Below are 72,089 nucleotides of genomic sequence, written 5' to 3'. Positions count from 1 at the left end.
GTCCATGATTGGAAAATGATCCTCTAATCATTGTTGCATATACAGACACCAAACTTAGTGTTTGGTCACATGCTTTATCAAAAGACTTATGCATATGCTCTAAAAGACATTCCTCTTCTTTGAACAATGAACTTGGGTGTGCCTTAAGGTACACCAAACTTAGAAGTTTGCCATGTGCTTCAAAATGATATATGCATTTACCAGGCATGAAAATTCAAAATCATATTCAGAGGAATCATAGCTTTATTAAATAAAAGAGAAGACAAAAATCTTAAACCATGGGTTGCCTCCCATGAAGCGCTCTTTTATTGTCATTAGCTTGACATTGACCTCCCTTTAAGGTGGTTGATGTTGGTGATGTCTCAACTTGTCACCTCTCACTGTCAGCTTTCTCTGTGTGCTTTGATGCTCAATTTCCATATGCTCAAGAGAAAGTATTTGGTTGACAGTGTAATAGTCTTCTGCTCCCTACTGTTGGTATACTAGTTGCACCTTATCACCTTTAGAAAATCCTTCAGTTGGGATTTTCTTGTTCTTCCACCCTTTGTGAGCCTTTTTCTTGCTCTTCATCTTTTTCTTTCTTGTTGATCTTTCTTTCTTGACAGTTACTTGGGTTGTAATACCTTCCCTCTTACTTATCACCCCTGCTTCTGTTGGTTCCTTTTGAATCCCTTTTTCTTCTTGCATTTGTTTGTTTTTCTGCTCTACTTCCTTGTCAGTTGATTGCTTTGGAAGAAGATCATCATTCATTTTGCTTGTTTCTTCATCCCTTTGTACTTCTGGAAAGACTTTCAGGATGATGCTCTCCTCATGCATCCTGAGGGTTAATTCTCCTTGCTCTATGTCCACAATGGCTCTAGCAGTGGCCAAAAATGGTCGACCAAGTATTATGGAGTCATTTCCATGTTCTGAAGAATCTAGGATCACAAAATCTGCTGGGTAGATAAACTTGTCAACCTTAACTAAAAGGTTCTCAATCAGCCCTTTAGGATATACTATTGATTGGTCCACCAATTCCAAGGACATCTGTGTTGGTTTCACCTCCTCTATGCCAAGCTTTTTCACTAGAGAATATGGGATTAGATTTATGCTAGCTCCTAGATCGCACATCCCCTTGTTAATGAACAGGTTTCCAATAGTGCATGGTAAGAAGAAACCTCCAGGGTCTTCAAGCTTGGGAGGGAGTCCCTTTTTAATGAGTGCACTGCATTCTTCACTTAGCATTACAGTCTCCTTTTCATTCCACTGTCTCTTCTTGTTAATGAGCTCCTTTAGAAACTTGGCATATAAAGGCATTTGCTCCAAGGCTTCTGCCAAAGGTATGTTGATCTCCAACTTCTTGAAAGTCTCAAGAAATTTTTGGAAGTGCTGCTCCTTTGTTTCCTTGTGAAATCTCTGTGGATAAGGTAATGGTAGTGTTGGGCTCTTCTCCACTTGATGTTGTCTTGGGGTTGGTTCTTCCATGATTTGCTTTCCTTTCTTCAAATTTTGTGGCTTGTTGTCTTCCTCTGTGAGTTTTTCTGGAGCATTCTTGCTTATCATGTCTTTGTTGATGGCTTCATCATTCTTTGTTGGCTCAGTGTCATTCTCCATGAGCTTCTTTGTTGCTCCTTGGTTGCCATCCACTAACACTTTTCCACTTCTTAGTTGCACGACCTTGCATTCCTCCTTTGGGTTGGGAATGGTGTCACTAGGTAGTGAACTTTATGGTTTTTCAACAGAAATCTTCTTGGAGATTTGTCCAATCTGCCTCTCTAGGTTCTTCATGGAGGCTTCTTGATTCTTGGTTGTCAATTCTTGGCTCTTCATTAGTTTCTCCATGAGCAGCTCTAGATTGGTGATTCTCTGTGAGTCTTGTGTGATGGGTTGATTTTGGGGTGTTGATGGATGAAGATAATTGTTTTGGTTAGTTGGGTGGTTATTTGGTGGGTATTGGTTAGAATTTGGGTAGTTGTTTTGTGGTTTTCTGTATGAGTTTTGGTTAGTGTTTGGCTGGGGGTTATGGTTTGTGTTTTTCCAATTGTTCTGGCCTGTGTTTCTTTGCCATGGTTGTTGGTTTTGATTATGGTTGTCTCCCCATCTGAGGTTGGGATGGTTCTTCCAAGATGGATTGTAAGTATCACCATAGACTTCATTTGTTCCAGGATTTTGGTTGTGCATGTATTGGACTTGCTCTTGTTGTTGCTCCTCTTGAGTTTCTTCATTTTGCACCCAAGTGGTTGATGGTTGGCTTGTGGTGCTCACTGCTGCCACTTGCAAGCCATCAATTCTCTTGGCCATTTGCTCAAATTGTTGTTGAATCTGCTGCTGCATCATCTTGTTTTGAGCTAAGATTGAATCCACTCCTTCCAACTCCATTACTCCTCTTCTCTGTGATGGTTGGCGAATATTGGTTGTTGGCCACCATATCAATGAGGTTTTGAGCTTCCTCTGTGGTCTTCATGAGTTGTAATGAACCTCCGGCAGAGTGATCAAGAGCTTCTTGAGCTTTGAGAGTGAGTCCCTCATAGAAGTTTTGTAACTTGTCCCACTCTGTGAACATCTCTGGTGGACATTTCCTCAATAGAGCCTTATATCTCTCCCATGCTTCATATAAGTTCTCGGCCTCCAATTGAGTGAATGTTTGAACCTCAGTCTTCAACCTTAGGATTCTTTGAGGTGGATAGAATTTGGCAAGAAACTTGCTCACCAAGTCATCCCAAGTGTTGATGCTTTCTTTTGGAAAGGTCTCTAGCCATTGAGTGGCTTTATCTCTAAGAGAGAATGGGAAGAGCAGCAACTTGTAGCTATCAGGGGGCACACCGTTTGTTTTCACTATGTCACAGATTCTCAAGAAGGTGGATAGATGTTGATTTGGATCCTCCAAAGGCCCTCCTCCAAAAGAACAATTGTTTTGAACCAGAGTGATGAGTTGTGGCTTGAGTTCAAAATTGTTTGCATTGACATTGGGAGGAAGAATGCTACTCCCACAATGCCTAGCATTTGCAAATGTGTATGAAGCCAAGACTCTTCTCTGTTGTTGATTATTGCTGGCTCCTTCTCCTGGTTGATTGGTATCTCCTTCCATGTCTTGGAATTCCTCCTCAGATTCTTCTTCTCCAACAATGTTCTTCCCTCTTTCGGCTCTTCTTATTCTCCGAAGAGTCCTTTGATCAATTTCAGAGATGATAGGGGAAGATCTTCCTATACCTGACATACAAACACACAACAATAAACACACAGACCCAGAAAGCTAATGAAACTTCACTCTATAGCTAGAATGAAGTTTTAGTTAGTTTAAGCAAAAATTCAAACAGTTAGTGTGTTAGTGAGAATTAGAATAACAGAAAAGAAAAATGCTTAATCTAGACCTCCACTTCACTTAATCATTGTCAATCTAATCAATCCCCGGCAACGGCGCCAAAAACTTGATGTGTGGAAAACGATCCAACACAAAACTCACCGGCAAGTGTACCGGGTCGCATCAAGTAATAATAACTCACATGAGTGAGGTCGATCCCACAGGGATTGAAGGATTGAGCAATTTTAGTTTAGTGGGTGATTTAGTCAAGCGAATCAAGTTTTGGTTGAGTGGGTTGTATTTAACAGAAGATAAATTGCTTGAAATGTAAAGGGAGAGGGAATTTGCAGTAAATTAAAGAACAGGAAAGTAAAATAGACTGAATCTTAAAGAACAAGAAAGTAAATGACTGAAACTTAAAGTGCAAGAAATGTAAATTGCAGTAGCTTAAATGGCAAGAAATATAAATTGCTTGAATGTAAAAGGGAATTAAGGACTGGGATTGCAGAATCTAAACAAAGAGAAAGTAAATTGCAACAATCAATAAGAGTAGAAGATGAATTGGTATAAACTGAAATTCAACAGAAAGTGAAATTAAAGTGCAGCAGGTTCACAGAAGAACCAAAAGTAAATTGTGGTCTCAGGTCTCAAGAGACTAGGTAGCAGAGCCTAGATCTCTATTTGCCTTCCCAGATCCAAGTTCACAAAGCAATTGACTAGAATTAGAAGAGAAAGCAGTAGAAGAACAGAAATCAGATTCAATTCTGCAGAAAATAAATTGAAAAGAGTTTGAATGGGAATTGAGACAGAATTTCCTCAATTTCACACACCCAAAACTCAAAAACAGAAGAGTAGAATTGCCCAAGTAAGGATGAGGAAGGAGATCAGTCAATTCTCCCTTGATCCTCTTAGTGCTCGGACAAGTCTCTCAAGAAAGCTCAAAGAAAGCGCAAATTCAAAAGTAAGTCAAAAGGTAAAAATTCAAAAGAAGGTAAAAAGGTTCAAAGGTCCTAATTACATCAAACTAGCTTCTATTTATACACTTTCTATTCTTGGATTTTGGGATTTGGATGGGCTTTTGATTTGGTGAAGAAATGAATTCAAATGGGAATTTAATTTGAATTTTCGGCCCATGAAAATTCACTCCCAGGAGGCTGCCCTGCCCTTGTGGAGGGCAGGGCAGAAAATTGATGCATGGTGGTGCGAGCTGGTGCGGTGTGGTGCGAGTCTGGCGCGAGTTGGTGCGGCCTTGGTGCTGCCAGGAACGCAAAACGCTGCCCTGCCCGCGCCAAGGGCAGAGCAGAAAGTTGTGGTGCGGCCAGATCGAAGAGTTAGTGCGCCAGGTGCTGCCAGGGTCGAAGATTAGTGCGCCAGGGACGAGCGTGGTGCGCCAGGATTGCAAAACACTGCCCTGCCCGCGCCAAGGGCAGGGTAGAAAGTTGTGGTGCTGCCAGGGGACGAGCGTGGTGCGCTTTGGTGCTGCCAGGGAAGGATTTGGTGCGCCAGATTTGCTTCTTGGTGCACAAGGTGCTGCGCCAATCCAAATGCTGCCCTGCCCGCGCCAAGGGCAGGGCAGAGTTCCCTCTTCCACGTCCCGTGTTCGAAACACGGAGGAAGCACAAATTCAATTAATTTCCTTGGCTTCTTGGCACGGCAATCACCCTTAGTTCTTGGCTTCCTCATGGTTCCTTGTTCGAACCTTATAGCATGCATGGGTGACATTTTTCCCTTGATTTCTTTCTTAGAGAGCCCGATTCTGCCCTACACAAGGGCAGGGCAATGTTCTCTTCCTCTTGGTTCCAAGGCACATTTTGTGCTCTGCCCTTGTAGTGGTCAGGGCAGAGTTGCCTTCATTGTTTGGTTCTCTTGTGTTGCCCTCCTAGAGGGCAGTGTGCCCTTGTGGAGGGCAATATTGCCTCTCCCTTTGCATGCGGCACGCTTCTTCTCTCCTTGGCTACACTTTTCTTTCCTTGGGCTACGCTTCTTAGACCACGCTTTTCCTTTTCTTTTCTTTTCTTCACCTATAATAAACCAAAACAACCACTCAAAGTATCACTAAATTCAAGAGGCTTATAAATCAATTAAAATTCAATTAAAATTAGCTTAAACCTCATGGATTAACATTAATTTCATGGTGGTTGCTTGATTTAGAGAAGTTATGCATTTTCACTCCAAATCACTTACTTAGGATGCAAGAAAGTGCATAAATGCTAACAAAACAAGTGAAATTAGCTTGAAAAATGGGTATATGATGACTTGTCATCATGCGCGCGCACATCAATAAAGAATTATGACCTGTACGGACGTGCAGCCCTGTGCGTACGCAAAAGTCGAGAAGGGACATCTGCTAGGGGCGCTTGCACAACTTGTGCGAGTGAATAGACTTTATAAATTTTACTACCTGTGCGTACGCACACCCCTGTGCGTACGCACACTTTCAAAATCTTCCTGGGTGTGTGCACGCACACCCTGTGCTGACGCAAATGCTCTGTTTCATAATTTTAAACTTTGTTTTCAACTATTTCACCTTCCCAACAAGGTTGTAAGCTTCTATAAAACCATTTTAAGACTCTTTGACTTATTTTTGGTTACTAGAAATGGAAAAGGTCCTAGGGGATTTGAATTGAGATTTTCTCTGAAAAGCTAGCAAACAGAGGTTTAGGTTTCTGGTGTATTGTAGAAGAGTTAGTTGAGAGAGAAGGAAAAGTGGTGCATATGATAGTTGTTGACAATGATTTGGAAAATTGATGAACAAATGAGCTCGGAATGGAAGTGATGAATTGATGATGGTTATGATGAGTTGAAGAGTCAAAGAGGAATGATGATCTTGTTGAATAATGAGAGTGTGCCAGGCACTATATCCTTGGGTTAAGTATGATAGTGTGCATGGTATTATGTCCCTGGGATTGAATTATGATTGATAATCTTTTCTTTTGCAAGAGTGTGTTAGGCACTATATCCTTAGGTTATGCATGCAAGTGTGCCCGGCACTATATCTGTGGGTGAATAGCATGTGCCCGACACTATATCCGTGGGTCAATAGAGTGTGCTCGACACTATATTCGTGGGTGCGGCAGAAAAGTGACATCTGAAAGGATATGTCGGGTCGGCATTTATGGACTGACAAGTGATATCACGAGCCAATAGGATAGACATTCATCATGTGCTTTTTCTATCTATTTGTCTGCTTTTCCGACTTGTAATTGTATGCCTAAATGAATAACATGCCTATTTGCTTACTGGAACTACTTGCTCTATATGCTTGTACTTGTGTTTTACTTGGTTGCCTTTATATTGTGATTGTCTGGTGCTGAGGAGGTTAGGTAGGCGGTGGCGATGGGAACTCATGGAGGTTAGGTTGGCGACGACTGTGGGATACAGCAGTGTGAAAAGTATTAGTTAGAATTTCCCTAGGTTTAGACAACCCTGGTTTATGGTTTAAGTTCTTTATATATTTATTTATTTTGTTCTAAGCTTGAATATCAGTATGTGATGTGAAGTTCTAGGATTGCCTTCAGCGTCCCAGAGCCTTACATCTTACATCATTAGGCACTGTTACCATACTGAGAACCTTCGGTTCTCATTCCATACTTTGTTGTTGTTTTTCAGATGCAGGTCGTAATCTAGTTCGATGAGATTGTGGATATGGTGACAGAGCAAAGTATGGTTCCTCCTTGCGTTATATCTAATTTACCTTATTATAGTTACTCTCACATCTCTTTGTATTTTATTTTTATGGCCTTAGATGCTTACTTGAAAGATAGATTGTATAAGCTGTTTTAATTCCAAAACTCTGTATTTATCTATTTGTAACTAGTCAGCTTAAACTCCGCAAGTTGCGGCTAGTTCCCTATGATCTATTATAATATTAAAGTAAACTACCATTTCTACCCATAAAAGTTGAAAACGCTGACATATCTACCCATAGAAAACGAAAATTATCATTTGTACCCATAAAAAATGGTTTTTACAAGCAAAATTATCCAAATCCTAAAAAATTAAATAAAATTCCTAAACTACCCTTCTCTCTACCACTACCACTATCATCTCCTCCTCCCTCTCTCTCTCAATGTTCTCAGCGACTTAATCCCAACATCAACCATATTTCTTCTCAGCACCACCATTTCACCCTCCTCCTCAGCCGTCACCCTAACCCTTTCAGCTGCACACTCCCCCATCGATGTCGATCGCGACTCAACAGCACCACCACCACCATCACCATCAGCCATCATCCATCACTGCCGTTAACTTCGCCACCTGAATGGATTGGGTTTTCTTTGCACACACATTCAAAGGCTGCGACTTTTTTCAGGGTTAATCGAAAACACTTATCAACAAGGTTAAGATCTATGAGTTTAACCCTAAATCCTTCAAGATTTCTCGAACACTGCAATTGATTTCATTGTCTCCCTCGAGAACACCCGTGTCGCCAACATCAGCTCCGACATCTCCACTGCACACTCCTGACTCTCCATCCGCAGCCTCCCCTTCCTGCCTGCCATCTCCGTCGTTGCCATCACCGTCAGCATTGAGTACCTCATCACCACCGTTGACACGAGTATGGCGGCGGCGGCGGCAGTGCTAACAGAGCGTTTAAGTGGCTGCACGAAGCGAGGATCGTCGATGGGGTCCATGGAGGCGCACTTGCGTTTGAGGGTGGAGTTCTAGTGGTTCTTAATGGCATTGTCGGTTCTGCCGAAAAGGAGTCAGGCTATGGTGGTCCACTTGTTGCTGAACCGAGCGTGAGCTCTGATTATGGTGTCGTCCTCTTCAGGGGTGAAATCCCGATGCTCCACCTATGGAGAGAGTTGGTTGCACCATCGGAGCTTGCAAGACTTGCCCTAGTAGAACATTGAGAGAGAGAGAGAGAGGGGAGGAGGGAGGAGGAAATGATAGTGGTAGTGGTGGAGAGAAAGGTAGTTTAGGGATTTTATTTAATTTTTTAGAGTTTGGATAATTTTGCTTGTAAAAATTATTTTTTATGGGTACAAATGGTAATTTTTGTTTTTTATGGGTATATATGTCAACGTTTTTAACTTTTATGGGTAGAAATGGTAGTTTACTCATAATATTATATCTATATATGTTTTACTCTCTTGCATCCATATCTTGTGTCTTGCGCTTTAGCTTCGTGTGAACGTTTCTGCGCTTTCATAATTCTGTTTTTGAGTTCAAACCTTCATCAGGCTTCTAGAATATATTACTGCTTTCTATATATATATGTATAAGTCTTAGGACTGTCATAACCTCTGATTAACATTTTCTTTATGGCTAGAGGTAAAGCTTAGGGTAATTGGGGTGTTACACAATCTATGATGATTCCACCTCAACATATGATCCTTTTAAGTTTGAGAAATCCTTTCCCACTATGCTTGGAATTGATGATGAGGTAGATTTCACTCAACCTCCTATTTATAATTTGAGTGATGGGGAAGAGCTAGAGGACATTGGTGAAGAAGAACTTGAACTTGAGGAAACTAAGCAAGAGGTAGAGCTTGAAGAACCTTGCCAAGTGGTGAAAATCTCAAGAAGAGGATGGACGGGGTGGAACGCGCCTTGTCAAGACCGTTGGGAACCCCTCTACCTAAGTTGTCATCTAATCCTTTGTTTGAGTGGGTAAAACTTCTAACTCTTAGCTTTATTATCCCACTTGAATATGGTATTCTTGAGACGGATGGCCAACTTAGGGCGCTTTGTGAAATTAAGCATAAGAGGAGGATGTTTAGTGGTTGGCGTTGTAAATCTAGGCTCATTATGGTCGGAAGCTCAAAATTGAAGAGCATGAATTGGTGTGATTCCCAATTAAATGGGTCTAGGAAAATAGTGTGGTGCCTTCATGAGAATTCGACCTTCTCACCCCCCGGAGAGGATTACCATGATCAACTTCAAGACGGGTGTCAAAACAAAGTGTGGGATCCCGAATTATAAGATATGGATCAACTTTGGGAGCTTATGGTTTGTGAAGAACTCCATCAAGGCTTAGAGCTAAAAATTTCGAATGATGGAGCTTATTAGAAGTCCAAGTATTGGTGGATGTTCAAGGATGGATTCAAGCACAAGCCACCGTGATGGAGAGCTCCCCATAAGTCAAACTTAAGGACAATAAACAAAAGTTCTAGGTGGGAAACACCCCACCATGGTAACATCTTTCCCTTTTTTTTCCTTTTTGTAAATATTGGTAAAATAGGGTTAATTTCATGTTTCGTTAGTTAGTTGAGTTTATTTGGGAGTCTAGTAGGTCAAATAAGGTTTTATGATGTTTTGGTAGTTGTTTGGAGGTTTGGAATGCTTGGTTTGGTGCAAAACATGGAAAATTTTTGAAAAATAGAGCACCATGCCACGCGTATGCGTCACCCATGCGTACACGTGACCCCCAGCTTTGCAACCATCCACGCGTACGCATCGCTCACGCATACGCGTGGATCTAATTTTCTCAATACCCATACATTTTCTCAATCCATTTATTCTCTTCTCTTCTATTCTTCTCTTCTCTCACCCATCATCCGATACTACCAAACACCATTTATTACCATTTCTTTTAGTTAGTTTAGTTAGTTGGTTATTTTGTTAATTTCATTTTTATTTAATTTTTTATTTTTCATTATAATTGTTGGATTACTAATTTTGTTGCTAGTTATTGCTGCCTATTATTAATTGAATGCTATTCTAGCATAATTATTTTGATATTCATTGTTGGACTCCTTTGTTGAGGTTGTATTTTGATTACTTGGTCTTGAATTTTTATGTTTAACATTTGTGAATACCAAGTACATAAGACATTTCCTTCAAGATTCTAAATCTTTTGAATCGCATGTTTTGGCCACCATGCATTCATCATCCATTGTTAGGCAATCGTACATTATCAATGCATTTTTTTAGGTGATGCTTGTTATGATTGACCTTTATTCACATCACCTATTTCATGTATTGAGATTGTAGAATTGTGAAATTGGATCAAAAGCTCACCTAGTGATATATTTTTGAGCTTGTAGAGTTTTGTGGACCATGCTTGCTATGTGATTGATTTTCACTTCTATATTCTTTTTCCTAAGTTCCATAGCATCCATGTGTTTCACCTCTATCTCACTTAGGTGTTACAACAACTTCAATATGTGTCATTGATTGTTGTGTAAGTTTCATACACCAGTTTGTTCACTAAGCTTTCTTACACATCAATCAATGACCATTCATTATCCAATTTCACAATTGCTTGATTAATTGCTTGGGTGCTTTCATGCCTCTTCACTACTTGTTTGTATCTTGACTTACAAGTCTTCTTAAAGTATTTCAGGCACACTAGGATGAGTAAAGTGCATACTTCCTTTGTGTAACTGTGACATAGCTTTCTATGATAATGTGTGTGTTCTAAACGACACCTAATTTAGAATTCACATACTCGTTTCATTAATGTCACAATAATTCACTCACTCCATTCTAGTGGTTTTTACCTCATTCCAACAATTTACGCTTCCTTGCTTTTGCATTTAATTTTCTCACTATCCTCTTTCCTATTTTTCATGGAGGAGTTGTTATAAGCGAAAATAGAAGCAGGAGAAAGAACACGTAGCAACCGGTTGATCCACTAGCTGAAGGTGGCAACTAGGAAGTCGCCGTATCCCCTTACTCATCTTTGAGTGCACCGAAGACGGTGCAAACTTTTAAGTGTGGGGAGGTCGTCCGACCACTCGGCATTTTTGGGTGACAAGTTTCTAATCCAAACACTTTTGCATTTCATTTTTTTAGGTCTCTTAGGATTAGTTCATTTTCTGGTTGTGCATATGTATATATTAAGCTTAGCAAAATAATAGAATTTTCCAAGGATTTTATCTTTAGGGCACCCCAATTCATTAAAAAAAATTTTTTAGAACTTGTTTGAATTATATACATTGTGGAACATGATTTTTGAGTTAAGAACACAAGCATGTGAGATTTGAGCCTAATTGTGTGGTTATATCATATAACCACTTATTTTCATTCTTGTGTTCATTATTCTCTTTCTATGATTTTAATCTTTGATTTGTTTGATTCTTTATGTCCATTATTTTGTATATGAATGCATTTATATGATTGAGGCCATTGTTTCAATCAGCTCACTTACCCAAATAGCCTTGCCTGTTATCTTCCATTGTTAGCCAACTTTGAGCTTATGCTAAACCCATTTGTTCTTAATTTTAGCACATTACAAGCCTTAAGTGAAAAATAATAAATGTCCCTTTTTTGGATCTTTGATTAGCTTAGACTAGTGAGAGTGCTCATCGTTTAAGTTTGGGAGCGTTGGGAACATTGGTTGGGATAAAAGGGTGTTTTTATATTTTTGTCAAAATTTTTGGGAATCTGGTACATACTCGTATATTAATTAAATGTAAAACCATATGCATTGATACTTTTGTATATACTTTATTGCAAAAAGAAAAAATATATATATATATATAATAAAGAAAAAAATATATATATACCAAAAGAAAAAAAAAGAAAGAAAAAAAGCAATAAAAAGGGGACAAAATGCCACAAAGAAAAATTTAATAAAAAAATCAATGCATATGTATGGTGATCAAAAAGAGAATGCATGAGTGTGTGAAAAGTGAAGAATGGGTAGTTAGGTTAGCTTTGAAATTGTATAGGTTGTTATATAGGTTAGGTGGGAAGTTTAAGCTTATCAAAGATTCAAATTCTTGTCTACTTGACCATATGCATCCTTGCCTTGACCTTAGCCCCATTACAACCTTTGGGAAGTCCTCATGATATTTGTATGCCTGTATGAAATAATTATTAATTGTTAGATGAAAAACAAATTTTGAAAAGCATGATTGGGGGGAATTGAGTGAATCAACCCTATACACTTGAGTGATTAGAGCGGATACACATCCAGTGAGGGTTCGATCGCTCAATTACATGTTTCCACCCATAATCATCTTTTCTTGCAAGTTTGTAAAATCTTTCAATAATTCAATTCAATTGTGGGTTTGATTTAATTGCTATTGCTTTAGCCCTTGCACTTTTATATTTATTCTTGGAAGTTGTTTTATTTTGACGAAGTGCTTGCATTCATTCAGATAGTTGCATGTAGACAAGTTGCACATAGTTAGTTTGCATTGAATAAATGTTGATAACCTTTGTTTCTTTCTTGAGTATAGCATGAGGACATGCTTGGTTTAAGTGTGGAGAGGTTTGATAAACCCCAATTTTGTGGCTTATCTTGTGCTTATTTTGGGGGGATTTTATCACCTTTTCTAACATTTATTCAATGAAACAGCATGGTTTTGTAATTCTCCTTGAATCTATACTTAAATGTAAAAATATGCTTTTTAGGCCTTTAATTTGCTAGTTTTAATTCACCTTTGATTCCACTAGATGCCTTGATGTGTTTGTTGGTGAATTTAGGTTGAAAATGCTAGGAATGGATCAAAGGAGTGAATAGAAAAGCATGCAAAGTATAGAAGTCATGGAAAATCAAGGATTTAGAGTACATTCACCAACACGCACGCGTGATAGACGCGCATGCTTGGATGTAAAGTCGCATGGCGACGCGTACGCGTGACAAGACGCGTACGCGTTGATAGTAAAACGCTAACGCGTCACTGCTCGCACATGACTTCATTAAAGTGAATTCGTTGGGGGTGATTTCTGAGCTACCCAGGCCCAAATCCAACTCGTTTTCGAGAGTATTTCATGCAGAATTCAAGCTTGGCAAAGGGGGAGCACTTAGTCATTGGATAGCATCATATAGTTTAGTTCTCTAGAGAGAGAAGCTCTCTTTTCTCTCTAAAATTAGGGTTCTTAGGGTATTTGTGTAACGACCCAACTTCCAGAACGTCATGATCGTACCGAAAGTAAGGTGTTACCAACCTACTTTCCTTTATTAACTATTTACTATTGAGCCTTTAGTTCGATATCGCGATTTTGTTTTAGTAAAAATACCAGAAAATTTTGTTTTTATTTATCAAATCATATAGCAAGCATCACCAAGTAATAATAATCACATAATCATTAATAATACTATCTATCATACAAAAGATTTCAAATAAAACTCACATACAAATCCTATCCCTTTGTATAAAATAAAAATGTTAAGCAATAAGAGCGAGGGAACTTCTATGAAAGTAACTTAACTCATAAGTAAATTCTATAATCTCCCGCAGCTTCAAACTGGGTCTTCAAACCTGCGTCACTGAAAAGGTGGAAGATTTTGGGGTGAGAACAAACCACACGTTCTCAGTAGGGAATGGGAATGCCGTAAAAGTAATGATTAACATGCAAATAATTAACTCAAGTTTCCAATGTAGTGTTCTTTATCAAACCTTTTCAAATATTTCTTAAGACTTACTTGAAACCATTTAAATTCCTTTCTTTAAATCATATTACTTACATAAAGTCTCAACCGCATTAGCAATTCATCAGCTACAAATAGCATTCCTCAACCATCACATTAACTAAGTAAATCAGCAACATAAATAATATACCCAAACCTCATTTCACAAACACCATTCCTCAATACTTTACTAAGTTCACAGCATCAACAAAAATATCTAATCAAACACACAAGCAAGTCACTAAGACAAACAGCACAATCACAAAGAAACAAGACAAGCAACACAAATTACAAAGAAATGAAACAAGCAAACACAATCAAATGCAGATGCGCAAATAAGGATGATGCATGTCTAGCCCTAGTGCAGGTAATGAGCTCATTTGTCGGTTACATACCCGCTCCCGACGTTACCCAGCAACCTTTGTCTGGATAAGGCTTTCCTGTTGGCAATAACCACTGCGAGCAACCTTTGTCTTGCAGGGTATCCACTGCAAGCAACCTTTGTCTTGCAGGGCGGCACTTATTAGCCAGTATACGCCCAACACACTGTAAGCAACCTCTGTCTTACAGGTGCAACAACAACACACTCACTGTAAGCAACCTTTGTCTTACAGGAGCACACTAATCTTGATACCTCTGTAAGCAACCTCTGTCTTACAGCAAAGCATTATAGCAAGGTATCCCAGGAAAGCGTTCTCAGTGGTCGTACCACCATCTATCTGACTGCCTTCACGCAGCAGATCATCACATAAACATCTCAGGAGTTGCCTCAAGCAACAAATAAATATCTCTTGGGTTGCCTCAAGCAACAAATGACCTTTCAACAGGTCCTCTGCTTTTTATTCTCTTTTATAATCATAAATACGCAAGCGGGACAAAACCCACGTCCTTGCCAACAATTTCATAAACTGAATACTTTTCCTCAAAAGAATCAATGTAATTATCATCGTAAGTTATCATTCTCATTATTCATCTCCAGTTACGTATTCTTATACAATATCTCTCTCTTTCTTTATTCAATCATGTTGTACAAACCTTACGACTTTTACTTTTGCAACCTCTTAACTCAAACAAATTTTAAAACTACTTTCTAGTTTAATTTTCTTTCAAAAGACTCAAGAAAATCATTTATTTTAGATTCACTAAATATTTTTCAAAATATCACCCTCTTACTAAAAGTAGCCAAATAAAACTCTTTTTCAAGTTTACCAACTTCTCAAGGACTCAAAAGAAACCATCTTTCTTTACCATTCAAGTTCAAATATTATATATTCATTAAATTTCTAAAAAGTAATCCTTTATTTCAAACCCCAAGCATAACTCTTTTCATGTTGAATAAATCTCAAAACATAACTTCTTTTCATGTTAAATCAATCTTAAAATATAGTTTCTTTCCTAGATAATTTAATTTTGAAACATAAACCTTTCTTTAGTAAATCGAAATTAAAATAGAATAATTCTTTTCTTTACTAAATAAAACTCAAATAATATCATTTTTTTTTCAAATTCAAAGCTTCTAAAATGACTTTTCAAATAAAACTTTAGATTTTATAAAATTTCGGCAGCACCTCCCCTAAAACTCGGACTTAACGACCCTTACGGGTTCCCTCTTTCTCCACAAATCACCAGCCCTTTTCTTAACAAGTTTCAAACGGGCAATTCTCAATCAACCAGACATTCACAATTCGTAATAATTAGCAAGTCAATCATACTCCACAATTCCAACTAATCCATCAATTCAACTCCAATCTCATCAATTCACAACTAAATTCATAAGTCATAAAATCCTTTCAAATTAAACTCAATCAATTCTCCATCCGTTCATTAGCAATTATCATAACAGATTCTCAATAATTATCTCATCATAATTCAGTTTAAGAACTAACATCCTTTCATCAATTAAATTCAGAATTTCACCCAGTCACCATTTATTTTTAAAAGTAAACGAATCTAACTTTAAAAACTCATAACTAATTTTTCCAAAACCATTCTTCAATCAGTCACCAACCAAATCCACTACCGTTACAATATATCAAATAACCAGCACATCATTAAATTTAATATAAATTCGTCAAAGATCAGAATTTCAGTCAAATTGCAACCATCAAGCAAACCAGCCTATGGCAACCAGCTCAACATAATCAAATAACAGGATTCTCAGTAATTCTAAATAATCAGAAAATCAGAAATAGTTACAGCCTCAAATCAAAATCAGAATCACCAGTTAATCATTCACCGCAACAAAACCAATCACAATTCAAACTCAATTCATCAATCATCAACATGTTAGTTTTTTTTCTTTAAAATTAACTCAACATATTTAATTTAGTAAATAGCACCAGTTTAATCACCGTTCACAACCACATTTAATTCAAATCATAACTCAGAAAAATCACCACTTACAGCCACATTTCAACAATTCCAACCCATCACAAGTTCATTTTACAGCCATTCCAATATGTTAAAATTCCAATCCAATATCAAATAATTCAAAATAACTTATTCAAGATCAGAATCTCAGCCAACTCATCATAAAAATCAGTAATTCAAAATACAATTCACAACCAGATTTCAACCAATTCAGCAATATCACATAAGATCAGAATTTCCAACAAATCCATCAAAATTAGCAAACCAATATCAGTCACAGCATTAACCAAAATTAATCTTGTCAAGTTAATTACTCACGATAACAAAAACCTAGTAACATTCACAGCCATAAACTAAACTCAATAAACCAATTTAGAATATTATCTCAATACCAAACTTAATCTAAATTTTACAACTTCAAACCACGCTTATTCCTATCAATTAATCATATTTATGAATTATTTGCAATTACTCACTAAACCTCTTTGGCATCCATAAGTTAAAAGCTGTTAATTTCAAATAAAATCCCCTACCTCAATTAGTCGAAACTCACAGAAATCACTAAATGCAGCTGCTCCATTAGCAGTTTCCAGCACCTATTCCCATGGCAGCAACAATGACAAGGTTAAACGCCTCCTCTCCTCTCCAATCTGAGATTCCAGAAATAGCAGCCATTTTTAATCAAAGCCAGTAGCAACATGAGGTGGTCACGGTAACTGAAATTGAAGCAAAAGCCAGAATGCCTTACCTCAATTAGACAATAATAACAGAACGAGGAAACGACGGCAGCAGGAACGGCTGCCTAGGGGTGACGGCAACGCGGCTCCATCACCAGTGACCAAGAAGCACAGCAGAGGCGTTTATCCCACTCAACAGCGTTTTCTCCCTCAACTGGCCTTCCTCCACCCATGAGCTCCTTTCTCGGCGGACCAGAGAAGCAAAAAACGGAGCTCCATCGTGACTCTCTGCCTTCAACGGCGACGCACAGCAGTGAGACCCGGCGGTGGCGGCGCTATGGCTCAGCAACGGTGGCGCGAATGGCAACGCAAACAGGGTAACTTCCTCCTTCCTGAACGTCGCGCGTTCTCTCTCTCCGCTGGTCCTTGACGGCGACGGCTCCAAGGGGGATGACAAGCAAGGACGGCGGTGGCTCCTCATGGTGGTCGCTCTCCCTTCGGCGACGTTAGCGGCGGAACGGGCTTGGTGGGAGGCAGAGCGACGACTGGGCAGTGACGATTGGCGTGGCTTCGACGGCGGTGCTCCTCGTGGCTCCACGAACGGCGACGACGGACCTGATGGTGACGAGAGGCGCGGCAGAGCGGACGGTGGTTAGGCGCGGCTCCCTCTTCTCCGATTTCCCTTCCCCTGGTTCACCCCTAACTCCTCACTCTCCCTCTCTGATGTTCTGTTTCTGAAGCATGTATTACATTGGAGGGGGTTTGGTGGCTGGGATAAGAAATTAGGGTTAGGGTTTCTGGGATTTGGGAATTAGGGTTTCTGATTCAATTTGGGAATTTAGGTTTAGGAATTAGGGATTTTATAAAAGAATATGGATAGATATGAATAGATATTTTGATAAAATTGGAGGATAGGATAATTTTAAAATCAAATGTACTCTATTAAAAATATTTAGGAACATTATTTATCAGCATATTGCTAAGTTAAATCAATTATTTCTAATTTACATTAAAAAATGAACAAGTTAATTATATTTTGTAAAGTACAATTTAAATTCAAATATCAATTTTCTAGATTAAATCATACAAATCTCTATTAGTTTTCTATCTCTGAAACTTTAATTTCAATTTATAAAATAACCAATTATAATAAAAAATTGTACATAAATATTAATTGACGTAAACTTAAAGTATTTATAAAAATTAATCTAATTATTTCTAATAAATTAATTTCTAAGAGTTCAAATTAATAACATAATTCATTCAAAATAGAATTTATTTAATTTAAATTATACAATTTCTTCTTATTTTTCATTTATCAAAATTATAATTTCAATTATACCAAATATCTAATAAAGATTATATAAGGATTCTAATTAATTTAAACTCCAATTATCATGAAACTCTATTTAACCACCTTTAGCAAAATAATTTTCTTAAAATAAATCACAAATAACTAATTATTTGATTTTCAAAAACTAGGGTCGTTACATTCTACCCACCTTAGAAAAATTTTCGTCCTCGAAAATTGTTAAAATAAAATAAGTTCAAACTGAAATCAAAGAAAACAGAATATACAGACCGAAGTATAGGCATTGTCAAGAATGGATATTCAAAGAGTTACGTAAGCAATCAGATTTAGAGGCAAGCAAAGGTATACAAGAATGACAAAATATGGTTGGGAAACAACCAAATCACATTCTAAGAAGGAAATTCAAACTAGAGAATTCCAATGAAAGCAACGAAGAAAAAGATAGCACGAGTTCATGTGGCACGAATAAAGATTATACGTCGAATCGAAGCTAACTTCATAACCTCTAACGCTCCCAAACCCCGTAAATCACATTACCTATTCTTCTATTTCGTCTATGATAACCCATTAGTGTTCCCATACACATAAATCATTAGTATTAAGTTGGCCAGACCTAATACCGTGAGGAATGCAATGGTAAACTAACAGCATTAATCATCAGACAGTCATGCAAATAAAACACAAACTCTTGTTATCAGAACAAGTCACAAAGCATGACAGACACTCAGAGTATGCAATGAAGCATAGTCAGTCCATTCCCAAGGCTCTAACAGGAACGAACTGCTCTGATACCATATTGTAACGACCCAACTTCCAGAACGTCATGATCGTACCGAAAGTAAGGTGTTACCAACCTACTTTCCTTTATTAACTATTTACTATTGAGCCTTTAGTTCGATATCGCGATTTTGTTTTAGTAAAAATACCAGAAAATTTTGTTTTTATTTATCAAATCATATAGCAAGCATCACCAAGTAATAATAATCACATAATCATTAATAATACTATCTATCATACAAAAGATTTCAAATAAAACTCACATACAAATCCTATCCCTCTGTATAAAATAAAAATGTTAAGCAATAAGAGCGAGGGAACTTCTATGAAAGTAACTTAACTCATAAGTAAATTCTATAATCTCCGGCAGCTTCAAACTGGGTCTTCAAACCTGCGTCACTGAAAAGGTGGAAGATTTTGGGGTGAGAACAAACCACACGTTCTCAGTAGGGAATGGGAATGCCGTAAAAGTAATGATTAACATGCAAATAATTAACTCAAGTTTCCAATGTAGTGTTCTTTATCAAACCTTTTCAAATATTTCTTAAGACTTACTTGAAACCGTTTAAATTCCTTTCTTTAAATCATATTACTTACATAAAGTCTCAACCGCATTAGCAATTCATCAGCTACAAATAGCATTCCTCAACCATCACATTAACTAAGTAAATCAGCAACATAAATAATATACCCAAACCTCATTTCACAAACACCATTCCTCAATACTTTACTAAGTTCATAGCATCAACAAAAATATCTAATCAAACACACAAGCAAGTCACTAAGACAAACAGCACAATCACAAAGAAACAAGACAAGCAACACAAATTACAAAGAAATGAAACAAGCAAACACAATCAAATGCAGATGCGCAAATAAGGATGATGCATGTCTAGCCCTAGTGCAGGTAATGAGCTCATTTGTCGGTTACATACCCGCTCCCGACGTTACCCAGCAACCTTTGTCTGGATAAGGCTTTCCTGTTGGCAATAACCACTGCGAGCAACCTTTGTCTTGCAGGGTATCCACTGCAAGCAACCTTTGTCTTGCAGGGCGGCACTTATTAGCCAGTATACGCCCAACACACTGTAAGCAACCTCTGTCTTACAGGTGCAACAACAACACACTCACTGTAAGCAACCTCTGTCTTACAGGAGCACACTAATCTTGATACCTCTGTAAGCAACCTCTGTCTTACAGCAAAGCATTATAGCAAGGTATCCCAGGAAAGCGTTCTCAGTGGTCGTACCACCATCTATCTGACTGCCTTCATGCAGCAGATCATCACGTAAACATCTCAGGAGTTGCCTCAAGCAACAAATAAATATCTCTTGGGTTGCCTCAAGCAACAAATGACCTTTCAACAGGTCCTCTGCTTTTTATTCTCTTTTATAATCATAAATACGCAAGCGGGACAAAACCCACGTCCTTGCCAACAATTTCATAAACTGAATACTTTTCCTCAAAAGAATCAATGTAATTATCATCGTAAGTTATCATTCTCATTATTCATCTCCAGTTACGTATTCTTATACAATATCTCTCTCTTTCTTTATTCAATCATGTTGTACAAACCTTACGACTTTCACTTTTGCAACCTCTTAACTCAAACAAATTTTAAAACTACTTTCTAGTTTAATTTTCTTTCAAAAGACTCAAGAAAATCATTTATTTTAGATTCACTAAATATTTTTCAAAATATCACCCTCTTACTAAAAGTAGCCAAATAAAACTCTTTTTCAAGTTTACCAACTTCTCAAGGACTCAAAAGAAACCATCTTTCTTTACCATTCAAGTTCAAATATTATATATTCATTAAATTTCTAAAAAGTAATCCTTTATTTCAAACCCCAAGCATAACTCTTTTCATGTTGAATAAATCTCAAAACATAACTTCTTTTCATATTAAATCAATCTTAAAATATAGTTTCTTTCCTAGATAATTTAATTTTGAAACATAAACCTTTCTTTAGTAAATCGAAATTAAAATAGAATAATTCTTTTCTTTACTAAATAAAACTCAAATAATATCATTTTTTTTCAAATTCAAAGCTTCTAAAATGACTTTTCAAATAAAACTTTAGATTTTATAAAATTTTGGCAGCACCTCCCCTAAAACTCGGACTTAACCACCCTTACGGGTTCCCTCTTTCTCCACAAATCACCAGCCCTTTTCTTAACAAGTTTCAAACGGGCAATTCTCAATCAACCAGACATTCACAATTCGTAATAATTAGCAAGTCAATCATACTCCACAATTCCAACTAATCCATCAATTCAACTCCAATCTCATCAATTCACAACTAAATTCATAAGTCATAAAATCCTTTCAAATTAAACTCAATCAATTCTCCATCCGTTCATTAGCAATTATCATAACAGATTCTCAATAATTATCTCATCATAATTCAGTTTAAGAACTAACATCCTTTCATCAATTAAATTCAGAATTTCACCCAGTCACCATTTATTTTTAAAAGTAAACGAATCTAACTTTAAAAACTCATAACTAATTTTTCCAAAACCATTCTTCAATCAGTCACCAACCAAATCCACTACCGTTACAATATATCAAATAACCAGCACATCATTAAATTTAATATAAATTCGTCAAAGATCAGAATTTCAGTCAAATTGCAACCATCAAGCAAACCAGCCTATGGCAACCAGCTCAACATAATCAAATAACAGGATTCTCAGTAATTCTAAATAATCAGAAAATCAGAAATAGTTACAGCCTCAAATCAAAATCAGAATCACCAGTTAATCATTCACCGCAACAAAACCAATCACAATTCAAACTCAATTCATCAATCATCAACATGTTAGTTTTTTTTTCTTTAAAATTAACTCAACATATTTAATTTAGTAAATAGCACCAGTTTAATCACCGTTCACAACCACATTTAATTCAAATCATAACTCAGAAAAATCACCACTTACAGCCACATTTCAACCAATTCCAACCCATCACAAGTTCATTTTACAGCCATTCCAATATGTTAAAATTCCAATCCAATATCAAATAATTCAAAATAACTTATTCAAGATCAGAATCTCAGCCAACTCATCATAAAAATCAGTAATTCAAAATACAATTCACAACCAGATTTCAACCAATTCAGCAATATCACATAAGATCAGAATTTCCAACAAATCCATCAAAATTAGCAAACCAATATCAGTCACAGCATTAACCAAAATTAATCTTGTCAAGTTAATTACTCACGATAACAAAAACCTAGTAACATTCACAGCCATAAACTAAACTCAATAAACCAATTTAGAATATTATCTCAATACCAAACTTAATCTAAATTTTACAACTTCAAACCACGCTTATTCCTATCAATTAATCATATTTATGAATTATTTGCAATTACTCACTAAACCTCTTTGGCATCCATAAGTTAAAAGCTGTTAATTTCAAATAAAATCCCCTACCTCAATTAGTCGAAACTCACAGAAATCACTAAATGCAGCTGCTCCATTAGCAGTTTCCAGCACCTATCCCATGGCAGCAACAATGACAAGGTTAAACGCCTCCTCTCCTCTCCAATCTGAGATTCCAGAAATAGCAGCCATTTTTAATCAAAGCCAGTAGCAACATGAGGTGGTCACGGCAGCACTCAGAAACGGTGAATTCAAATAGGATTTTACTAAAAATTCTGGAAACTCCATGCTAACTGAAATTGAAGCAAAAGCCAGAATGCCTTACCTCAATTAGACAATAATAACAGAACGAGGAAACGACGGCAGCAGGAACGGCTGCCTAGGGGTGACGGCAACGCGGCTCCATCACCAGTGACCAAGAAGCACAGCAGAGGCGTTTATCCCACTCAACAGCGTTTTCTCCCTCAACTGGCCTTCCTCCACCCATGAGCTCCTTTCTCGGCGGACCAGAGAAGCAAAAAACGGAGCTCCATCGTGACTCTCTGCCTTCAACGGCGACGCACAGCAGTGAGACCCGGCGGTGGCGGCGCTATGGCTCAGCAACGGTGGCGCGAATGGCAACGCAAACAGGGTAACTTCCTCCTTCCTGAACGTCGCGCGTTCTCTCTCTCCGCTGGTCCTTGACGGCGACGGCTCCAAGGGGGATGACAAGCAAGGACGGCGGTGGCTCCTCATGGTGGTCGCTCTCCCTTCGGCGACGTTAGCGGCGGAACGGGCTTGGTGGGAGGCAGAGCGACGACTGGGCAGTGACGATTGGCGTGGCTTCGACGGCGGTGCTCCTCGTGGCTCCACGAACGGCGACGACGGACCTGATGGTGACGAGAGGCGCGGCAGAGCGGACGGTGGTTAGGCGCGGCTCCCTCTTCTCCGATTTCCCTTCCCCTGGTTCACCCCTAACTCCTCACTCTCCCTCTCTGATGTTCTGTTTCTGAAGCATGTATTACATTGGAGGGGTTTGGTGGCTGGGATAAGAAATTAGGGTTAGGGTTTCTGGGATTTGGGAATTAGGGTTTCTGATTCAATTTGGGAATTTAGGTTTAGGAATTAGGGATTTTATAAAAGAATATGGATAGATATGAATAGATATTTTGATAAAATTGGAGGATAGGATAATTTTAAAATCAAATGTACTCTATTAAAAATATTTAGGAACATTATTTATCAGCATATTGCTAAGTTAAATCAATTATTTCTAATTTACATTAAAAAATGAACAAGTTAATTATATTTTGTAAAGTACAATTTAAATTCAAATATCAATTTTCTAGATTAAATCATACAAATCTCTATTAGTTTTCTATCTCTGAAACTTTAATTTCAATTTATAAAATAACCAATTATAATAAAAAATTGTACATAAATATTAATTGACGTAAACTTAAAGTATTTATAAAAATTAATCTAATTATTTCTAATAAATTAATTTCTAAGAGTTCAAATTAATAACATAATTCATTCAAAATAGAATTTATTTAATTTAAATTATACAATTTCTTCTTATTTTTCATTTATCAAAATTATAATTTCAATTATACCAAATATCTAATAAAGATTATATAAGGATTCTAATTAATTTAAACTCCAATTATCATGAAACTCTATTTAACCACCTTTAGCAAAATAATTTTCTTAAAATAAATCACAAATAACTAATTATTTGATTTTCAAAAACTAGGGTCGTTACATTCTACCCACCTTAGAAAAATTTTCGTCCTCGAAAATTGTTAAAATAAAATAAGTTCAAACTGAAATCAAAGAAAACAGAATATACGGACCGAAGTATAGGCATTGTCAAGAATGGATATTCAAAGAGTTACGTAAGCAATCAGATTTAGAGGCAAGCAAAGGTATACAAGAATGACAAAATATGGTTGGGAAACAACCAAATCACATTCTAAGAAGGAAATTCAAACTAGAGAATTCCAATGAAAGCAACGAAGAAAAAGATAGCACGAGTTCATGTGGCACGAATAAAGATTATACGTCGAATCGAAGCTAACTTCATAACCTCTAACGCTCCCAAACCCCGTAAATCACATTACCTATTCTTCTATTTCGTCTATGATAACCCATTAGTGTTCCCATACACATAAATCATTAGTATTAAGTTGGCCAGACCTAATACCGTGAGGAATGCAATGGTAAACTAACAGCATTAATCATCAGACAGTCATGCAAATAAAACACAAACTCTTGTTATCAGAACAAGTCACAAAGCATGACAGACACTCAGAGTATGCAATGAAGCATAGTCAGTCCATTCCCAAGGCTCTAACAGGAACGAACTGCTCTGATACCATATTGTAACGACCCAACTTCCAGAACGTCATGATCGTACCGAAAGTAAGGTGTTACCAACCTACTTTCCTTTATTAACTATTTACTATTGAGCCTTTAGTTCGATATCGCGATTTTGTTTTAGTAAAAATACCAGAAAATTTTGTTTTTATTTATCAAATCATATAGCAAGCATCACCAAGTAATAATAATCACATAATCATTAATAATACTATCTATCATACAAAAGATTTCAAATAAAACTCACATACAAATCCTATCCCTCTGTATAAAATAAAAATGTTAAGCAATAAGAGCGAGGGAACTTCTATGAAAGTAACTTAACTCATAAGTAAATTCTATAATCTCCGGCAGCTTCAAACTGGGTCTTCAAACCTGCGTCACTGAAAAGGTGGAAGATTTTGGGGTGAGAACAAACCACACGTTCTCAGTAGGGAATGGGAATGCCGTAAAAGTAATGATTAACATGCAAATAATTAACTCAAGTTTCCAATGTAGTGTTCTTTATCAAACCTTTTCAAATATTTCTTAAGACTTACTTGAAACCGTTTAAATTCCTTTCTTTAAATCATATTACTTACATAAAGTCTCAACCGCATTAGCAATTCATCAGCTACAAATAGCATTCCTCAACCATCACATTAACTAAGTAAATCAGCAACATAAATAATATACCCAAACCTCATTTCACAAACACCATTCCTCAATACTTTACTAAGTTCATAGCATCAACAAAAATATCTAATCAAACACACAAGCAAGTCACTAAGACAAACAGCACAATCACAAAGAAACAAGACAAGCAACACAAATTACAAAGAAATGAAACAAGCAAACACAATCAAATGCAGATGCGCAAATAAGGATGATGCATGTCTAGCCCTAGTGCAGGTAATGAGCTCATTTGTCGGTTACATACCCGCTCCCGACGTTACCCAGCAACCTTTGTCTGGATAAGGCTTTCCTGTTGGCAATAACCACTGCGAGCAACCTTTGTCTTGCAGGGTATCCACTGCAAGCAACCTTTGTCTTGCAGGGCGGCACTTATTAGCCAGTATACGCCCAACACACTGTAAGCAACCTCTGTCTTACAGGTGCAACAACAACACACTCACTGTAAGCAACCTCTGTCTTACAGGAGCACACTAATCTTGATACCTCTGTAAGCAACCTCTGTCTTACAGCAAAGCATTATAGCAAGGTATCCCAGGAAAGCGTTCTCAGTGGTCGTACCACCATCTATCTGACTGCCTTCACGCAGCAGATCATCACATAAACATCTCAGGAGTTGCCTCAAGCAACAAATAAATATCTCTTGGGTTGCCTCAAGCAACAAATGACCTTTCAACAGGTCCTCTGCTTTTTATTCTCTTTTATAATCATAAATACGCAAGCGGGACAAAACCCACGTCCTTGCCAACAATTTCATAAACTGAATACTTTTCCTCAAAAGAATCAATGTAATTATCATCGTAAGTTATCATTCTCATTATTCATCTCCAGTTACGTATTCTTATACAATATCTCTCTCTTTCTTTATTCAATCATGTTGTACAAACCTTACGACTTTCACTTTTGCAACCTCTTAACTCAAACAAATTTTAAAACTACTTTCTAGTTTAATTTTCTTTCAAAAGACTCAAGAAAATCATTTATTTTAGATTCACTAAATATTTTTCAAAATATCACCCTCTTACTAAAAGTAGCCAAATAAAACTCTTTTTCAAGTTTACCAACTTATCAAGGACTCAAAAGAAACCATCTTTCTTTACCATTCAAGTTCAAATATTATATATTCATTAAATTTCTAAAAAGTAATCCTTTATTTCAAACCCCAAGCATAACTCTTTTCATGTTGAATAAATCTCAAAACATAACTTCTTTTCATATTAAATCAATCTTAAAATATAGTTTCTTTCCTAGATAATTTAATTTTGAAACATAAACCTTTCTTTAGTAAATCGAAATTAAAATAGAATAATTCTTTTCTTTACTAAATAAAACTCAAATAATATCATTTTTTTTTCAAATTCAAAGCTTCTAAAATGACTTTTCAAATAAAACTTTAGATTTTATAAAATTTTGGCAGCACCTCCCCTAAAACTCGGACTTAACCACCCTTACGGGTTCCCTCTTTCTCCACAAATCACCAGCCCTTTTCTTAACAAGTTTCAAACGGGCAATTCTCAATCAACCAGACATTCACAATTCGTAATAATTAGCAAGTCAATCATACTCCACAATTCCAACTAATCCATCAATTCAACTCCAATCTCATCAATTCACAACTAAATTCATAAGTCATAAAATCCTTTCAAATTAAACTCAATCAATTCTCCATCCGTTCATTAGCAATTATCATAACAGATTCTCAATAATTATCTCATCATAATTCAGTTTAAGAACTAACATCCTTTCATCAATTAAATTCAGAATTTCACCCAGTCACCATTTATTTTTAAAAGTAAACGAATCTAACTTTAAAAACTCATAACTAATTTTTCCAAAACCATTCTTCAATCAGTCACCAACCAAATCCACTACCGTTACAATATATCAAATAACCAGCACATCATTAAATTTAATATAAATTCGTCAAAGATCAGAATTTCAGTCAAATTGCAACCATCAAGCAAACCAGCCTATGGCAACCAGCTCAACATAATCAAATAACAGGATTCTCAGTAATTCTAAATAATCAGAAAATCAGAAATAGTTACAGCCTCAAATCAAAATCAGAATCACCAGTTAATCATTCACCGCAACAAAACCAATCACAATTCAAACTCAATTCATCAATCATCAACATGTTAGTTTTTTTTTCTTTAAAATTAACTCAACATATTTAATTTAGTAAATAGCACCAGTTTAATCACCGTTCACAACCACATTTAATTCAAATCATAACTCAGAAAAATCACCACTTACAGCCACATTTCAACCAATTCCAACCCATCACAAGTTCATTTTACAGCCATTCCAATATGTTAAAATTCCAATCCAATATCAAATAATTCAAAATAACTTATTCAAGATCAGAATCTCAGCCAACTCATCATAAAAATCAGTAATTCAAAATACAATTCACAACCAGATTTCAACCAATTCAGCAATATCACATAAGATCAGAATTTCCAACAAATCCATCAAAATTAGCAAACCAATATCAGTCACAGCATTAACCAAAATTAATCTTGTCAAGTTAATTACTCACGATAACAAAAACCTAGTAACATTCACAGCCATAAACTAAACTCAATAAACCAATTTAGAATATTATCTCAATACCAAACTTAATCTAAATTTTACAACTTCAAACCACGCTTATTCCTATCAATTAATCATATTTATGAATTATTTGCAATTACTCACTAAACCTCTTTGGCATCCATAAGTTAAAAGCTGTTAATTTCAAATAAAATCCCCTACCTCAATTAGTCGAAACTCACAGAAATCACTAAATGCAGCTGCTCCATTAGCAGTTTCCAGCACCTATTCCCATGGCAGCAACAATGACAAGGTTAAACGCCTCCTCTCCTCTCCAATCTGAGATTCCAGAAATAGCAGCCATTTTAATCAAAGCCAGTAGCAACATGAGGTGGTCACGGCAGCACTCAGAAACGGTGAATTCAAATAGGATTTTATTAAAAATTCTGGAAACTCCATGCTAACTCAAATTGAAGCAAAAGCCAGAATGCCTTACCTCAATTAGACAATAATAACAGAACGAGGAAACGACGGCAGCAGGAACGGCTGCCTAGGGGTGATGGCAACGCGGCTCCATCACCAGTGACCAAGAAGCACAGCAGAGGCGTTTATCCCACTCAACAGCGTTTTCTCCCTCAACTGGCCTTCCTCCACCCATGAGCTCCTTTCTCGGCGGACCAGAGAAGCAAAAAACGGAGCTCCATCGTGACTCTCTGCCTTCAACGGCGACGCACAGCAGTGAGACCCGGCGGTGGCGGCGCTATGGCTCAGCAACGGTGGCGCGAATGGCAACGCAAACAGGGTAACTTCCTCCTTCCTGAACGTCGCGCGTTCTCTCTCTCCGCTGGTCCTTGACGGCGACGGCTCCAAGGGGGATGACAAGCAAGGACGGCGGTGGCTCCTCATGGTGGTCGCTCTCCCTTCGGCGACGTTAGCGGCGGAACGGGCTTGGTGGGAGGCAGAGCGACGACTGGGCAGTGACGATTGGCGTGGCTTCGACGGCGGTGCTCCTCGTGGCTCCACGAACGGCGACGACGGACCTGATGGTGACGAGAGGCGCGGCAGAGCGGACGGTGGTTAGGCGCGGCTCCCTCTTCTCCGATTTCCCTTCCCCTGGTTCACCCCTAACTCCTCACTCTCCCTCTCTGATGTTCTGTTTCTGAAGCATGTATTACATTGGAGGGGGTTTGGTGGCTGGGATAAGAAATTAGGGTTAGGGTTTCTGGGATTTGGGAATTAGGGTTTCTGATTCAATTTGGGAATTTAGGTTTAGGAATTAGGGATTTTATAAAAGAATATGGATAGATATGAATAGATATTTTGATAAAATTGGAGGATAGGATAATTTTAAAATCAAATGTACTCTATTAAAAATATTTAGGAACATTATTTATCAGCATATTGCTAAGTTAAATCAATTATTTCTAATTTACATTAAAAAATGAACAAGTTAATTATATTTTGTAAAGTACAATTTAAATTCAAATATCAATTTTCTAGATTAAATCATACAAATCTCTATTAGTTTTCTATCTCTGAAACTTTAATTTCAATTTATAAAATAACCAATTATAATAAAAAATTGTACATAAATATTAATTGACGTAAACTTAAAGTATTTATAAAAATTAATCTAATTATTTCTAATAAATTAATTTCTAAGAGTTCAAATTAATAACATAATTCATTCAAAATAGAATTTATTTAATTTAAATTATACAATTTCTTCTTATTTTTCATTTATCAAAATTATAATTTCAATTATACCAAATATCTAATAAAGATTATATAAGGATTCTAATTAATTTAAACTCCAATTATCATGAAACTCTATTTAACCACCTTTAGCAAAATAATTTTCTTAAAATAAATCACAAATAACTAATTATTTGATTTTCAAAAACTAGGGTCGTTACAATTTGCATGTTAGATCTAGGTCTAATCTCGTTCTCATCTTGTTTCCTTTACATTCTCATGCTCTAGTAGTGTAATTCTCTTGTTTCCTCTTGTTAATTTCTCTTTCGTGCCTTTCTTATGTTTATGAATTCTCATGTTGGATTTTGATCTCCTTTAATGCAATTTCATATTTGATGTTCTTTTATTGTTGATTTGAGTTGTTATTATTGTTCCTTGCAATTGGTAGTTGATAGATTTTTATCTTTCCTTGCAATTTATTATACTTTCCTTTTATGCCTTTCAAGTGTTTGACAAAATGCTTGGTTGGATGTTAGAGTAGCTTTTTGAGCATTCTTGGCTTGGAAAGAGAAATTAGGTGATCTTGAGTCATGAATACCCAACTTATGTTGATGATCTAAAGTTGTTAGCTAGTATTGTTTCCATTGACTCTAATCTCTTGTTAATTCACTTAGTGAGTTGATTAGGATTTTTCAATTTAGATTAGCAAGTCTTATTAGACTTTCTTCGAGTGTGAAGATGATATTGTACTTTCTTCCATCATCGGGGATGAGGCAATAATATAAATTTTTGTTAATCATTGTTATTAGTGACTCGGATAGAAAGCCTATATTCTCAATCCTTGCCATGAATGTCTCTCTTTATTAATTGCTTTCTTTAGCTACTTGATTTACTTTTTATGCCCCTTTATCAATCAAACCCCATGTTCCTTCATAGCTAATAATCATTTACTTCATTGCAATTCCTTGTAAGACGACCCGAGGTTTAAATACTTCGGTTAATTTTTTATTGGGGCTTGTACTTGTGACAATACCAAATTTAAATTTGATGTGAAAGTTGTTTGTCGGTTGGGAACTATACTACCAACGGAAATATTTTGTGTGAAATTCTTAACCAACACAATTTTCCATATCAGAAGGCTTGACCTTAGGCCAGTAGCTAGAGGATGGTTGGAGTTCATCCAATGCTCTATTGATGTGCGGAAAACGATCCGACACAAAACTCACCGGCAAGTGCACCGGGTCGCATCAAGTAATAAAACTCACGGGAGTGAGGTCGATCCCACAGGGATTGAAGGATTGAGCAATTTTAGTTTAGTGATTGATTTAGTCAAGCGAATCAAGTCTTGGTTGAGTGGTTTGTAATTCGCAGAAACTAAATTGCAGTAAAATTAAAGGGGAAAGGTGAATTTGCAGGAAATTAAAGGGAACTAAAATTAAAGTGCTGAATCTTAAAGAACGAGAAATTAAATGGCATAGACTTAGAACGTAAGAAATGTAAATTGCAGAATCTTAAAGTGCAAAAAATGTAAATGGCTTGAATTATAAAGGGAATCGGGAATTGGATTTGCAGAAATTAGACAAGGAAAAGTAAATTGCAATAAACAGAAAAGTAGAAGAGATATTTAAAATGAAAATTTTAGATCTCAGGACCCAAGAGACTAGATAACCAAGTCTAGATCTCAATGCCTTTCTAGATCAAAACCACAATTCAATTTCAAGAGAAATTAAAATCAAACAGAAGAAGAACTAAATTCAAATCTCAATTTCTCAAGAGTGCAGTAAATAAAACAGAGAGATCTCAGGGTGGAATTGAAACAGAATTCCTTCAATTCTCCAACACCCAAGATTCAAACAAAACTTTGCAGGAAAGTAAACAAGACAACCCAGAGGAAGAGAATTCAATTCTCCTCCCAGAAACTATCTCAAATGTCAAGTAATCTCCCCAAAAACTCCTTAGCAAAAATAAAAGGAAAAGCTCCCCACAAAACTTAAATTCTAATCTATTTATACACTTTCTTCTAATGATCTTCAAGCCTTGAATTGGGCCTTGGCCTTGATGGAATTGGGTTGATAGTAGCCTCCCTTGATTGCTCTTGGTGTTGGGAAGAAATCCACTTGTGAACTGGGCCATGTAGCTTTCACGTTTGAGCCAACGTTTGAGGTCAAACGTTGACTCAAACGTTGCCTTGTGAACGATGATGCAGAGGCCAGAGTTGCTGTCATCCACGTTTGGCTCAACGTTTGAGGTCAAACGTGAGCTCAAACGTGGATCCCCCATGCCTTCTTTTTGGCCAACGTTTGGCCCAACGTTTAAGGTCAAACGTTGGCGCAAACGTGGCTCAATTAGCTCATCAATCAGGGGTGTTCTTCCATGCTCCTTTTTGCCAAAATGTAGCCAACGTTTGACCTCACGTTTGAGGTCAAACGTTGGCTCAAATGTCGCTGCCCAGAAGCTCTATCTTTCTTCTTTTAGGCTCCAACGTTTGCCTCAACGTTTGAGGTCAAACGTTGGCGCAAACGTTGGGAACATTGCCAGTTTCGGAAGCTTGAACGTGCTGTCCACCCCATACTATTACACATTTTTGGAAAGCCCTGAATGTCTACTTTCCAATACCGTTGGAAGCGCATCATTTGGAACTCTACAGCTCGAGTTATACTCCGTCGAAGGTGCAGAGGTCAGCTGGCCTTACTACAAATTGGTGTCATGTTTGTTTATGCACTTTTCGGGGCAGTTTTCTCCCTCAATTTTTATATCCACCATGTAGTGCCATATATGCTTGGAAAGCTCTTGATTCCTATTTTACAATACTTTTGGAATCACCTCATTTGGAGCTTTGTAGCTTAAGTTATTCTCGTTGGATGTATACCCCTTCAGGCTGTGGGGAGCAACATTTCAAGCAACATTGGAGCACCAACTTTGGCTCCAACATTGCTTTCCTTTGCTTCCTTTCATGGCCTTTTTGTTGCCTCTTGCTTCAACCTTCCTTCAAGCCCTTTTGGTCACCTATCATCAATCAACAATTGCATCAAAGCTATGCTATAATCATGAGAGTTCTTCTTCTTGATATATAAGCAATTATTGCACAAAAACTCATGAAAATGCATCAATTTATCCATGGTTGATTGAATCTAAGAAAACATGAATTTCAACCCAATTGGCTTACTTATGGCTTAAGAAAGTGCATAAAACTAAATGAAAACAAAGAAAAAGACTAGTAAAACTAGGCTAAGATGACTTGTCATCACAACACCAAACTTAAAGCTTGCTTGTCCCCAAGCAAGAAAAGAAATTAAGCTCAAAAATTCTGTCAGATTAGAATGGATTGAAGAATGACATGTATGCTCTGTGAGTGAAGTGATTAATTGACAGTGGAGTGAACTCTGAATCATATGTTTATGCAAGGGCTTCAGTGTTTACTAGTCCCCACATCTTGGAAGTCTTAGGTCTTAGGAATTTCACCCAAATGATACTGTGGAGATCTCTTTATAGATAATCACCTTGAAGCAGCTTATGATTTCTGTGTTTTGGGCTTGACTCTAAGTGTCTTGTCTCAAAGCGGCTCTTCAAATAAGCTTTCAATCAATACTCCTAAACCAGTTGGTTTTAAGGTATTAGGTGTTAAAGCACCCTTGAGGATTTACTTGCTCAAGCCTCTCTCTTTGACACATTTCGACCACAAGCATTTACTAGGCTAGTAACTCTTTGAGTTCTTGTTTCTTTTTTCTTTTTTTGCCTAGTAATTGATGATCAGAGCCTTGGACCATGTTCTTTTTATTTTTTTTTCTTTTGTTTTCTTTTGCTGCTTCTTGGATCAAAAGATGTTTGAGAATCTCCACAATACTTCTTTGAACTATATTTCCTGCCTATGAGCTCCCATGCAGGTTTTCACAAACATGCAACCTCAATACACATTCATACAACCAGAACCACCACTTCCCTTAATCTTTTTCTTACCTCAAGATGAATTTTTGGTTCCTCAATCCTTCTCTTCAAAGAAATGTTTTCTATTTATATTTTTCCAATCCTTGAGTGCAAGCAAAATTTCAAGTGTATGGTGCTATGATATACCAAACATCTTAGTTATTGAACTACAAGGAAATTATACTGAACAGGGGTACAATATCACTTTCAATCATAGCAGTTTTGAATATAAGACAATCACTTAACAATACAACCTTTTGGAGTTTACTTGCTTCACTCCTTCTCAGCACCATTGTTGATCTTTGCATCCCTCTTTGTCTCTTTGGTTGATGGTGCTTAATCCTTCCTTAGATTCAAGTGACTGCCTACAACAAACTTTGAAAGTTGCTTGTTCCCCAAGCACTTGAAAAATGGTTAGCATGCATGAATTATTTGTGGGCTTTTGAACTTACTTTGGTGTGAAAACACCAAACGTAGTACCTTGCCAATAGTTCTCATGCATCAAATTGACCATATGTGGAACTCTTTTTCTTTGCTAAAGGCAATAAGACTAAAAACTAGAAAATAGACATTAGTTAAGTAGTTTCTCTGATTGCTTAAAGCTAGCAACCCTTTATGCAGAAGGTGAGAATGTGTTTTTAAATGAGATTTTTGGTGGAACACCAAACTTAGCATTCTTCATTCTCCCTTTGTTTTGGTGTGCAACACCAAACTTAGCTCCTTGCAATATAGATACAGCTACTTAGACTCTTTATTGAAATAGCTACGAAAAGAAAACTACCTCAGGTTGGGTTGCCTCCCAACAAGCGCTTCTTTATTGTCACTAGCTTGACATCTTGTTCTTTGATCATGGAGGCTGAAAATCATAGTGCCTTAGCTTTTCTCCTCTTACCGTGAACTTCCTTCCGGTCTCCTCCATTTCTTGGTGCTCTTCTCCAGAAATTCCAGAAGTAGAGAACTCTCTCCTGGTTTATGCCATACAACCAACATAGCAAAGATACACAGAACACTCTGTAGCTTGAGTGCAGTAAGAGTTAGCAGAGACAAAGTCTCAAACAGTTAGTGTGCAAGTTAGAAATAAAAGAAACAGAAAAGAAAAAGTGCTTGATCTAAACTACCACCTTACTTAATCATTGTCAATCTATTCAATCCCCGGCAATGGCGCCAAAAACTTGATGTGCGGAAAATGATCCGACACAAAACTCACCGGCAAGTGCACCGGGTCGCATCAAGTAATAAAACTCACGGGAGTGAGGTCGATACCACAGGGATTGAAGGATTGAGCAATTTTAGTTTAGTGATTGATTTAGTCAAGCGAATCAAGTCTTGGTTGAGTGGTTTGTAATTCGCAGAAACTAAATTGTAGTAAAATTAAAGGGGAAAGGTGAATTTGCAGGAAATTAAAGGGAACTGAAATTAAAGTGCTGAATCTTAAAGAACGAGAAATTAAATGGCATAGACTTAGAACGCAAGAAATGTAAATTGCAGAATCTTAAAGTGAAAAAAATGTAAATGGCTTGAATTATAAAGGGAATCGGGAATTGGATTTGCAGAAATTAGACAAGGAAAAGTAAATTGCAATAAACAGAAAAGTAGAAGAGATATTTAAAATGAAAATTTTAGATCTCAGGACCCAAGAGACTAGATAACCAAGTCTAGATCTCAATGCCTTTCTAGATCAAAACCACAATTCAATTTCAAGAGAAATTAAAATCAAACAGAAGAAGAACTAAATTCAAATCTCAATTTCTCAAGAGTGCAGTAAATAAAACAGAGAGATCTCGGGGTGGAATTGAAACGGAATTCCTTCAATTCTCCAACACCCAAGATTCAAACAAAACTTTGTAGGAAAGTAAACAAGACAACCCAGAGGAAGAGAATTCAATTCTCCTCCCAGAAACTATCTCAAATGTCAAGTAATCTCCCCAAAAACTCCTTAGCAAAAATAAAAGGAAAAGCTCCCCCCAAAACTTAAATTCTAATCTATTTATACACTTTCTTCTAATGATCTTCAAGCCTTGAATTGGGCCTTGGCCTTGATGGAATTGGGTTGATAGTAGCCTCCCTTGATTGCTCTTGGTGTTGGGAAGAAATCCACTTGTGAACTGGGCCATGTAGCTTTCACGTTTGAGCCAATGTTTGAGGTCAAACGTTGACTCAAACGTTGCCTTGTGAACGATGATGCAGAGGCCAGAGTTGCTGTCATCCACGTTTGGCTCAATGTTTGAGGTCAAACGTGAGCTCAAACGTGGATCCCCCATGCCTTCTTTTTGGCCAACATTTGGCCCAACGTTTAAGGTCAAACGTTGGCGCAAACGTGGCTCAATTAGCTCATCAATCAGGGGTGTTCTTCCATGCTCCTTTTTGCCAAAATGTAGCCAACATTTGACCTCACGTTTGAGGTCAAACGTTGGCTCAAACGTCGCTGCCCAAAAGCTCTATCTTTCTTCTTTTAGGCGCCAACGTTTGCCTCAACGTTTGAGGTCAAACGTTGGCGCAAATGTTGGGAACATTGCCAGTTTCGGAAGCTTGAACGTGCTGTCCACCCCATACTATTATACATTGTTGGAAAGCCCTGAATGTCTACTTTCCAATGCCGTTGGAAGCGCATCATTTGGAGCTCCACAGCTCGAGTTATACTCCGTCGAAAGTGCAGAGGTCAGCTGGCCTTACTACAGATCGGTGTCATGTTTGTTTATGCACTTTTCAGGGCAGTTTTCTCCCTCAATTTTTATATCCACCATGTAGTGCCATATATACTTGGAAAGCTCTTGATTCCTATTTTACAATGCTTTTGGAATCACCTCATTTGGAGCTCTGTAGCTCAAGTTATTCTCGTTGGACGTATACCCCTTCAGGCTGTGGGGAGCAACGTTTCAAGCAACATTGGAGCACCAACTTTGGCTCCAACATTGCTTTCCTTTGCATCCTTTCATGGCCTTCTTGTTGCCTCTTGCTTCAACCTTCCTTCAAGCCCTTTTGGTCACCTATCATCAATCAACAATTGCATCAAAGCTATGCTATAATCATGAGAGTTCTTCTTCTTGATATATAAGCAATTATTGCACAAAAACTCATGAAAATGCATCAATTTATCCATGGTTGATTGAATCTAAGAAAACATGAATTTCAACCCAATTGGCTTACTTATGGCTTAAGAAAGTGCATAAAACTAAATGAAAACAAAGAAAAAGACTAGTAAAACTAGGCTAAGATGACTTGTCATCATCTATCATCCCTACGAGTAACCACTCTGAGGTTATAGTCGAGCAAGCAGTGATGATCCACTGCATTATGCTCGGCAATGAGGTAGAGGTACACATGGTAATTCCTTAGGAAGCTTTACATAGTAGCTGATAAGCCCTCCACCTCTGCGAGGCTAGCCTTCTCTCATCTCATTTATCGTTTATGTGCAGTAGCTGGAGCTCACATAGAGGGAGATACCCTGATAGAAAAGGAGAAGCCAATCACAAAGAAGGGTATGGAGAGCACAAGGGAGCCCATGCAAGGATCGTAGTAAGAGCTAGTTCCACCACCTCCACAAGATATCCCGAAGATGCCTCAGGGGATGTACTTCCCTTCCCGTGACTACTGGAATCAGCTAACTACATTTTTAGGGGAGTTAACATCATCAGTTGATCAGCTAAAGCTGGAACATCAAGACCAGTTTGCTCTCATCCATCAGATGATGGAAGATCAAAGGAGAATGATAGAGAAGCAGAGGAGGCAGGGGCGTGACATTGAGGAGCTTAAACACTCTAGAGGATTTCCCGGAGGGAGCAGCATCCACCATCACTGAGGTAGTCTAGTTTCACTCTCCCTATCTTTATTTTATCTCTGTTTTTCTTGTGTTTCATTGTATTATGTACTTTCTATACTAATTGCATGATCAATCTTAGGATTTCTTTGCTTTCTAGTTTAGTAGTTTATTTCAAAAAAATTTCAAAGATGTCTTATGTATTACCCATCAATGCATAAAAAGAAAAATCCATTGAAAAAAAATTAGTAAAATGCATAAGATATTGAGTTATGTTATGAGTTATTCTAGTTGCCTTGATGTGGTAGCCTCATCTGTACTTCTGAATGTATGAATTAACTATGCATATTTGATGTTGGAGTTGAGTATATTAGTTCTAAGGAATAGGAATTTAGATAAATATTATTGATTTTCTGAAACAAGAAAAAGATTGACTCTTGATGCAAAAGAAAAAGCAAAATGAATTGAAAAGAAAAGAAAAAAGAAAAAGAAAAAGGTACAAAGTTTTGAGCATCAATGGTTAGGAGGGTCAAAACTGATCTAAAAGCTCAAAAGAGTGGTTTCCCTAACCATATGCTTGTGGTGTGAAAGTGTCAAGTAAACCTTGAGACTAAATGCTTAAAGTTGTGACTCAATGCTGTTACAGAGTATGCCTAAGGCTCTGAGCACCACTGTTTGGGAGAAAAAGCAAACACAAATTCGAACCCAAAAGGTTCCCTCAGTTAAGTGCTTGTGGTGTTTATGTATCAAGTTAAGCTTGAAAATAAAACACTTAGAGTAACGACCAGGCTCAAAGGTGCAAAGCACCAAGAAAAAGAAAAAGCCGTGTTCAAGAATCAATTAGAACCTAAAGAAGAAAATCTATAATTTCATCCAAGTTCTAGTTCTGAAGGATGCTGATATTTCTGAGCTTCAATAGAAAGTGAGATGTCAAAACTATTCAGATGTAGAGTGTCATAAACCCCATTCAGTAACTAGACCTAAGCTTCATTGACAAACTCAAAGTCTTAAGCATTATCTCTTCTATGGTCATGAATTGTTTTTGGTTGCTTGAGGACAAGCAACGGTTTAAGTTTCGTGTTGTGATGCGTGAGTATCTTATACCCTTTTTCTAGTTAGTTTTATATTGTTTTTAGTTAGATTTTATTTACTTTTACTTAGTTTTAGTGCAAAAATACCTTTGGATGCTACTTTGAGTTTTTCTTGTGTTTTTTATGGTTTTAGGTGAAATTCGAAGCCATTTGGAAAAGCCTAGAGAAATAAAGGAAAATGCTGGCAACACCCTCTCTGGGCACTGAACACCCACCTGGCGTTCAACGCCAGTAGGGGGCACAAGACCAGAAGCACGCTTCCCTCCCCTAGTGTTCAACGCCCATTTTTAAAGTTGGACGCCAGCAAGCAGCCTGTTTCACACCTCTTTAGGCCTCCGAGTTGATTTAGCACTTATTTGTTTTATTTTATTTTCTTTTTGTAATATTTATTTATAAATAATATCTTTTAGGTTTAGCATTTATTATTAGGTTAGTATTTAAAGGAAAAGATCAATTAGGTTTAGGATCTTCTTCCTTCCGCATTTTTAAAACCCTGTTTCCTCTATAAGTTATGAGCAACTAAACCTCCTAGTTAAGGTTAGGAGCTCTGTTTATTTCTATGGATTAAGATTATTATTCTTCTGTTTTAATATATGTTTGATAAAATTCTAAGGTGTTGATTTTGTTCTTAATCTTATGAACTGGGTGGAACGAGAGTATGACCCTTTTCTACATGAGTTCTTGTGTTTCCGGAGAGAGCTATCTCGCTTGAACTACATCTTGAAAACACTCCTTCTAAATTCCTAATTACATGAACTAATTAGGAATTAAGGTTTTTGTGGCGTTAAACTGGTTTTATGAACTTCAGCCTCTAATCCAAATTGAGTGACCATGAGATGGCGTTTAATGAGGATTATAGGAGATTAAATCACTAAAATATTAGGGTTTGATCACTTATGGTTTTTCATAGAATGAATCATTCATTGTTAAAATAGTTAGTAAGATGTTTTAATCCGGAAAGATAAACATCTCCGCGACCTTAATTGTTTTTTCATTATCGTTTTACACCAAACATGTTTATTTGCTTTATTTACTTGCTTTTCACTATTTATGCGTTTTAAACCAACAAACAAACATTACTGTTTGCCTGATTAAGTCCAACAGGATAACCATTGCTTACTCAGTTCGACAATCCTCGTGGGATCGACCCTCACCCACCTGAGGTATTACTTGGATAACCTGGTGCACATACTGGTTAAGTTGTGCGAGTTCTGATTTCGCACATCACTGGTGGCTGATGCACTTGGAACCATGTCTTCACGGTGACAGGTTCAAGAGGGTGAAACGCATTCGGAGTCAAACAACCTAAGGATGATAATTACCCAATCAGACTCAATTACCTAATACTCAATGCTTCGCTGAATACTATAATTTTTTACGGCTTGATGTACCGACTCTTTGTTATAGAATTTGTGCCTAAGTCACAACTCCACACTATCTTAATTGTAGTCATTGGGACCCTCGAGACCAAAAAGGCAATGAATCAACCTTCATAGCATCAAATTCCATTGTAAAATAACGGGTTAAAACTTATGAACGAGGGAGAAGAGGAAATGATGGTCGCAAGATAAGCCGTGATTGTGTAAATTTAAAATTTTGTGTTTCTGGTACGGACTCCATCTCGTCATCACTGTCGTTCTTAGAACCAATTTTAGCCTAATCCTCAACTGTCTATGAATACTCTAAAACTGAGCATTCAATGGTACAAATGATGCTTTCTTCAGCTGTGGCTTGCTCCCTGCGTGGAACTCGATATGCCTGAACATGAAGACGAAGAACTTTCACCTGTATCCATGACCTCCATGTAAAGCTCCATGGTTTGTTGTGCCACAATCCTTTCATACACTTCGAACATTACATGAACACACTTGTCATTTTTAAGTCAAAACACTTTAAAATGCACTCTTCGACTTTTATTGACAAATAGAAATCAATATCCTATTTTCCTTATGTGTTTCCTCCCCGTTAAATCCATGGTCACCAAAATTAAACTTTTTAGCTCAATGGATGACTATAACTGCCATGTTTGCATTGCAACTCGATCATTGCATTCAAAAGATGCACCATCATCGTTACGTCTAATTGTTCCATTAAGATCAACAACAACATTAATGCATTTAGTTACCATTTTGTGATAAATTTAATAGAAAAAGTTGAAGAATGAGAGATAGAGATGAGAAGAATTCATAGATAGAAAGGTGTGTGATTGTGCTACGCTGTTCTAGTATTTATAGAGAAGTTTTTGAACGTTAATTCTTTTATTTTTGTTTCATAGAACACGAATTGAGAAGAAAATTTCTCCTTAATTTCGTTGCCTATAGACGCAAAAATGCTTTCATGTTTTCGTTGTCAAAGAAAGCAAAATTCTTATGTTATTTTCATTAGTAGCAATAGCGAAAATTAAAAAAAAAAAGAATGCTTTGTTTACACCGTCAATACTAATGCAAACATTGTAATTTTCGTATTTGCTTTTTGTGCAATCGAATTTGTAACTAAATGTTTAAAATGGTAGAATTCTAAAAATCGATTTATTTGAGTAAATAATTTATTTATTTTATTTAAATAAAAAAATTATTAAATGATAATTTAATTAAATATGTCAAATCATCTTACAGTTTTAACTATCAACTTTAAATAAAGATAAAAAATTTTACTAAATAAAACATTTTATTTTATAATGATTCAATCATGTTTGGTATACATAAAAACTCAACTACTAAACAGGCTATCCATATAAAATATGTTAAAATATTAAATATATATTGAAAATAAATTTAAAACATATATTTATATACAAAGATATGATGTCTGATTTGATAATTAATTTTTTATATTATATAATATTTTTAAAATAATCTCATTTCATGATTAATTTTTTACATTTATATAATATTTTTTATTTTTTTATAACCTATTTTATTTTACTAATTTTTTAACCAAAATGTGCTACATGTCACTCTCTTATTGTATTTAATATCAAATCTTTCCCTTCAAAATTAAAAAGTTTAACTCTTTTCCCTCTCCATTGCTCTATGTCTCTTATTTCATCACCCACTCTATCTCTCTTATATATCATTATCAATGACTAATTATAAATTTGACAATTATAGATCCACAGAATATTGCTCTAGTGGCTGAAAATTATTTCAAGTAAATATTTTCATCCGCTAACCCATTAGAACCTGGTGACATATTTAGCGATTCCAGTCCCCCGGTTACAGCATTCATGAACCGGAGGCTAATGAGACCAATCTTTATGGAGAAAACCAAGAGATCCACTTTTAGCGTTTATCCTCAAAGTGCTCCAGGTGAGAATAACTTCACAGCACGATTTTTCAGTTTTATTGGGACATTGTAGGTGGTGATGTTTTTAAGGCAGTTCGTAGCTTCTTTGGTAAAGGTAAATTTCTCAAGGCATTTAACCATACATAGATTTGCTTGATCTCTAAGATTTCGGATGCTAGAGACATGTCACAAGTCATATTTATTAGCTTATCCTCAGTCTTTTACAAGATTATTTTCGAAATTCTAGTACATAGACTTTAGGAGTTTTAGATTAATTTAATAAGTTTAAACCAGAGTGCATTATTAAAGGGTAGATTAATTTCTGACAATATCCTAATAGCTCATGAATATATGCACCACCTCAAAACTAAGAGGTGCAAATTGGAATGTGAAATGGCTATTAAATTGAATATGAATAAAGCATATGATAGAGTTGAGTGGAATTTTTTATGGTTCATCGTGGAGAAAATGGGTTTTGGAACTATATGGATTTCTTGGATCAAAGAACTAGTCACTATTGTTTCTTACTCTGTTCTTATGGAAGGTCAGTCTTATGGCTTTTTTAAACTAAAAAGGGGTATCCAACAAGGAAATCCTTTGTCACCTTATCTATTTCTATTCTGTGCAGAAGGATTATCCTATCTGTTACACAAGGCAGAGCAAAATAAATTTATTAAGGGGATTCAGATTCACAAAAAGTCTCCAACAGTCAATCATCTTCTCATTTGCTGACGACTCTATCTTATTTGGTAAGGTGATACGGATTTGATCAACTATATCCACCGTCAAGTGCATCAGGTCGTAATCAAGTAATAACATACTATGAGTGAGGTCGATCCCACGAGGATTGATAGATCAAGAAACTTTAATCAATTGGCTATTCTAGTTAAACAAGCAATTTGATGAGGTTTGATCAAATATTAGATTACTTAACAGTGAAGTAAATTGCAGTATACTAAATAACAAGGAAATAAATAACTGAAAGTAAATAGCTGGAAATTTAAAGTGCCAAAAATTAAATTGCAATAATGTAAATGCGGAAAGGATAATTGACTAGGTAATTAAAGTGCTGAAATATAAAGGAATTAAAGACAATGAACATTAAAGGGAAGCAAATAATCAGGAAGGGAAGCTAAAGCAAGTACTTAGGAAGGAAAATTGAAATAAGTGACGAAGTGGTATGGAATTAAATCTGATGAGTAGAATTTAGATTCCAACACAAAACTCACTGGCAAGTATACCGGGTCGCATCAAGTAGTAATTACTCACATAGTGAGGTTATCCCACAGGGATTGATGGATTGAGCAATTTTAGTTAGGTGATGAATTTAGTCAAGCAAACAGTTGATGAATTGAGTGAATTGTAATCAACAGAAGCTAAATTGCATGCAAATAAAAGGGAGAGGGGGAGTTGACAGAATATAAAGGTGTTGGAATGGTAAATTGCATGGAACTTAGAGTGCAAGAAAGTAAATGAACTGAAACTTAGATTGCAGGAAATGTAAATAGCTGAGGCTTAGAGTGCAAGAAATGTAAATTTCTGAATCTAAATTGCTGGGAAATGTAAATTACTTGAAGATTAAAGGGATTTAGGTGCTGGGATTTGAAATTCAACAAGAAAATGTAAGGAGCAATTAATCAGAGAAGTAGAAGATGAAATAAGTTGCATAAAATCTAAATAGAAAGGTAAAATTGCTTGAAGAACAAAACAGAAAGTAAATTGAGCTCAATTGTGAGATCTAAAAGAGAAATTGAAGATCTCAGGTGATCAATGGGACTAGCAGGGAGATCTAGATCTCAATTCCTTCCTTGATCAAACAAAAAATAAATTGCAGAAGAAATGTAGATGAAAGCAGTAAGTGAAAATCAAATCCAATTTCTAAATTCTCAGAATTATGAAGCAGAAGAACAAAGATGAATTTCAGATTAAGTATTGAAACAGAATTCCTTCAATCTTAATCCAAAATTCAAAACAGAAAGTAAAAGTTGTAGAAGCAAGAACAATGAAAAAGAAGACTCAGATCTCAATCCCAATTCCCCAAATTCAAAGTGAAAACTAAAAATTCAGCTAAAGGAAATCAAAAATGTTAAAAGAGGTCCTTTACAAATCAAACTAACTCCTATTTATACACTTTCTATTTTTTGATTTTTAGAACTTGGAGTGGGCTTTTCAAATTGGTGAAGAGGTGGATCCAAAATGGTTTTTAATTGAATTTGGACCATGGGATGCCTCCAGGGGAGCGCTCGGTCATGTAAGGTAACAGAGCGTAGAGAATGAGTAACCTAGGTTTACAGAGAATGAGTAACTAGGTGCAGATAGTGCAGAAATCTACTTCCGGGGCCCACTTGGTGTGTGTTTGGGCTGACCTTCCTAGCTTTCACGTGCATAGGACGTTCTTGGAGTTTAAACGCCAGCTTTCGTGCCAGTTCTGGTGTTTTATGCCAGAAAAGGGTCTTTGGTGGGTGTTTGGACGTCAGTTTGGGCCATCAAATATCGAGCAAAGTATGGACTATTATATATCGTTGGAAAGCCCTAGATGTCTACTTTCTAACGCAATTAAGAGCGTGCAAATTGGGCTTGTGTAGCTCCAGGAAATCTACTTCGAGTTCAGGGAGGTCAGAATCCAACAGCATCTTCAGTCCTTTCTCAGCCTCTGAATCAGATTTTTGCTCAAGTCCCTCAATTTCAGCCAGAAAATACTTGAAATCACAGAAAAACACACAAACCCATAGTAAAGTCCAGAAATGTGATTTTTGCATAAAAATGAATGAAAATATAATAAAAAGTTAATAAGACATGCTAAAAACTATATGAAAATACTACCAAAAAGCGTATAAATTATCCGCTCATCATTTATGATCGTGATACTTTACTACTTTGAACTTTACAAAACTCAAGTTGGTAGTTATAGTGGCATAGCAACATGTTATAGATCAAAATAGAGGCTATGCTTATTCATACACACATATAAACAGAGAAGATGAAGACAAACATGCAATTTGAAACGCTGGAAACAAATGAAAGGAAAAGAAACTTTACAACCTTGTAATTCATCTTCTCTATTGTTGTCATTTTCCTCTCATTCTTATTTTTCCCTTGCCAAACTCTGAATGCTTGCTCATCCCCAAGCAACAATTAGAACAATGGCTATGGGGCTAAGATGGATCATGAATGTCTTACACCATAAAAATGTTAGTAGTACATGTGTTTAAGCAAGCAAAATAATCATCAAGGCACACGAAACAAAGACATTGTGATTGCAAACATAGAGGGTGTGCATGATACATTGCACAAAGAAAATAAGTGGCACACCAAACTTATTGTGACACTTTCACTTGGAATTAATGCAAGTATCAGCAAAGATTGGAAGCAAATTTTGTTGCATAGCAACACTAAACTTAGAATGCAATCACATGTCCATTTTATTTGAACTAAGACTAAATAAAACTGTTATATGTTAAATATAATCACCAAGCCAAGAATCTGTCATGAATAAGGATCTCTTGGTGATGTATTAACAAAAACAGTTAATAAAAGAAAGCATTAAAAACAATGAAATGACTAAAGTAAGGAGGAACAAAATCATACCAAAAGGAAGACAACACTGCAAAGGGCATTATGATTATGTAGGCAAGTGGTGTTGCTGAATGAATTGCATAGAAAATAAGTGGCACACCAAACGTAGAATTTTAGTGTGACACTTTCAATTCAGATTTGATGCAATCATCCATAGAGATTAAAAACAAATTGTTTCAGGGCAACACCAAACTTAAAATGTAATCATATGCCAATTTATTGAAATTTAAACACAGCAAAGAAAGAAAATAAACCAAGCAGAAAAATGAAATGTCAGCTAAGGTTGGGTTGCCTCCCAACAAGTGCTCTTTTAGTGTCATTAGTTTGACATGTTGTTCTTCACTTTCTTCTTCTTCTTCTAATTTGTTAAGAGGAATGACCTCAAAAGGGGAGAAGATTCAGCTTTTGTTCCTTTTCTTGGTCTCCTCTCAGCAAGCTTCCTTTTGTACATGGCTTGATTGAGCTTGCTTGTTGGATCAGGGACAAGATTGGTGCTCTTGTTAGTTGCCTTCACTTCTTTGGATTCAAGACTTGGTTGCTGTGTGATTATTGGAGTATTTTCTTCATCAAGAGCCTCTTGAATTGGTGGTTCCATGAGTCCTTCTTCTATGCAACTTTCTGCTTCACTTGAGTTTGGATCTCCTTTATTGTCTTCCTCATCTTCTTGCTCTTTCACTTCCTCCTTCACACTTAACATTTGGTTTATGAGCATTTCCATGTTTTTGAAGGAGTTTTCTTGGTTATTCCAGGATATCTGTGCCTCCCTTTCATATCTTTCAAGCATAGTTTCAAGCTTTGAGAGGCTTTGGTTCATGGAAGTTTGTGTGGACTGTGAGTTTTGGAAGAGATTTTGTGTCAAGGGATAGTTAAGTGATGAAGAATTTTTAGATGAAAAACTGGAAGGTGAGGTTTGATAGCTTCCCATGAATGAATTGAAGGTTTGTTCAAGTGATGATAGCTCTTGATAAGTGGAGTATGAATTGTCAAATGCTTTATGGTTTTGATTCTCCCAAGCACAACTTGAAGAATTGTTGATTTCATCACATTATGAATCATCTTGTGGCATTGGGGAACAATTTTCCATGTATGTATTAACAGCACAATCAAATGATGATGTTCCTTGATGAACAGAAGATGAAACATTGAAATTCCCTTCCCAGCCACAATTTATGTCAGTATCATAGCAATATGAGTCACTTTATGGCTCTGGAAAATAGTTCATTTCACTTGATTGTTCATACCCTTGCTGATATGCCTAACTACCATGAGGATGATGACATAAATCATCTTGTGGTTCTGGATCATATCTCATGTGAATTGCTTCATCATCTATCATTTCTTGGTGATACTCCCAGCCACCATTAAAATAATGACTTGAATCATTTTGTGGTGGTGGGAAGTATCCCATATGATTCTCTTGCTCGTCTTGTGGTTCTGAAGCATATCTCCATTGATTGGAGTGCTCCGAATTTGTGATTTGTTGGTGATATTCCCAGCCATCTTTATGAATTGGTGATGGTGGGTAATATCCCATAAAATTTGTTTGATCATAAGATGAGTTGAACTCCATTTGAATTTCGTAAAACACAACACCAATGAAAATCGAAATTCATATCTCAGAGAAGAATTTCTTAGTGAGGCAATAACTCAAACACCTTAGTGTCAGCTTAAAACAAGAAAATGTTTAATCTAGACTTCTCACCCCTTAATCATTGTTGATCTAAATTAATCCCCGGCAACGGCGCAAAAAACTTGATGAGTGGAAATTAGATTCCAACACAAAACTCACCGGTAAGTATACCAGATCGCATCAAGTAGTAATTACTCACATGAGTGAACTCGATCTCACAGGGATTGATGAATTGAGCAATTTTAGTTAGGTGATGAATTTAGTCAAGAAAACAGTTGATGAATTGAGTGAATTGTAATCAACAGAAGCTAAATTGCATGAAAATAAAAGGGAGAGGAGGAGTTGACAGAATATAAAGGTGCTGGAATGGTAAATTGCATGGAACTTAGAGTGCAATAAAGTAAATGAACTGAAACTTAGATTGCAAGAAATGTAAATAGTTGAGGCTTAGAGTGCAAGAAATGTAAATTACTGAATCTAAATTGCTAGGAAATGTAAATTGCTTGAAGATTAAAGGGATTTGGGTGCTGGGATTCAAAATTCAACAAGAAAATGTAAGGAGCAATTAATTAGAGAAGTAGAAGATGAAATAAGTTGCATAAAATCTAAACAGAAAGGTAAAATTGCTTGAAGAACAAAACAGAAAGTAAACTGAGCTCAGTTGTAAAATCTAAAAGAGAAATTAAAGATCTCAGGGGATCAATGAGACTAGCAGGTAGATCTAGATCTCAATTCCTTCCTTGATCAAACAAAAAATAAATTGCAGAAGAAATGTAAATGAAAGCTGTAAGTGAAAATCAAATCCAATTTCTAAATTCTCAGAATTATGAAGCAGAAGAACAAAGATGAATTTCAGATCAAGTATTGAAAGAAAATTCCTTCAATCTTAATCCAAAATTCAAAATAGAAAGTAAAAGTTGCAGAAGCAAGATCAATGAAAAAAAAAACTCAGATCTCAATCCCAATTCTCCAAATTCAAAGTGAAAACTAAGTGAAAACTAAAAATTCAGTTAAAGGAAATCAAAAATGCTAAAAGAGGTCCTTTACAAATCAAACTAACTCCTATTTATACACTTTCTATTTCCTGATTTTCAGAACTTGGAGTGGGCTTTTCAAATTGGTAAAAAGGTATATCTAAAATGGTTTTTAATTGAATATGGACCATGGGACACCTCCAGGGGAGCGCTCGGTCATGTAAGGCAACGTAGCATTCCTTGCCTTGTCCCAGGCTCATGCCAACTTTCGAACCAAGCCTTGTTCATAGCGCTACGTTAAGTAACGCAACGTAGCGCTCCTTGCCTTTGAGTGAGGCTTCCTCTTCGAACCCTGACTCTCCCATGTTGAGCCAATTTCCTTGTGAAGCATAGTGCTCAGTGAACTAAGTTCACGTAGCGCCCTTTCTTTCATGCGCTTGTCCCCTTCTTCGAATCTTGGTGAAGCCATTTTGGCCAATTTCCTTGCCAAGCCTTGTAGTGCGCTTCTCTTGGTTCATGGGTTCGAACCTTGGCTGCCCCCTTTGATATTGTCGCGCCTTGATTTCCTTTGTTGAGGCCCACGAAAAAGGTAAAACACTTAACATAGCGCTCTCTCCATTTGAGCGCTACCCTTGTTCTATTTGGCATCCTTGAATTCTCAGTTAAGAGACTTCATGTAGCGCCATTGTTTCTTGGTTGTTGTTGGTGCTTTAGCGCTCAATTAGAGAGCACTGCGCTCAAATAGAAAGCGCTATGCTCTTGCCCCTTTTGATGCGCAACGCTTTAATGCCTTGGGTCATGCTTTTCAAAGCATGGCCTAAGGTCCAAAGCGTGCTCTAACTTCAAAGTGTGCCCCAAAAATCCTTCTTTTCTTCTTTTGAGCTGATTTTGTGCTTTTTTGCTTCATTTTCTTCTTATTTCCTACAAAGTTTATAAAATCAAAAGATCAAAGAAATATACCATTTAAGCACAAAAGCATTCAATATTTAAGCACTAATCATCAATTTCTTGTATGAAAAAGCATAGAAAAACATGACATGATGACATGTCATTAAAATCATTAGGGATTGGAGATTTCAAATATTCCTTGATCAATGTACTTCTCTTTCCATATATTCATGCAATGTTAGATCTCTGGCGGATCATAAGTAATTGAATTCCAATTCCTTGGTAATTCAATTTCTCTAAACATGATCAAATGCCAATTCCTTGAGCCACTACTCATGAAAAGAGGTGAATCATGAATTCTAATCCTAATCCACACAACTCCTAAGATCCCAATTCAAATTGATTACATCTCACTTATTAGATTCTAAATCAAAATCAAAATAATTGTGAAAGAAGAGTTTCAAACTAAATTACTATGATCCCTTTTCCAAGGCTCAGATAGAATTCTAATAGATCCAATTCCTTTTTCGATAGAATTGGCTCTTTGAAGATCAGAAACTCTTCCTTAGATAAACAAAGATTGAATCAAGAAAAGAAGAAGATGAACATCAATTCATTTCAATTCAACAAAGCTCCTTCCCCTAATGAATAGAGGGTTTAGTGACTCATGATGAACAATACAGAATGCTCCAATTAGAAATCAAAACTAGAAGGCTAAGAAGAAGTAAAAACTAAAAGTCAAAGTTCCAAAGAAAATTAAAAGTCCCCGTTACAAGTTCCAATCCCCCCATTTATACTACTTTTGCTTTCATTTCCTTTTGAAGTTTGCTTCCAAGTTGGACCTTATTGGGCTTTTGAGTTTTGACATGGCTTAAATCAGAAACAACCTTTCCTCCTTGGCGTTATTTGGAGCTCGCGTCCCTTTTTATTGCGTTACCAATGCTGAAAATTCAATCCCAAGCATTGTTTGAAATGAGCACTCTCTACGGTTGGCATTATTGTCACTGGCCACACGTACGCGCAGCCCATGCACACGTGGAAAGTTCCTTGTCACGCGTACGCACAACCCATGCGTACGAACGAAAGTTGATACTTGCACCCACCAACTATCGTAGGCGATACTTACAATGGGCCCTAGTGGTCTTCAGTGTTCACAACGCCCAGCGATTCTTCCAGGGGCAGCTTTCCATCTCACACGCAGCCCACGCATACGCGTGACCTCTGTCGCAGGTGTCATCCTGAAGGGGGCGCCAGTGATTCTTGGCATTGCTAACGCCCAAGTTCATGCTCCAGGGGCTTCAGTAGTGTCAAAGGCATTACTTGGAAGGGCGCCAGTGGTTCTTAGCATTGGTAATGCTTAGATATTACATTGCTTGGAGGTTTGTGATGACTTTCATCATCTACCTCTTTCTCTTATCTAAAAAGACCATAGAAATGTGAAATCTCATTCAATTAATGTAATTTCATGAACTAAATGATGAAGTTTATGGTACATTGCTTTAAAATGAGTTTTGTTAGAATTTCAAGTGAAAAGAGTAACAAAAGAAGAAGGAAACAAGAAAGAGGAGCTGGGCATGTGTACTGGGCGTGCCACTTGGTGTAAACGCCAACAATTTGAATGGGTGTGGCACGCCAATTATCAGTTCCAGAGGAGAGTCCATGAAGCCTTCAATGGGCATGGCACACCAAGGAAATGAGGTATAATGGGCGTGGCACGCCAAGGCCAGTCGTGGCACACCAACTATAAACTCCAAAGAAGGGACAACATGCTTTACTATGGGCGTGGCACGCCAGGGCCAGGCGTAGCACGCCAACTATACATTCCAGAGAGCACTCTTGAAGAACCACAAGGGGCGTGGCATGCCAACCCCACCATCTACAAGGAACGTGGCATGCTAGATCAAAGGCGTGGCACCCCCGTTCAACCAAGCAGAGGGAAGTGGAAGGTTCAACACAATGGGCGTGCCACTTGAGATCGAAGGCGTGGCACGCCAACCTTGTTCACATCCTGCACGGGACACTTGTGTCCTAGGTATGGCACGCCAAGCTTGAAGAGCTCAACACCGTAATAGGTGTGCCACTTGAGATCGAAGACGTGGCACGCCAGTTCATTGATCCAGAGAGGAAGAATGCAGCCCCAACAAAAGGCGTGCCACTTCTGATTGAAGGCGTGGCAAGCCAACACAAGCTTCCAAGGAAGAAGATCAATGGGCATGCCACTTGGGATTTTAGGCATGGCACGCCAAGAGAAATTGACTAGGGGCGTGCCACTTTATGCTTGGGGTGTGGCACGCCAACCCTGCTCGTACCATGGGCGTGCCACTTGAATCTTAAGCGTGGCATGCCAGTTCACTAGACTAGAGAAGGATGATCTTGTAATACTAAGGGCGTGCCATGCCAAACCTGAGCGTGGCACACCAAGTGCATTTTCCAGAAGAGAAGGATGAAGAGTTCACTGAGGGCATGGCACGCGATTGTGTGCCACGCTAGTTCAAGATTTCAGAGAAGGATGATCATGCTTTATTGAGGGCGTGGCATGCCAGACCTAGGCGTACAACGCCCATTCTAATTTCCAGAGAGGAAGAAAGGAAGAAAACATAATGTGCGTGACACTTGAGCTCGTAGGCGTAGCACGCCAGGCTAGCCACAGAAAGGGGGCATGCCACTTGGGCTCGAAGGCTTGGCATGCCAGGCTAGCTGAACAAAGGAGGCGTGCCACTTGGAAGCCAGTCGTGGCATGCCAAGCCAAGCGGAGGAGCTGGGCGTGGCACGCCGCTCACATGCCGCTCACACGCCATGCACATGGTTTATTTTATTAGTTTTTTCTTTTTAATTTCAATTATAATTTTCTTTTTCCTTTTTGTAATTTTTATTTCTAGTGATAGGAGTAGTATAAATACCCCCTTAGAGTACTGAAAAGGGGGATTGGTTGCTTACTTGAGTTGGCTAGTGATGAGCGGATAATTTATACGCTTTTTGGCATTGTTTTTAGGTAGTTTTTAGTAAGTTCAAGCTACTTTTAGGGATGTTTTCATTAGTTTTTATGTTAAATTCACATTTCTGGACTTTACTATGAGTTTGTGTGTTTTTCTGTGATTTCAAGTAATTTCTGGATGAAATTGAGCGACTTGAGCAAAACTCTGAAAAAGGCTGACAAAAGGACTGCTGATGCTGTTGGAATCTGACCTCCCTGCACTCGAAATGGATTTTCTGGAGCTACAGAATTCCAAATGGCGCGCTCTCAACGGAGTTGGAAAGTAGACATCCAGAGCTTTCCAGCAATATATAATAGTCCATACTTTATTCGGAAATTGATGACGTAACTTGGCGTTGAACGCCAAGTACATGCTGCTGTCTGGAGTTAAACGCCAGAAAAACGTCATGATCCGGAGTTGAACGCCCAAAACACGTTATAACTTGGAGTTCAACTCCAAGAAAAGTCTCAGCTCGTGGATAGATCAAGCTCAGCCCAAACATACACCAAGTGGGACCCGGAAGTGAATTTATGCATCAAATACTTACTCATTTAAACCCTAGTAGCTAGTCTAGTATAAATAGGATAATTTACTATTGTATTAGACATCTTTGGTCTCAGTTTTGTTTTATTCTTCATCTTAAGAGGCTATTGATCATGTTTTAGGGGCTGGCCATTCAGTCATGCCTGAACCTTTCACTTATGTATTTTCAACAGTGGAGTTTCTGCACACCATAGATTAAGGGTGTGGAGCTCTGCTGTACCTCAAGTTTCAATACAATTATTATTACTTTCTATTCAATTTTCTTCTATCCTTATTCCAAGATATATGTTACACTTAACTTTGATGAATGTGATGATCTGTGACACTCATCATCATTCTCACCTATGAACGCGCGTGACTGACAACCACTTCCGTTCTACTCTAGGCCGGGCGCATATCTCTTAGATTCCCCAACAAAATCTTCGTGGTATAAGCTAGACAGATGGCGGCATTCATGAGGATCCGGAAAGTCTAAACCTTGTCTATGGTATTCCGAGTAGGATTCTGGGATTGAATGACTGTGACGAGCTTCAAACTCTTGAAGGCTGGGCGTGATGACAAGCGCAAAAGAATCAAGGGATTTTATTCCAACCTGATTGAGAACCGACAGATGATTAGCCGTGCTGTGACAGAGCATAGGAACGTTTTCACTGAGAGGATGGGATGTAGCCATTGACAACGGTGATTCCCTACATACAGCTTGCCATGGAAAGGAGTAGGAAGGATTGGATGAATGTAATAAGAAAGTAGAGATTCAAAAGGAGCACAGCATCTCCATACGCTTATCTGAAATTCCCACTATTGATTTACATAAGTATTTCTATCCCTTTTATTTTCTATTTATTCCATTAATCAAGTTTAAACCAATAATCTGCCTAACTGAGATTTACAAGGTGGCCATAGCTTGCTTCATACCAACAATCTCTATGGGATCGACCCTTACTCACGTAAGGTATTACTTGGATGACCCAGTACACTTGCTGGTTTAGTTGAACGGAGTTGTGTCCACACATAAGTGCCATAATAATGATTCCATACAACAACAAAGAATACTACATTGATGTGATCACAATTTTGTCCACCAGCTAGTAGTAGTCTTTACTTCACTTCATTGATGATTGCGCATCATGTTATGTTTTTCTATACTTTTTCACGCAAGGACTTAATGTTTAGAGCTTAATTATTAATTATTATTGTGCTTAAGTCATATATTGCTTTGATCTCTTTGAATTGATTTATTTTGTAGAAAATAGTAGAGAAAGAAGCAAAAAGCACAAAATAAGCTCAAAAGTAAAAAGGGAGCAGAGCTTTGAAGTTTTCCAAGTTGGCAACTTGGTTTTCCAAGTTAGCAACTTGGTTTTCCAAGTTAGCAACGCCCTCCCCATGAAGCATCACCACTCCTTCACTATTTCAACTATGAACACGTTGCAAACTTGGTTTTCCAAGTTAGCAACGCCTTCTATTTTTAACCTGGGAGGATCGTGATCAACATAAGATGGCGTTGGCAACTTGATTTCTCCTGTTAGCAACACCTTCCTTAATTCAACATGGGAGGATGGTAACCAAATGTGAAGGCGTTGGCAACTTGAAACCTCAAGTTAGCAACGCCTTCCTCAATTGAATATGGAAGTTAGAGGGCAAAGCTAGCTAGCAACGTGGGAAGCAAGTTAGCAACGTGGGAAGCAAGTTAGCAATGCCACTTTTTGGGTTTCTTGGCAGCTTGACCTTGTCTTTTTCAAACAAGAATAACTTGAGCTACAAAGCTTCAAATGAGGTGATTCTAGTGGAATTGGAAAGTAGGAATCAAGAGCTTTCCAACCATATGTGGCACTACATGGTGGAAAATAAATCTAAGGGAGAAAACCTGCCACGAAAGTGCATAGATGAACATGGTATCAACATGTAGTAAGGCCAGCTGACCTCTTCAAATGATGCACTCTCAACGGCATATATCATAGTATGAGTTTGAAATTCTTTTGAAGCTTCAAAAGCTGGCTTCATTTGGAGCCTCAGAAACTGAAGACGTTGCCAACTTGAAAATACAAAGGCGTGTCCACCAAAAACACCTGCGATTCTGGCAGGCTGACCTTGTCTCCTTCAATGAAGCATAACTTGAGCTACAGAGATCCAATTGAGGTGCTTCCCATTGCGTTGGAAACCTGACATTCAGAGCTTTCCAACATGTATAATAGTCTACGATAGGCATCTTTAAGCCCAAAAAACAAGAACACGTTGCTGACTTAGAATCCACGTTAGCAACGCCTGTGCAAGATCTTGGCTTCCTGGAAGGGGAAAGAACACATTGCTAACTTGAAAACCAAGTTAGAAATGCATTCACAAGAGCTTTAGCCAAGGGGGAATTAACACACACGTTGCTTACTTGGGCTTGTGAAGGCGTTGGTGCAAATAACGCCCAAGTGACTCCCTAGAGCTTGGTTTTGGTTCAATTAAATTACTTCAAGGTCCATCCAACCTCAAGCAAGCAAAGCCCATAAATCTCAACGAATCAAGGCCACAAGAATCATCTGGAATAGTTAATTTTCATTTGATTGTAATTTGCTTTTAATTTCATTTCAATTTGTAATTTAGGAAAGCTTATAAATAGGTTTTATTTTCATAGAATTGGAGTACTCTTGGCTGAAAACACGTTTTGGATGGGTCTTCGGACCCTTTCTCCATACTTCTCTTCTCTTCCATTTTCTTTCTCACTTTGTAAATGCTTTAGTTATGAATTACTAACTTATTCCATTGGGAAAGAGAGCTCTATTGTGATTCAATGGATTGATTTAATTTCATTCTTCATCTTCAATCTTCTTTTATTGTTGCTTTAGAGAGAGTCTTTGTGCTTTATAGAAATATATTACCTTCGTCATCGTCAATGTCCGCCATCACATGTGAATAATAATTTTCATCAAGTGGCAAGCTATCTCCCACATCATCACTTAGTTCAGAGTTTAGTCCGTCAATTTCTACATCTATCCTATTTTCTTTTAAGAATTCATCAATAGTTGTAGCCCTTACCCTTGGCTTGCTCTTTTCCTTTCTTAATCCATTTCGCTCCGACATTAAATCTTCAGCTTGTGGGGTAGTGTTTGAACTCGGCAAAGTAGTGTCGTGTTGCCTTTTTTGAGTCCTACCATGTGTGACTTGAATAATCTGCTGTTGCCCTTGGTTGATTGTGGGCTGAGTAGAATTTGCACAACTCCACTCATGGCTTACACTTTTTGGCACGCTATTATTCATATTACGAATTGCATCGAGCTTCCTTTTAAGTTCATCTGCACCCACCTTTGTAAGCTTAGAATTGTTCAAGCCTTGTGTTGACGGTTCATGTTGCACTTCATGCTTCTTTTTCTCAGCCAAAGCCACAGTCAAGTGATTCTTTCTTTTTTTTTCTGGCTATTGCACAGGAATGCTTGGCTGTACTTCCAAGGTTTCTGGCGTGAAATTCATCCTTTTGTTGATTGTGTTGAGTGTGCTTGTAAATGAGTAAAATCCAGCTTCTTTGACATAGATTTCTTCACTCCTTTGGTTGCACTCAACTCTTTTTGACTTTCGACTACATCCAACCATGGCATGATTTCCTCCTTGTCATTACGTACTGCAGCTTGCATCTCATATTGCTTGTGTTCATTTACAATCTTTTGTCTCTTGGCTTCAAATTGTCAAAGCAAATTTTTACTTGATGTTCCTTTAAGATCAATAAATTCTTTATTCCTACACAAATAAATTGGTTAACTCGAGCTAATATAAGCAATAAAGTGACATATCCTACAAGAAACACTAACAAAATGAGAAATTAAAACAAAAATATGACTTACAAATAAAAAGGTGAAGAAAACTTAGTTATACATATGTACATATTAAGCAATATATTGCTTAGGCTGATCCATCGAAATCAGAATCTCAAATGAAATCTGCCTCATATTCTTGGGCAGAAGTCACTTGGGGAACCGTTTCAATAACTGTAGGTCGTAGATCATTCCTCTCAAGAATAAGTTCACCATCATCAGCAGGTATGGCAGGGCTCGTTATATGCTCGTGTTGTTCACTATAGAAGATTTGACGGGTCTCAAACTCAGATTCGTCATTTGTTTTGAATAAGTATCTTGGCATAGTTTCCATAACATAATGTTTGTTATGTTCATATGAAACTTGCACATAAAAACATTGATGTGCTTGAGATGCTAGTATGAAAGGTTCATTCTAGTAGCATTTCTGAAAGAGTATGCATTATACCTTGCCATGACACGATCAACGTTTTGACAAAATCCACTTGGGAGCTTTAACCAAAATCTTCAATTTATTTGTTAACAAGTAAAATTCTAAGAGATTAGAATATAATCATATTTAGTCTTGATTTATTTTCATAAATTCTAAACTGATATATTTAAAATGTAAGAAAAAAAAATTAAATGGTAAAAAATATTAGAGCAACCTATTATTGTTACCATAAATAAAATAAAATGAAATAAAAATACAACAAGCTAATAGGAGATGCGATGTTCAATAATATAGTGACCAGCATATATATATATATATATATATGATCAATTCTGATAGTGTCCTTTACGGAGAAATAAAGGCCATTAAACGGTTTGAGAAGGCTAATGGGAGAGGGAAAGGAATATAAATTTTTATTTTAAAATACTGAAGTTAAATATTCACATCAAACTGCAGTCTAGAGCATCTTTGGAGAATGAATACTAATTTATTTGGGAGACAACAATAAGTATATTGTTAGTCTTTTAAAAACTAATTGACTATTAAAGATAAAAAAATATAAAATAAAATATTTTAAATCTTAAATTTTAGGGTATTTGATCATGATACAGATAACTTATAGTTAATTTACCATGTATATTAGCATACTTATATACATTATGTAGTCTAACTTATTTGAGAATAAGCATACTCAATGGAAAGGTTACTTAGATATGAAACTAATTCTGCCATTTAATCAAAGGATAAATACAATAAGTTGCAGCAACCAAAGTTTAGATAAACTCAAGAGCATGAGATCTAGAAACATAGCTAAGTACAAGATTTAAAATAATATCATAGTATAGAAACAAATTCTAACAGAAATATACCTCTTTAATCCCAAAACAAAGGAGTGTCGTGATAATAAACGTCACGATTGCTGCGCATGGATCCACAACAATATCACGCCCGAGAATATGATGACGTGATAAAAAGATGGGCAAATTTTCTGCACCTCCAACAAGTGCAGCCTAACCAGAGAAATATATATATATATTGAAGTTAATAGTTGCATCAGAAAATTTGTACAACTCTACTTACAGTTCCAACAAATGAATCTGCTAACTATATATATATATTGAGAAAATAGAATATGCTAACTATTATTGATTGTGTTCAAAATTACATAAAAGAAAAATGTTAGTAAGAATTTCTTCAAAATGTTTCTAGCAACTCTCATAAAAATTACACCTCCTTTTCCTACCTAACTTGGAAATTAAAATATGTGAAAGTAGCATTTTGCTACGAGAATTGCACGCACAACTCAGATTAAACTTGGAAATAGTTCAACAAATAAGGACAATAATTGTTGACATTCTTTTTATCTTAATATAAACTGAACAAGTAAACAATAAATGAAAAAAATCTAAAACTAATAACCTTAAGAATCAATTTATACAATGTTATATATATATATGAACTCATTAATGCATGCGTTTAGGAAAATCCAAATCAGCCTAAAAGAGTTGCATTAATTCTTCCTTATATTTAAAAAAAAAAAAGAAGATAATAAAATGCTTCTCCCTGATAAATATTACAAGATACTTCTCCCTGAAATGTGTTATTTCTTTAAAGAAGTATGAAGTAGTCAACACATGATAAAATGCTCCTACTTATGATAATAGTACATTTTAAATGAAAAAAGAATCTCCTCAATCAATTCATCAATAATTTAGCAGATCTTAACCATTTAAAAGATACTAGCTAGTATATAAATTAACAAACTGTTTTCATGCTTGTCAATTTATAATTTTAATTCTCTAGTTTTCATTAAAGAAAAAGCTAAGATATACATATAGAATGTCTAGTGTGTTCAAATAAAAAATTTTACAATTGATTTAGTAGAATTCAATGAAAAAGAACTATAAATTAGTACCAAGTCCACGAGGGAGACAGACAGAGACACAAAGTTATGTTATGATTTGTGAATTCATGAAATGATTATAATTTAGTAAATAAAGTCAGGTCACAGAGGACATTATTGCAATTGCATCCAAAACATTCATCATTTCACCATTGCACATTTGCACCTTTGCTACAATTAAACTATAAACCAAACAAGTAAACAATAAATAAAAAAAAATCTAAAACTAATAACCTTAAGAATCAATTTATGATCAATGTTATATATATAGAAAAGTGAAGCTTTGGAGCTGGAGCAGCGACGTGTACGCGTTCCTTGCGCGTACGCGTTCCTTGCGCGTACGCGTTCCTTGCGCGTACGCGTGGATGTGCACTGCTAGGATCGATGCGATGAAGCCAGTGCGAAGAAGCCAGCGCATTTGCATGTTTGGGCGAGAACCTCATGGACGCGCACACGTGCATTACACATATGCGTGGATTGTAAAACTCCAAGGACGCGTACGCGTGCTTTTCACGTACACATCGATGCTCGCACGTGACTTTTAAAGTGAAAACGTGACTGGCAATTTCAGGGGAGTTCCAGGCCCAGTTATGAGCAGAGTTTTGACGCCAAAAGGCATAGAAAGACCAAGGATTGAAGGGATCAATGATCATTCACACAATCCACACATTTAGTTATTTTTTGTTAGTTTTTGGAAGTTACATTCTAGAGAGAGAAGCTCTCACTTCTCTCTAGGTTTTTGCTTTTTCAACTCTCAATTTCAATTCCTCTCAAATTCTCCTCTCAATTTCATAATGTCTCTCACTATTTCTCACCAATTGTTTGAGAAAATGACAACTTTAGCTATGGAGTAGATTCCTCATTCTTGGCTTGGGGGTTGAGTTGTTGGAGACACTTGAATTGTCAGTATCATTTGTTAATTATCAATTAGGAATTGCTAATTGACTTGTATGTCACTAAAGCTAGACTTCCCTAGGATTTGACTATGACTTGTGACTCAAGTTGATTATTTTCACTTGACTTTCCTCCATAGTTTGAGGTTAACTAAGTGAAGCAATGACCAATTATTGTCACAATAATTGATAGAAATTATGATGATAGAACATCCAATTCTCACCCCTAGCCAAGGCTTTTATATTGATTGATTGTTATTCACTTTTATTAGCTTGATTTCTTGTACCAAACTCCGAAACAACAAAAGAACTCCTAATCAATGATGTGCATCTTAAGGAAACTCCTAGGGAGAACGACTCGAGACTAATACTCTCGGTTATTGATTTTGAATTGTAGACACACATTTTCTATGTTTAATGTGGGATTGCTTATTGGTTTAGACAATACTCATGATTGGATTTATTGATAAATTCTACACCAATATAAAATCACTCATCAAGGATATTGTGAATGAGTTCTTGGAAAGATTTTACCCTCCCCAAATCATTAACAGATTGAGAGTTGAGGTACAAACATTTAGACAATAAGATGGTGAAACTCTCTATGAAGCATGGAAGAGATACAAGGAGTTGACAAGAAGGTGCCCTCCAGGCATGTTTAATGAATGGGTACAACTGTACATTTTCTATGAAGGACTGTCACAAGAATCAAAGAAGGCCTTAGATCACTCTTTAGGAGATTCACTCAATAAGAAAAAGACAATTGAAGAGGCCATAGACATTATAGAAACTGTGGCCAACAATGAATTCTTCTATGCCTCTGATAGGAGTACCAATAGAGGGGTGATGGAGCTGAGTCACATGGATGTATTGCTAGCTCAAAACAAGTTGATTACCAAGCAATTGGCAGACCTCACCAAGCAGATGGAGAGGAACCAAGTTGCAGCAGTCAATACTCAGCCACCAGCTCAAGAAAGAGTGAATGCAGAGGAATAAGGTAATTGGGAGAAGGCTAATTATGTTGGAAACTCATCAAGACAACCCCATGATCCATACTCCAAAACCTATCATCCTGGTTGGAAGAACCACCCAAACTTTGGGTGGGGAAACTAGCAAAACCAGTACCAATATCATAGACCTCACAACTCCAACCAATACAATAACTCCACTTACCAACATTCCAACCAAGGATCATACCAACCCCCACACAACAACTCTTACCAACCTCCAGAACAAGAACCAAATAACCATTATCAACCTCCCAACTCCAACCTACCATCACCATCTGACGATAGATTATCTCGTATTGAGGCCATGCTTGGGGATCTTTACAAGGAGGTTCAAGACAACAAGGCATTTAAGGATGAGGTAAAGTCTAATTTGAAGAACCAGGGAGATACTATCAACAAGCTTGAATCTCAAGTAGGATACCTCTCTCAGCAAATTCCTAAGCCTACTGACAGCTTTTCAAGTGACACTGAAAAGAATCCTAGAGGAGAAACAAGGAAGGTAAGGTGGGAAGAGTGCAAGGAAATTACTTTAAGAAGTAAGGAGACTTTGGAGGAAGAAATTAGCAGTCCAACAGAGCACAACCAAGGGGTTATGAAGGAGAATTTGGAAGGGATACAACAAGGAATTAACCATGCACAAAGGAAGGAGCCAATGGAGAAGGAAGTCCTAAAACCTTATGAGCCAAAAGCACCATTCCCTCAGAGACTCAGGAGTGGTGAGAATGAGAAGACATACTTTCGGTTCCTGGATATATTTAAGTCTCTTCATGTCAACATTTCCTTCATTGAAGACCTCCAATAGAAGCCTTCATATATTAAATGCATGAAGGAGTTGCTAACCAAGAAAAGTCCATTGAAGGGTGGACAGATGGTGCACGAAATTGTGATCATCAATGGCGCCATCAACATGGTACGCTCAATTGCAATCTCAACTCTTTATCACAACTTCGCACAACTAACCAGCAAGTGTATTGGGTCGTCCAAGTAATAAACCTTACGCGAGTAAGGGTCGATCCCACGGAGATTGTTGGTATGAAGCAAGCTATGGTCTCCTTGTAAATCTCAGTCAGGCAGATTCAAATGGTTATGGATGATATACGAATAAGGCAAAAAGATAGAGATACTTATGTAATTCATTGGTGAGAACTTCAGATAAGCGTATGGAGATGCTTTGTCCCTTTCGTCTCTCTGCTTTCCTACTATCTTCATCCAATCCTTCTTACTCCTTTCCATGGCAAGCTGTATGTTGGGCATCACCGTTGTCAGTAGCTACAATCCCGTCCTCTCAGTGAAAATGTTCAACGCACCCTGTCATGGCACGGCTAATCATCTGTCGGTTCTCAATCAGGTTGGAATAGAATCCATTGATTCTTTTGCGTCTGTCACTAACGCCCAGCCTTCAGGAGTTTGAAGCTCGTCATAGTCATTCAATCATTGAATCCTACTCAGAATACCACAGACAAGGTTTAGACCTTCCGGATTCTCTTGAATGCCGCCATCAATTCTAGCATATACCACGAAGATTCCGATTAAGGGATCCAAGAGATAAACATTCAAGCCTTGTTTGCTTGTAGAACAGAAGTGGTTGTCAGGCACTCGTTCATAAGTGAGAATGATGATGAGTGTCACATAATCATCACATTCATCATGTTCTTGGGTGCAAATGAATATCTTAGAACAAGAATAAGCTGAATTGAACAGAAGCACAATAGTAATTACATTAATACTCGAGGTACAGCAGAGCTCCACACCTTAATCTATGGTGTGTAGAAACTCCATCGTTGAAAATACATAAGAACAAGGTCTAGGCATGGCCAAGAGGCCAGCCCCCAATAATCTAAGAACTAGACGTCCAAAGATGATCTAAGGATCTAAAGTGATCAAAAGATCCAAGTGATCAAAAGATGAAAATACAATAGCAAAAGGTCCTATTTGTAGAGAACTAGTAGCCTAGGGTTTACAAAGATGAGTAAATGACATAAAAATCCACTTCCAGGCCCACTTGGTGTGTGCTTGGGCTTAGCATTGAAGCTTTCATGTGTAGAGACTTTTCTTGGAGTTAAACGCCAGCTTTTGTGCCAGTTTGGGCGTTTAACTCCCATTTTTGTGCCAGTTCCGGCGTTTAACGCCGGGCAGTTTTGAGCTGAATTGGAACGCCAGTTTGGGCCAACAAATCTCAGGCAAAGTATGAACTATTATACATTGCTGGAAAGCCCAGGATGTCTACTTTCCAACGCCGTTGAGAGCGCGCCAATTGGATTTCTGTAGCTCCAGAAAATACACTTCGAGTGCAGAGAGGTTAGAATCCAACAGCATCTACAGTCCTTTTCAGCCTCTGAATCAGATTTTTGCTCAGGTCCCTCAATTTCAGCCAGAAAATACCTGAAATCACAGAAAAACACACAAACTCATAGTAAAGTCCAGAAGAGTGAATTTTAACTAAAAACTAATAAAAATATAATAAAAACTAACTAAAACATACTAAAAACAATGTCAAAAAGCTTTAAATTATCCGCTCATCACAACACCAAACTTAAATTGTTGCTTGTCCCCTAGCAACTGGAAATCAAATAAGATAAAAAGAAGAGAATATGCAATGAATTTCAAAAACATCTATGAAGATCAGTATTAATTAGATGAGCGGGACTTTTAGCTTTTTGCCTCTGAACAGTTTTGGCATCTCACTCTATCCTTTGAAATTCAGAATGATGGGCTTCTATAGGAACTCAGAATCCAGATAGTGTTATTGATTCTCCTAGTTAAGTATGATGATTCTTGAACATAGCTACTTTATGAGTCTCGGCCGTGGCCCAAAGCACTCTGTCTTCCAGTATTACAACCGGATACATACATGCCACAGACACATAACTGGGTGAACCTTTTCAGATTGTGACTCAGCTTTGCTAGAGTCCCCAATTAGAGGTGTCCAGGGCTCTTAAGCATACTCTTTTTGCCTTGGATCACAACTTTATTCTTTTTCTCTCTCTCTCTCTTTTTTTGTATTCACTGCTTTTTCTTGCTTCAAGAATCATTTTTATGATTTTTCAGATCCTCAGTAACATGTCTCCTTTTTCATCATTCTTTCAAGAGCCAACATTCATGAACAACAAATTCAAAAGACATATGCACTGTTCAAGCATACATTCAGAAAACAAAAGTATTGCCACCACATCAATATAATTAATCTGTTATAAAATTCAAAATTCATGCAATTCTTCTCTTTTACAATTAAGAACAATTTTTTCATTTAAGAAAGGTGATGGATTCATAGGACATTCATAACTTTAAGGCATAGACACTAAGACACTAATGATCACAAGACACAAACATAGATAAACATAAGCATGAAAATTCGAAAAACAGGAAAATAAGGAACAAGAAGATTAAAGAACGGGTCCACCTCAATGATGGCGGCTTGTTCTTCCTCTTGAAGATCTTATGGAGTGCTTGAGCTCCTCAATGTCTCTTCCTTGCCTTTGTTGCTCCTCTCTCATGATTCTTTGATCTTCTCTAATTTCATGGAGGAGGATGGAATGTTCTTGGTGCTCTACCCTTAGTTGTCCCATGTTGGAACTCAATTCTCCTAGGGAGGTGTTGATTTGCTCCCAATAGTTTTGTGGAGGAAAGTGCATCCCTTGAGGCATCTTAGGGATTTAATGATGAGTGGGATCTCTTGTTTGCTCCATCCTTTTCTTAGTGATGGGCTTGTCCTCAACAATGAGGATGTCTCCCTCTATGTCAACTCCAATTGAATAACAGAGGTGACAAATGAGATGAGGAAAGGCTAACCTTGCCAAGGTAGAGGACTTGTCTGCCACCTTATAAAGTTCTTGGGCTATACCCTCATGAACTTCTATTTCTTCTCCAATCATGATGCTATGAATCATGATGGCCCGTTCTATAGTAACTTCGGACCGGTTGCTAGTGGGAATGATTGAGCGTTGGATAAACTCCAACCATCCCCTAGCCACGGGCTTGAGGTCATGCCTTCTCAGTTGAACCGGCTTCCCTCTTGAATCTCTCTTCCATTGAGCGCCTTCTTCACAGATGTCTATGAGGACTTGGTCCAACCTTTGATCAAAGTTGACCCTTCTAGTGTAAGGGTGTTCATCTCCTTGCATCGTGGGCAAGTTGAATGCCAACCTTACATTTTCCGGACTAAAATCTAAGCATTTCCCCCGAACCATTGTAAGCCAATTCTTTGGGTCCGGGTTCACACTTTGATCATGGCTCTAGGTGATCCATGCATTGGCATAGAACTCTTGAACCATTAAGATTCCGACTTGTTGAATGGGGTTGGTAAGAACTTCCCAACATCTTCTTCGAATCTCATGTCGGATCTTCGGATGTTCACTCTTTCTGAGTTTAAAAGGGACCTCGGGGATCACCTTCGCCGGAGAAACCTCTAGAAAGAGGAAAGGGAAGGCAAAAGCTTCCACCTCCGAGTCATGGGAGATGGAGCGATTCATCTCAAGGGTGCTTCAAGACCACAACTTCATAGAAGTGGTCTTGATGCACCCTTGAGATGAATCGCTCCATCTCCCATGACTCGGAGGTGGAAGCTTTTGCCTTCCCTTTCCTCTTTCTAGAGGTTTCTCCGGCCTTGGATGCCATAAATGGGTATGGAAAAACAAAAAGCAATGCTTTTACCACACCAAACTTAAAAGGTTTGCTCGTCCTCGAGCAAAAGAAGAAAGAAGAGAGTAGAAGAAGAAGAAATAGAGGAGATGGGGGTGGCTTTGTGTGAAAATGAAGGAGTGAAGATGGATTTATATAGGGGTAGAGAGAGGGGTAGGGTTCGGTCATGTGAGGGTGGGTTGGGAGGGAAAGTGGTTTGAATTTGAATGGTGAGGTATGTAGGGTTTTATGAAAGATGGATGTGAGTGGTGAAGAGAAAGATGGGATTTGATAGGTGAGGGGTTTTTGGGGAAGAGGTGTTGAGGTGATTGGTGAATGGGTGAAGAAGAGAGAGAGTGGTGGGGTAGGTGGGGATCCTGTGGGGTCCACAGATCCTGAGGTGTCAAGGAAAAGTCATCCCTGCACCAAATGGCGAGCAAAAATGCTCTCTATGCCAATTCTGGCGTTAAACGCCGGGCTGGTGCCCATTTCTGGCGTTTAACATTAGCTTCTTGCCCTTTCCTGGCGTTTAACGCCAGTCTGGTGCCCCTTTCTGGCATTAAACGCCCAGAATGGTGCCAGACTGGGCGTTAAACGCCCACTTGCTGCCCTTACTGGTGTTTAAACGCCAGCAAGGTCTTCCTCCTGTGCTATTTTTCTTTCTATTTTTCATTCTGTTTTTGCTTTTTCAATTGATTTTGTGACTTCCCATGATCATCAACCTACAGAAAACATAAAATAACAAAGAAAATTAGATAAATATAACATTGGGTTGCCTCCCAACAAGCGCTTCTTTAATGTCAGTAGCTTGACAGTGGGCTCTCATGGAGCCTCACAGATACTCAGAGCAATGTTGGAACCTCCCAACACCAAACTTAGAGTTTGAATGTGGGGGTTCAACACCAAACTTAGAATTTGGTTGTGGCCTCCCAACACCAAACTTAGAGTTTGACTATGGGGGCTCTGTTTGACTCTGTTTTGAGAGAAGCTCTTCATGCTTCCTCTCCATGGTGATAGAGGGATATCCTTGAGCCTTAAACACAAAGGATTCTTCATTCACTTGAATGATCAATTCTCCTCTGTCCACATCAATCACAGCCTTTGCTGTGGCTAGGAAGGGTTTGCCAAGGATGATGGATTCATCCATGCTCTTCCCAGTTTCTAGGACTATGAAATCAGCAGGGATGTAATGGTCTTCAATCTTTACCAGAACATCCTCTACAAGTCCATAAGCTTGTTTTCTTGAATTGTCTGCCATTTCTAGTGAGATTCTTGCAGCTTGAACCTCAAAGATCCCTAGCTTCTCCATTACAGAGAGAGGCATGAGGTTTATGCTTGACTCTAGGTCACACAGAGCCTTCTTAAAGGTCATGGTGCCTATGGCACAAGGTATTGAGAACTTCCCAGGATCTTGTCTCTTTTGAGGTAATTTCTGCCTAGACAAGTCATCCAGCTCTTTGGTGAGCAAAGGAGGTTCGTTCTCCCAAGTCTCATTACCAAATAACTTGTCATTTAGCTTCATGATTGCTCCAAGGTATTTAGCAACTTGCTCTTCAGTGACATCTTCATCCTCTTCAGAGGAAGAATATTCATCAGAGCTCATGAATGGCAGAAGTAAATCAAATGGAATCTCTATGGTCTCATTATGAGCCTCAGATTCCCATGGTTCCTCATTAGGGAACTCATTGGAGGCCAGTAGACGTCCATTGAGGTCTTCCTCAATGGTGATCACTGCCTCTTCCTCCTCTCCAAGTTCGGCCATGTAGGTCATGTTAATGGTCTTGCATTCTCCTTTTGGATTCTCTTTTGTATTGCTTTGAAGAGTACTAGGAGGGAGTTCAGTAATTTTCTTGCTCAGCTGTCCCACTTGTGCCTCCAAGTTTCTAATGGAGGACCTTGTTTCAGTCATGAAACTTTGAGTGGTTTTGATTAGATCAGAGACCATGGTTGCTAAGTCAGAGTGGCTCTGCTTAGAATTCTCTGTCTGTTGCTGAGAAGATGATGAAAAAGGCTTGCCATTGCTAAACCTGTTTCTTCCACCATTATTATTGTTGAAACCTTGTTGAGGTCTCTGTTGATCCTTCCATGAGAGATTTGGATGATTTCTCCATGAAGAATTATAGGTGTTTCCATAGGGTTCTCCCATGTATTCACCTCTTCCATTGAAGAGTTCTCAGGATCATAAGCTTCTTCTTCAGATGAAGCATCCTTAGTACTGCCTGGTGCAGCTTGCATTCCAGACAGACTTTGAGAAATCATATTGACTTGCTGAGTCAATATTTTGTTCTGAGCCAATATGGTATTCAGAGTATCAATCTCAAGAACTCCTTTCTTCTGATTCGTCCCATTGTTCACAGGATTCCTTTCAGAAGTGTACATGAATTGGTTATTTGCAACCATTTCAATGAGTTCTTGAGCTTCTGCAGGCGTCTTCTTCAGATGAAGAGATCCTCCAGCAGAGCTATCCAAAGACATCTTGGATAGTTCAGATAGACCATCATAGAAGATACCTATGATGCTCCATTCAGAAAGCATGTCAGAAGGGCACTTTCTGATCAATTGTTTGTATCTTTTCCAGGCTTCATAGAGGGATTCACCTTCCTTCTGTCTGAAGGTTTGGACTTCCACTCTAAGCTTACTCAATTTTTGAAGTGGAAAGAACTTTGCCAAGAAGGCATTGATTAGCTTTTCCCAAGAGTTCAGGCTTTCTTTAGGTTGTGAGTCCAACCATATCCTAGCTCTGTCTCTTACAGCAAAAGGGAATAGCATAAGTCTGTAGACCTCAGGGTCAACCCCATTAGTCTTGACAGTGTCATAGATTTGCAAGAACTCAGCTAAAAACTGATGAGGATCTTCCAATGAAAGTCCATGGAACTTGCAATTCTGTTGCATCAGAGAAACTAATTGAGGCTTATGCTCAAAGTTGTTTGCTCTAATGGCAGGGATAGAGATGCTTCTCCCATAGAAGTCGGGAGTAGGTGCAGTAAAGTCACCCAGCACCTTCCTTGCATTGTTGGCATTGTTGTTGTTTTCGGCTGCCATGTCTTCTTCTTGTTTGAAGATTTCTGTTAGGTCCTCTACAGAGAGTTGTGCCTTAGCTTCTCTTAGCTTTCCTTCAAGGTCCTTTCAGGTTCAGGGTCAACCTCAACAAGAGTGCTTTTGTCTTTGCTCCTACTCATATGAAAGAGAAGAGAACAAGAAAGTATGGAATCCTCTATGTCACAGTATAGAGATTCCTTGAGGTGTCAGAGGAAAAGAAAAATAGAAGGAGGAGGTAGAAGAATTTGAACTTATCACCAAAGACAGAGTTCGAATTATGCATTGAGGAGGAGTGTTAGTCCATAAATAGAAGGATGTGAGAAGAGGGTAAAAAAATTTTCAAAAATTAAGTAAAAGATTTTAAAAACATTTTGAAAAACACTAATTGATTTTCGAAAACCAAGAGTGGAAAAAAAAATCAAGTGATTTTTGAAAAAGATTTTGAAATTAGAAATCAACAAGATATGATTGAAAACTATTTTGAAAAAGATGTGAATAAAAATATATGATTGAAAAGTTATGGTTTTTAAAAAGATGTGATTGAGAAGATATGATTTGAAAAAACAATTTAGAAAGATTTGATTTTGAAAATTAATGACTTGGCTAACAAGAAAAGATATGATTCAAACATTAAACCTTTCTCAACAGAAAAGGCAACATACTTGAAATGTTGAATCAAATCATTAATTGATAGCAAGTATTTTTGAGAATGGAAAGAAATTGATTTTGAAAACATATGATTGAAAAGATATGATTTGAAAAAGATTTGATTTTGAAAAATTTTGAAAACTTGAAAAAAATTTGAATTAAAAACAGAATCTTCCCTCTTGTGCCATTGGTGCACGAAATTGCAATCACACTTTTGCAACTCCGCACAACTAACCAGCAAGTGCACTGGGTCGTCCAAGTAATACCTTGCGTGAGCAAGGGTCGATCCCACGGAGATTGTCGGCTTGAAGCAAGCTATGGTTATCTTGTAAATCTTAGTCAGGATATCAGAAATTATCAGGATTGATTGTGAAAGACAAAAGAACATGAAATGATTACTTGTTCTGCAGTAATGGAGAATAGGTTGAGGTTTTGGAGATGCTCCATCTTCTGAATCTCTGCTTTCCTACTGTCTTCTCCATCAAACACGCAAGGCTCCTTCCATGGCAAGCTGTATGTAGGGTTTCACCGTTGTCAATGGCTACCTCCCATCCTCTCAGTGAAAATGTTCCTATGCTCTGTCACAGCATGGCTAATCATCTGTCGGTTCTCGGTCAGGCCGGAATAGAATCCAGCGATTCTTTTGCGTCTGTCACTAACGCCCCGCCTGCTAGGAGTTTGAAGCTCGTCACAGTCATTCAATCATTGAATCCTACTCAGAATACCACAGACAAGGTTTAGACCTTCCGGATTCTCTTGAATGCCGCCATCAGTTCTAGCTTATACCACGAAGATTCCGGTTAAAGAATCCAAGAGATAACTACTTAATCTAAGGTAGAACGGAGGTGGTTGTCAGGCACGAGTTCATAGTTGAGAATGATGATGATTGTCACGGATCATCACATTCATCCGGGTTAAGAACAAGTATTATCTTAGAATGGAAGCAAGCATGATTGAATGAGAAACAGTAGTAATTGCATTAATCCATCAAGACACAGCAGAGCTCCTCACCCCAAACCATGGGGTTTAGAGACTCATGCTGTGGAAGATACACAAAGAAACGTGTAGAGTGTCATGAGGTACAGATACAATGTCAAGAGATCCTATTAATAGTAAACTAGTAACCTAGGGTATACAGAAATGAGTAAATGACGTAAAAATCCACTTCTGGGTCCACTTAGTGTGTGCTTGGGCTGAGCAATGAAGCATTTTCGTGTAGAGACCTTTTCTGGAGTTAAACGCCAGCTTTTATGCCAGTTTGGGCGTTTAACTCCAAGTTTTATGCCAGTTCCAGCGTTAAACGCTGGAATTTCTGAGGCAGATTTGCAACGCCGGTTTGGGCCATCAAATCTCAGGCAAAGTATGGACTATTATACATTGCTGGAAAGCCCAGGATGTCTACTTTCCAATGCCGTTGAGAGCGTGCCAATTGGGCTTCTGTAGCTCCAGAAAATCCACTTCGAGTGCAGGGAGGTCAGAATCCAACAACATCTGCAGTCCTTTTCAGTCTCTGAATCAGATTTTTGCTCAGAACCCTCAATTTCACCCAGAAAATACCTGAAATCACAGAAAAACACACAAACTCATAGTAAAGTCCAGAAAAGTGAATTTTAACTAAAAACTAATAAAAATATACTAAAAACTAACTAGATTATACTAAAAACCTACTAAAAACAATGCCAAAAAGCGTATAAATTATCCGCTCATCAGCCATCCTACCATTCTGGGCGTTTAACGCCCAAAGCTCTACCCTTTTGGGCGTTAAACGCCCAGCTAGGCACCCTGGCTGGCGTTTAAACGCCAATTTTCCTTCATCACTGGGCGTTTTGAACGCCCAGCCTTTTTCTGTGTAATTCCTCTGCTGTATGTTCTGAGTCTTCAATTCTCTATATTATTAACTTGAAAAGACACAAATTAAAAAAAATTTTGGATTTTTAATGATGAGGAAAAATCAAAATGCAACTAAAATCAAATAAACAATGCATGCAAGACACCAAACTTAGAAGTTTGTATACTACTGACACTAACAATTTGAGAATGCATATGAGAAGCAACAAAACACACAAAACAAGAGAATTTAAAGATCAGAGCAAGTAAATCATCAAGAACAACTTGAAGAACAATGAAGACACATGATAAATGCAAGAAGAACAGAAACATGCAATTGACACCAAACTTAAAATGAGACACTAGATTCAAACAAGAAATATTTTTGGTTTTTATGATTTTGTAATTTTTTTTGGTTTTTTCGAAAATTATGTGGAAAAAGAAAATAAAGAGATTCAAAATTTTTAATAAGAATTTCAGGAATCATGCAATGTTAGTCTAAAGCTTCAGTCTAAAGGAATTAGACATGGCTAGCCAAGCTTCAGCAGGACATTGCATTCAAGAGCTAAATTGATGAAGATCAATCAGCTTTGGTGATGATAAGAACATCACCTTGAAACACTAGAATTCATTCTTAAAAATTCTGAAGAAAAACCTAATCTAAGCAACAAGATGAATCGTCAGTTGTCCAAACTCAACAATCCCCGGCAACGGCGCCAAAAACTTGGTGCATGAAATTGTGATCATCAATGGCGCCATCAACATGGTACGCTCAATTGCAATCTCAACTCTTTATCACAACTTCCCACAACTAACCAGCAAGTGTACTGGGTCCTCCAAGTAATAAACCTTATGCGAGTAAGGGTCGATCCCACGGAGATTGTTGGTATGAAGCAAGCTATGGCCACCTTGTAAATCATAGTCAGGCAGATTCAAATGGTTATGGATGATATACGAATAAGGCTTAAGGATAGAGATAGTTATGTAATTCATTGGTGAGAACTTCAGATAAGCGTATGGAGATGCTTTGTCCCTTCCGTCTCTCTGCTTTCCTACTGTCTTCATCCAATCCTTCTTACTCCTTTCCATGGCAAGCTGTATATTGGGCATCACCGTTGTCAGTGGCTACAATCCCGTCCTCTCAGTGAAAATGTTCAACGCACCCTGTCACGGCACGGCTAATCATCTGTCGGTTCTCAATCAGGTTGGAATAGAATCCGTTGATTCTTTTGCGTCTGTCACTAATGCCCAGCCTTCAGGAGTTTGAAGCTCGTCACAGTCATTCAATCATTGAATCCTACTCAGAATACCACATACAAAGTTTAGACCTTCCGGATTCTCTTGAATGCCGCCATCAATTCTAGCTTATACCACAAAGATTCCAATTAAGGGATCCAATAGATAAACATTCAAGCCTTGTTTGCTTGTAGAATAGAAGTGGTTGTCAGGCACTCGTTCATAAGTGAGAATGATGATGAGTGTCACATAATCATCACATTCATCATGTTCTTGGGTGCAAATGAATATCTTAGAACAAGAATAAGCTGAATTGAATAGAAGAACAATAGTAATTGCATTAATACTCGAGGTACAGCAGAGCTCCACACCTTAATCTATGGTGTGTAGAAACTCCACCGTTGAAAATACATAAGAACAAGGTCTACGCATGGCCGAGAGGCCAGCCCCCAATAATCTAAGAACTAGACGTCCAAAGATGATCTAAGGATATAAAGTGATCAAAAGATCCAAGTGATCAAAAGATGAAAATACAATAGCAAAAGGTCCTATTTGTAGAGAACTAGTAGCCTAGGGTTTACAAAGATGAGTAAATGACATAAAAATTCACTTCTGGGCCCACTTGGTGTGTGCTTGGGCTGAGCATTGAAGCTTTCATGTGTAGAGACTTT

At 37.5% G+C, this 72,089-nt stretch overlaps 2 long non-coding RNA genes and 1 other non-coding gene across 3 annotated transcripts; all 3 read right to left on the bottom strand.

Annotated features, from left to right (window-relative positions):
• Positions 1 to 13,247: 13,247 nt before the first annotated feature.
• LOC112696610 (uncharacterized) lies at positions 13,248 to 23,203 on the bottom strand. The gene is made up of 5 exons (XR_011862321.1): positions 22,444 to 23,203; positions 22,170 to 22,285; positions 16,708 to 19,124; positions 16,493 to 16,609; positions 13,248 to 13,448 (listed from the first exon to the last, which is right to left on the bottom strand). It is a non-coding gene; the product is annotated as an uncharacterized lncRNA (long non-coding RNA).
• Positions 23,204 to 24,589: 1,386 nt separating this feature from the next.
• Positions 24,590 to 28,943, bottom strand: LOC112696609 (uncharacterized). The gene is made up of 3 exons (XR_003150803.3): positions 28,180 to 28,943; positions 27,906 to 28,022; positions 24,590 to 24,859 (listed from the first exon to the last, which is right to left on the bottom strand). It is a non-coding gene; the product is annotated as an uncharacterized lncRNA (long non-coding RNA).
• Positions 28,944 to 59,593: 30,650 nt separating this feature from the next.
• LOC112700361 (small nucleolar RNA R71) lies at positions 59,594 to 59,701 on the bottom strand. Its single transcript, XR_003153268.1, has one exon. It is a non-coding gene; the product is annotated as a small nucleolar RNA R71 (small nucleolar RNA).
• Positions 59,702 to 72,089: the final 12,388 nt, after the last annotated feature.

This window comes from Arachis hypogaea, chromosome 6 (assembly GCF_003086295.3).
Source record: "Arachis hypogaea cultivar Tifrunner chromosome 6, arahy.Tifrunner.gnm2.J5K5, whole genome shotgun sequence".
Taxonomy (NCBI): Eukaryota; Viridiplantae; Streptophyta; class Magnoliopsida; order Fabales; family Fabaceae; genus Arachis; species Arachis hypogaea.
Note: the sequence above shows the minus strand (reverse complement) of the source record. Positions and strands in the feature narration are given on the sequence as shown.